Source organism: Grammomys surdaster, unplaced genomic scaffold, assembly GCF_004785775.1.
Source record: "Grammomys surdaster isolate TR1022 unplaced genomic scaffold, NIH_TR_1.0 125946, whole genome shotgun sequence".
NCBI classification, from domain to species: domain Eukaryota; kingdom Metazoa; phylum Chordata; class Mammalia; order Rodentia; family Muridae; genus Grammomys; species Grammomys surdaster.
Window position 1 is genome coordinate 3,515,633 of NW_021620768.1, and position 66,832 is coordinate 3,582,464.

General features: G+C 47.9%; 6 protein-coding genes across 16 annotated transcripts in view; 5 read left to right on the plus strand and 1 right to left on the minus strand.

Annotated features, from left to right (window-relative positions):
- Positions 1–730: 730 nt before the first annotated feature.
- Positions 731–4,313, plus strand: Jtb (jumping translocation breakpoint). The gene is made up of 6 exons (XM_028753235.1): positions 731–889; positions 982–1,184; positions 1,340–1,377; positions 1,572–1,654; positions 2,382–2,461; positions 3,874–4,313. Exons 2-6 carry the CDS (start codon positions 1,102–1,104, stop codon positions 4,028–4,030), a joined length of 441 nt encoding a protein of 146 aa, XP_028609068.1. The 5' UTR covers positions 731–889; positions 982–1,101; the 3' UTR covers positions 4,031–4,313.
- Positions 4,314–5,951: 1,638 nt separating this feature from the next.
- On the minus strand, positions 5,952–11,742 carry Creb3l4 (cAMP responsive element binding protein 3 like 4). Of its 2 annotated transcripts, none has more exons than XM_028753206.1 (10): positions 11,594–11,742; positions 11,024–11,123; positions 10,510–10,741; positions 10,226–10,347; positions 7,385–7,477; positions 7,147–7,253; positions 6,988–7,056; positions 6,821–6,905; positions 6,545–6,641; positions 5,952–6,415 (listed from the first exon to the last, which is right to left on the minus strand). In XM_028753206.1, the coding sequence occupies exons 2-10, from the start codon at positions 11,117–11,119 to the stop codon at positions 6,225–6,227; spliced, it is 1,092 nt and encodes a 363-aa protein (XP_028609039.1). In that variant the 5' UTR covers positions 11,120–11,123; positions 11,594–11,742; the 3' UTR covers positions 5,952–6,224. The 2 variants fall into 2 exon arrangements, with proteins under 2 accessions (XP_028609039.1, XP_028609038.1); XM_028753205.1 differs by lacking the exon at positions 11,594–11,742 and adding an exon at positions 11,305–11,407.
- Positions 11,743–17,381: 5,639 nt separating this feature from the next.
- Positions 17,382–22,104, plus strand: Slc39a1 (solute carrier family 39 member 1). 2 transcript variants are annotated; one of them, XM_028753183.1, is made up of 4 exons: positions 17,382–17,445; positions 17,869–18,352; positions 18,493–18,623; positions 20,482–22,104. In XM_028753183.1, the coding sequence occupies exons 2-4, from the start codon at positions 18,166–18,168 to the stop codon at positions 21,136–21,138; spliced, it is 975 nt and encodes a 324-aa protein (XP_028609016.1). In that variant the 5' UTR covers positions 17,382–17,445; positions 17,869–18,165; the 3' UTR covers positions 21,139–22,104. The 2 variants fall into 2 exon arrangements, with proteins under 2 accessions (XP_028609016.1, XP_028609017.1); XM_028753184.1 differs by having other exon boundaries at positions 17,395–17,445; positions 18,135–18,352.
- A 1,198-nt stretch (positions 22,105–23,302) lies between these two features.
- Positions 23,303–33,288, plus strand: Crtc2 (CREB regulated transcription coactivator 2). Of its 3 annotated transcripts, XM_028753189.1 has the most exons (14): positions 23,303–23,572; positions 26,105–26,206; positions 26,283–26,399; positions 27,427–27,488; positions 28,123–28,191; positions 28,355–28,458; positions 28,549–28,578; positions 28,736–28,800; positions 28,923–28,972; positions 29,097–29,341; positions 29,687–30,093; positions 31,629–31,892; positions 32,342–32,528; positions 32,640–33,288. In XM_028753189.1, exons 1-14 carry the CDS (start codon positions 23,420–23,422, stop codon positions 32,858–32,860), a joined length of 2,076 nt encoding a protein of 691 aa, XP_028609022.1. In that variant the 5' UTR covers positions 23,303–23,419; the 3' UTR covers positions 32,861–33,288. The 3 variants fall into 3 exon arrangements, with proteins under 3 accessions (XP_028609022.1, XP_028609024.1, XP_028609023.1); XM_028753191.1 differs by lacking the exon at positions 28,123–28,191 and having other exon boundaries at positions 23,394–23,572; XM_028753190.1 differs by lacking the exon at positions 28,549–28,578 and having other exon boundaries at positions 23,395–23,572.
- Positions 33,289–34,075: 787 nt separating this feature from the next.
- Dennd4b (DENN domain containing 4B) lies at positions 34,076–55,523 on the plus strand. 6 transcript variants are annotated; one of them, XM_028753197.1, is made up of 29 exons: positions 34,390–34,711; positions 36,530–36,869; positions 37,366–37,618; positions 37,854–37,923; positions 38,120–38,289; positions 38,361–38,605; positions 39,522–39,588; positions 39,680–39,738; positions 39,911–40,055; positions 40,302–40,477; positions 40,783–40,883; positions 41,232–41,447; positions 41,929–42,074; positions 42,391–42,530; positions 42,615–42,741; positions 43,608–43,814; positions 44,109–44,237; positions 45,089–45,290; positions 45,682–45,849; positions 46,362–46,750; positions 46,899–47,021; positions 47,213–47,382; positions 47,464–47,605; positions 47,785–48,021; positions 48,638–48,764; positions 48,852–49,017; positions 49,097–49,161; positions 49,254–49,437; positions 50,921–52,875. In XM_028753197.1, exons 2-28 carry the CDS (start codon positions 36,553–36,555, stop codon positions 49,397–49,399), a joined length of 4,503 nt encoding a protein of 1,500 aa, XP_028609030.1. In that variant the 5' UTR covers positions 34,390–34,711; positions 36,530–36,552; the 3' UTR covers positions 49,400–49,437; positions 50,921–52,875. The 6 variants fall into 6 exon arrangements, with proteins under 6 accessions (XP_028609027.1, XP_028609028.1, XP_028609030.1 ...); XM_028753196.1 differs by lacking the exon at positions 34,390–34,711 and adding an exon at positions 35,120–35,791; XM_028753194.1 differs by lacking the exon at positions 34,390–34,711 and adding an exon at positions 34,076–34,193 and having other exon boundaries at positions 48,638–49,017.
- A 7,711-nt stretch (positions 55,524–63,234) lies between these two features.
- Positions 63,235–66,832, plus strand: part of Gatad2b (GATA zinc finger domain containing 2B) — a 74,443-nt gene continuing 70,845 nt past the window's right edge. For both annotated transcript variants that reach the window (XM_028753334.1, XM_028753335.1), the window contains exon 1: positions 63,235–63,340. The gene's annotated coding sequence lies outside the window, so the exon portion shown is untranslated. The remainder of the gene's footprint in view (positions 63,341–66,832) is intronic.

Here is a 66,832-nt window from a genome sequence, read left to right on the forward strand (position 1 = left end):
TAATACTTTCAATCTAAAATCTCTACGCTCTAGTCAGGCAAAGTGGTGACATGCTTTTAATCCCAGCTCTTGGGTGGCAGAGGCAGGCAGATTTCTAAGTTAGAGGCCAGCCTGCCCTACAAAGCAAGTTCCAGAGCAGACTGAACTACACAGAAAAACTCTGCCTCAAAATAATAACAATAACAATATAAAATGAATAAAGAAATATCAACCAACCAAGTAAATATTAAAAATCTCCGTGCTCTTGGCCTTGAGATCATTTCCTTATTTGTAGGAGCAAGGGAGAGATGAGAACATCTGAGGTTTTTCAAAGGAATAGCTCTGTGAAGCAGTTTCATACTAACATAGGGGAAACAGACACCGTTCATTTGCGTAGAGTCCGGTGGGAGTACAGGGACAAGAGCAAGTTTCAAATTCGATGCAGTTCCTCCTCCCATCTGCAGATTTTCAGGACCCAACGTGTCAAGGCCGGGCCGGTGTTAAGCCTGAAATGGGGAGGGTGTCAAGAGCCTAATGGTGAGTCCAAAGTTTTGATGAAGGCCCCAGTTCAGACAGAGCGGTTTCTTCCCTCTTTTTATCCCTCCCCGCTTTCCTGGTTTTAAATAGACAAGTAGATGATATTAGGGAGAAGCGAACCCAGAACAAACCGCCGGTCCTGCCGACTCTGCAAACACTACAAGGACCACACTGCCGCGCGGCGGCCAGCTGAAGAGTCACGTGATCCTGCGCAAACGCAGTGAGATCCAGTTGCCACCGAGTCCGGAACGACTTCAGCAGGAGACAGACAAGCGCAACCGGGAAAGAGTCATCGTCGCTAGTGCTGGGACCAGGAGCCTCCGCGAGCAAGATGGCCGCTCCCGAGACCGAGGCCGAGGGACACGGGCACTAGGTCCGGACCCGCATGCCCTTTTCTCCGCCGCCTGCGCCCTCACAAAGACCTCGCGCTTCTAGCCAAGACACTCACATGGATTATTCTCGCAGTGGTCACGAGGCCGTTCCAATAGAGCTCTAGTTGGCCCAGATTGAGAACTCTGGCACTTGGCTGCTCTGAGCTGGAACCTCAGGGAGGTCTGCTGCAACAGGTGCGACCCTGACCGCTCCATGCGCGTGGGCGCGGGGAGGCGTGGCCTCCCCCGGGGCGGCCACCTCTGTTGGTTGCTGTGCGCTTTCACCTTAAAGCTCTGGTAAGTGGGGACTGGGGAGGGAAAAGGGGATCGCAGACGAACCCGATAGTCTACGCCCTCAGGAACCAGGACACTTCGTCCACTGACATCCAAAGTGGGTATGCCCTGTTTTGTGCGAGCTCACCGTTGTTCTTACCCTTTTTCCCTACCTGCAGCGAAGCAGAGGCTCCGGTGCGCGAGGAGAAGCTATCAGGTGGGTTATTGCCCGAGAACCCTGTACCTCTAATTTTTTTTTTTTTTTTAGCATACCCAGAACACAGATAGAAAAAGGAGGTGCCATATGGAATGAGGGCAAGCGCTGTGTTGGGAAGCTAGATGGGCAGAGCCTTTGAGAGAAATGTTTTTTGAATGGTCTTCGGCTGGCCGTTTTTCTCTCTCTCCTTTTAGTGAGCACCTCAGCTTCGCCATGTTGGTTGGTAGAAGAGTTTGTGGTGACCGAAGAGTGTACTCCATGTTCTAACTTCCAGATTGTAAGTATTGTTTTTGTTTGTTTCTTTGTTTGTTGGTTTGGCTTTTAAGCATGCCATTACTGTGTCTTCCTTCTTTATTCTCAGGCTGTTAGGTTATGTTCAAATCGTATTTATTTTTTGTTTGTTTCATTTTTTTATATATGTATAGGTGTTTTGCCTGTGTGTATATGTATGTATTCAGGGTGTGTGTGTGTGTGTTGCCCTAAAAATCCAGAAGAGATCATCAGATCTCCTGGAATCAGAGTTAGAAAAGATGATGTGCCCTGATGTGGGTGCTGGGAATGGAACCCTGTCCTCTCCAAGAGCAACCTCTTACCTACTGAGCCATATCTCCAGCCCTCTTTTTTTGTGTGTGTGAGTTATGTGCCACAGAAGGCAGAGGATAACTTGAGGTAGTTGTTTCTCCCTTCCCAACACATAGATGCAATCTGTTAATCTTGGCTACAAATGTCTTTACCCACAGAGGCATCTCAGCAGCCCTCAAACTTGAACTTAATTTCCCTCTGAAAATAAGCCTTTCCACACTGATGGCACTGTCTTGCCCTGTTCATATTTTTTAATACAGAAGATTCTGGAATTTCTCCTTACCTCCTAATTGTTCCTCCACCAATTACCTCCACCATCCACATCAGAGCTTTTCATTAGCTCTGTGCTGTCCGCTAGCTCTGGCTCTTTCTGAACAGCGGGTCTCTCTTCCTAATGTGCTTTTGGATATTTCTTTTGGTAGAAAACAACACCTGAGTGTGGTTCTACAGGGTATGTGGAGAAAATCACATGTAGCTCATCTAAAAGGAATGAATTTAAAAGGTAAGGGCTGTTTCTCTATTCTGTGGTAACCTTCTCTGATGCTGTTAGGTTAGATAGCTATCTCCCAGTCTTGGTGTAGTATAGCATACTGGAAAAAGGAGAAGATGTGAGCCAAATAACCCCTAAGTCCTAACCCCGGTCTCCAGCACTATGTTATTGGTTATGCTCTCTGATCAAAGAGTTTGGTCAGGGTGTGGGGAATGTAACCCATTAGTAAAGTCCTGGGGTGGTGGGGTTGGTTATACCTTGAATCCTAGGTCTCAGGATGCAGAAGCAGGCTGAGATCAACACCAGCCTGGTCTGTGTAGGGGAGGAGTTTAGTTGGCCAAGGCTATATCCTAAGACCCTATCTCAAGTAAGTAAGCAGTTAAGCCAGGTGTACTAACACACATCTTTGATCTCAGCAGTCTCAGAAGGCAGAGGCAGACGTATCTCTAAGAGAGCCTGATTAGATGGTTCAGTGATTAAAGGCACTCACCACTATTGTAGAGAACCCTGGCTCAGTTCTCAGCACCTACAAAGTTGGTCTGACTCAAGTTCCCAGGTATCCAGCACCCTCTTCTGGCCTCCTTAGGCATTAGTCACACACATGGTGCATATACATACATGCATGAATCTTTAAAAAATATATATATAGTCGGGCAGTGGTGGCGCATGCCTTTAATCCCAGCACGTGGGAGGCAGAGGCAGGCGGATTTCTGAGTTCGAGGCCAGCCTGGTCTACAGAGTGAGTTCCAGGACAGCTAGGACTACACAGAGAAACCCTGTCTCAAAAAAACAAAAAACAAACAAAACAAAACAAAAAAAACAGCAACATAGTTTGAGCCTCAGAACTCAAATGGTAGAAGTATAGGACTCATTCCAGCAAGTTAGTCTTCTGACTGGTGTGTGTGTGTGTGTTCCTTGGCTTGAGTGTGTACACGCACACAACATAACAAAAAAATGTAACTTTTTTTTTTAAAGGAAGAAGAGTTAGGCATGATAGTACATGTTTGTAATCCTAGCACTTAGGATATAGAGGCAGAGGAATCGGGAGTTCAAGGCCAGCTTGAACTACTTGAGACTTTTTGTTTGTTTTGTTTTTGAGACAGGGTTTCTTTGTATGGCTCTGGAGGTCCTAGAACTTGATATGTAGTCCAAGCTGGCTTTGAACTCACAGAAATCTCTACCTTTGCCTCCCCTGTGCTGGGATTAAAGGCATGCACCACCACCGCCCAGTGAGACTTTATCAAAAAAGAAAAAGAAGCAATCAAATTGGTTAATGCGGCTCTGCTTATCTCTTCAGAGACTCTAGACCAGACTAAGTTCGGTTTCTCTCATTTTTGGATAGTGTTTTGGGTAGGCTGAAGTGGAGAACAGAAATAAAGAGAAACTGACTTTCCCTGGGAATGACTGTCCTTTTCTGCCCTCAGCTGCCGCTCGGCTCTGCTGGAACAACACTTATTCTGGAAGTTTGAAGGCATCGTGGTGGGTGTAGCTTTAGTCTTCGCTTGCCTCGTCATCATTCGTCAGCGACAACTGGACAGAAAGGCTCTTGAAAAAGTCCGGAAGCAAATTGAGTCCATATAGCTGAATTCTACTGTATTATGGTGGGTCTTACGGACTGTATCTCAGATGGAAAAAGTTCGTTGGGCTAATTTGCACTCATAAGCCTTGTGGTAGTAGCATTTTTACTGACTTCCTCTTCCAGACCACTAATGAGCACAATAAAAAGTAAAATAGAGCTGGACATGACACAGACTTGTAATTCCAGCACTTGAAAGAATGAGGCAGGAGAATCTTTGGTAAATTTGTAGGCCGGCTAGGCTGAACTACATAGTAAGACTGTCTTTAAAAAAAAAAAAAAAAAAAAGAATAAAGGAGTAAAACAATTTCCTTCTGTATAATGATTTGGCTTGGGGAGGACTGGGTGTGGTAGGGCATGCAGAGAGAGGCAGATCTCTGTGAGTTCAAGGCCAGCTTAGACTACATATGGAGCTCCAGGCCAGCAAGGAATACTTACTAAGACCCTGCCTCAAATAATTAATTAAATTTGAAAGAGTTGCTGAGTTGGCTCAGTTCTTAAGAGCACTTGCTGGGAGCTGGAGAGATGGTTCAGTGTTTAAGAACACTGACTGCTATTCTTCCAGAGGTCCTGAGTTCAATTCCCAGCAATCACATGGTGGCTCACAACCATTGGTAATGGGATCCAATGCCTTCTTCTAATGTGTCTGAAGAGAGTGACAGTATATTCACATACATTAAATAAATAAACAAATAAATCTTTGGAAAAATAAAGAAATAAAGAGCACTTGCTGCTCTTACAGGGGATCTGGGTTTGGTTCCCAGCTCCCAAGTCCGGTGGCTCACAGTCACTTGTCTTTCTAGTTTCAGGAACTCTAATACCCTGTGGCCTCTATAGGTGCCTGCAGTAAGTGGCGCACATAAACTCATGCATTAACAGACATATGCACAAAGAAAAATGAGTATTTTCCTTTTTAGATATAGGCTCTCCCCATGTATGTAAGTGATTTGTGCATGTATGTCTGTATGCTATGTGTGTGTCTGGTACACACGGAGGCCGGAAGAGGATACCAGAGCCTGAGCTGCTACATGGTGTAGGGAATTCACTGTGGGTCCTCTGCAAGAGGAAAAAATGCTCTCAATGACTTCTTTGGCCACCAAATGAATAAATCTTTTTAAAAATAATACTTTAATACGGGGAAAGAAGTCATAGGTACAGTGAGAGAACGACAATTGAGCGAGTAACTATTACCTCTCCCTTTTATTGCTTCAAAATTCTTTGAGATTTATTTATCTTTTCTTTTGTGTTGGTGAATGGTTTATCTGCACGCACATGCACCATTTGCATGTCTGGTTGGTGACCTCAGAGGTTAGAGGAGGACGTTGGATCTTTTGGAACTGAAGTTATAGATCAATATGACTTCACTATGAGTCACCAAGAAAGTACTATGAACCAGATCTAGGTCTTCCTTGTAAACAACAAATGTTCTTAGTTACTGAGCCAGTCTGCCATCTTTTTCTCTTATATAGAATTTCAGAGCTGGCAGAGGGGTTCAGGCACTAAGGTGCTTGGTGCAGTGGCTAGAGAGATGGCTCTGCAGTTAAGAGAACTTGCTGCTTTCCCAGAGGACTGTGCTTGGTTCCAGTACCTGCAGCTGGCTCACAGCTGCCAGCTTCAAGGGAATCCATTGACACGTATGTTATGTACTCACATAGAAACACATATACATAAATAAAAATGTTAAAAAATGTTTGCTGCATAGGCTTGATGACCTGACTTTGATTCTTAGAATAGGTGGTGAGAAGAAAGAACCCAAAAGTTGCCCTTTGACCTTTACATGTGTATTATACCACTTGTATACACAATAATACACTTACACACCATACTTAATACACAATAATAAACACAATTTCCAAGCTGGATGTGGTACTATATACTTGTAGGCAAATCAAGAGTTCGAGACCAGCTTAGGCTATATAGAGAAAATTTGTGACAGAATTTGAGCTAGGAAGTTTATTTCCAAGTTAAAACTTGTTTCCTCTTGACTTTATTCATAAGGAAGAAATGAAATCACAGATATATGACAGAACTATCTGAGGTGCCCTGCCATATAAGCAAGCCTGGCTTTAGGGGACAGAAATCTCCGATTGTGTCCTGAGTGAGTCAGCACTCCAGGGGTACGGATTCCTCAGTGGGAACCCCAGATGAAAGATGACAGGGAAGCCTGTGCGGACTCTTGTGTGACTGGAAAGTGTTGGCTTACATCTCGTCTGCATGCACCATTTCCCTGATCTGCCCAGTGGGTCTGGCCTTCACTCGCATCTTCAGATGTGTCTTTGTTGAACCATTTGCAGTTGGGACTTCAGGTAGCTCCTCCCATTTGGACTTTAGCACTGGGCTCTCCAAGCTTTCTGTCATGTCCTCGTGAGTCAAGATATTTCTGGAAATCACTGAGGAGAAAGTGTAATTGTAGATCATTTGTGTGGGTAGGAGACTGGCCCAGAACCCTTCTACTCTTGGACTGTTTTGGAGAATAGTTTCCTGGCTCATCCTTGGGGCTGCTTGCCCTTGCCTCTTACCTCCATGAAGCTGGTAACCCTCAGGCCTAGCTTCTGGTTGACCCTGGAAGGGGCTGAAGCTGGGCAGGATGATGAGAGCCAGCGAAAAAAGAAGAATCTGAAAAGAGCAAGAGGGCATTTGGGCTTTGGGGACAACAGAGGAGGAAGGCATGGGGAATACATGGCCGATGAGGTTATCACAGTTTGGAGAACAGGGCTGGGCAGGGCAGGTATTAGGTGGAAGTGTGAAGGGTGGCAGAGGTGGGAGAGGGGAAGTAAGGAACATCTTGATGGTACCAGAACACAGGTGCTGGTCTGGGCAGCTCTGCTGGAGGTCTGAGCAGTGAGCTTCTGTAACTGGTGGACTTGTGCCACCAAGGAGCTAGGAGAAGAAAAGAGTCAGCCAAGAACAGCTGCCTGTGGCTGGCTCCTGCCCTCTCTTCCTTCCAGACACTACCACTCACATGTTCTGCCTCTCCAGCTCCTGGACCTTTCTCTGTAGTTTCTGATTCTGTTCAGAGCAGGCTGCCACTCTAGGGAGTGTGGAGAAGTAGAGCAGGCTTGGCAGATGGCCCCTAACACGCTTTGCTGAGGAAGGGGCCCCAGACACCACCCAAACATACCTGCTCTCCAGCCCGTCTATGTATTCTTTCTTCCGCCGCCGGCTGTCCTGAGCTGACTGCTTGTTGCGGATTTTCCTTCTGATCTTCTTGAGTATTCTCTCCTCTGCCTGGAGGCTCGGGGTGTTCAGTGCTGGGCCCTGAGCCTCCCACAACTCCCCAACTGTCCCCTGGGATCCAGGCTCTTTAGAGGTTGAGTGGAGCTTCTGTAATGGGGACACCCTTTGGGGACCGTTGTTACCTTGGTGAGGGGCAGGTGAGAGGGCAAAGTAACCCCTTCTTGCCCCAGCAGATGCTTTTCTTCATCTGTCAGGAACAGACGTTGGCAAGACAGCTGGGAGGAATGGAGGAAGAGGAGTGGGAACAAGGTCACCTGCTTCCAAAGCCCAAACTGTCCCATTGCCCCAGCCTGCTTTCTGTCTGCACTGAATGATAAGGTGAGGTCAGGGCAGAAAGGTCACTCAGGCAGGTTCCGTGGGAAGCCAAAGGGCCTTCCTGAAGCTGGGGAGGGAGAGTCCACACAAACCTTGACATTACATTACAACCAAGCTAGAGAGGGCCTGTTCTGCTATCTCAGGACAATCAGAAGAGAGCTTGTTTAAATTTACTATGATGAGCTTTGTTTAATTTCCTTATGTCAGGTAAACTATTTAGCCATTAATTTCCACTTGGTAAAATATTTGGTAGCCCATCACCCACAGGAACATGTAATTCATTATCCCCCAGCTCTAAGCTCCACCTGTTAGGTTAAGCTGTCCACCCTCAGACAAGGAGTTTCCTTTCTTCTTTTTATTTACTTTTATTTTACGTGCATTGGCGTTTTGCCTGCATGTCTGTCTGTGTGATGGTGTCGGATCCCCTGGAACTGGAGTTACAGACAGGCGTGAGCTGCGACGTGGGAGCTGGAAATGGAACCTGGATCCTCACGCTCCTAACCACTGAGCTGCTATCTTTCCAGCCCTGAGAGAAGGAGTCTCTAAGGAGAGCCAGGCTGACTTCTCAAGCACAGTTTGTGGGAGGGGTAGATAGTATGGGTTAAGCTGAATCATCAGCTGAAGATCCTACCTTCTCACTGACAATCCAGTTATTCACTTCATGTGAGTGGCTTTTTGTATATCTTTATGGGCATGTGGACAGATTAAAAGATAACTTTCAGAAATGAGGTTTGTTTGTTTTTTCCTACCATGTTGAGTCTAGGAATCAAAATGAAATTGTAAGGCTTGGCAGCTAGTGCCTTTATCCACCAAGCCATCTTGCTGGTCCTAATATTCCTCTTTGAAAGATTTACAGTGTTTATAATTTTGTTGTTGGTTTGGTTTTTCAAGACAGGGTTTCTCTGTGTAATCTCAGATGTCCTGGAACTCACTCTGTAGACCAGGCTGGCCTCAAACTCAGAAATCTGCCCGTCTCTGCCCCCTGAGTACTAGGATTAAGGGAGTGTACCATCATGCTCAGCCTTATTTTTTTTTTTAATTTTATGTGTATGAGTGTTTATTTGTGTGCCTGATGCCCATGGAGGTAGAAGAGGATATTGGATCCTTCGGAACTGGAGTTACAGATGGTTGTGAACCGGACTTCAACCTGAGTCTCCTGACAAAGCAGCTAGTGCTCTTAACCACTGAGACATCTCTCCAGCCCCTGGATTGGTTGTTTTGAGATAGCCTGTCGCTGTGTAGAGTAGGCTGGCCCTGAATTTGTGGTACTCTTCCAGCCTCTGCCTCCCAAGGGCAGAGGTTTCCAGTGTGTGCCACCACACTGAACTTATGCTTCAGTTTGTAATTTAAGAGTAACTTAGTTTAGAGCTGGCAAGATGGCTCAGCAGATAAAGCACTTGCCACACAAGACTGACAGTCTGAGTTTAATCTCTGGAATCCATTTAAAGGTGGGAGGAGAAGACCAAGTCCAAAGTGGTCCTCTGGCCTCCGCATAAGCTATGGCATGTGTGTGCTGTCCTCCTCCAGATCATAGAATATACAATAATAAATGTGTGTGTGTGTGTTGGGGGTGTATCATGCCACATGTGACCAGAGGCCAAAGAGATCCTACAGATACCCTGCTGTATCAGTCTCCACCCTATTCCTTTGAGACTGAGTTTCTCACTGGCCCTGGAGCTAGCCTGGTGATCAGCAAGCCCCAGTGGTCCTCCTGTTTCGACCCCTCATAGCATGAGGGTTACAGGAATGTATAGCCACTTATGTGGGTACTGGGGATCTGATCTCCCAGTTCAGATCCTTGTGCTTACATGCAAGGGCTCTCTCCTTATAACCCAGCTCGCCATCTCTGACTTTTGCTTTCTGATAGCCTTTAGCTCTTGGCTAACTCATTTCCTTTCTTGATATCTCCTGTTTCTTCCAAGTGTTTTAATAACATGTTTCTTCCAATCTCTCTAACCAAAATCTCTTGAGAATGAAGCACAGAGGGCTTCATCTAGAAATAAAACAAGCACAAACCCTGTGCTGATATACAAAACCCCTAGTGTGGCTTCTGGTCCCAGCTTCAAGCACGGTTTTAGCACTTGGCTAGGACTCTGTTCTGCCTTTGGACACAGGGTGCACAGAGTAGAGAGAGGACTATGGCCTAAGCGTGGCCTCTCTTGGTCTGCTCAGCAGGAGTGTCCAGCCTATCTTAGAAAGGTACATAATACGGCACTCCACACATCACTGTCACAGGGCAGTTGTTCTAGTGCAAACACCTGCTGTTGCTTCACTCTCACCCTGTCCTCATTAGCCAGGTAGATTCCCAGGTGTCCTGTCCCAATTCCCTTTCCTGACCCAAGACTGAGAGAGTAGCTCTGACCAAATGTAAATGCACACTAGGTCTAGAGCTCCGACATCAGGTTCCCTCATCACACCTGCTAAGACTTATATGATTCCTTACCACCCTGATCCCTGATAGCTCTCCAGTCCGGATACTTTCCTGCTCTTAGAATTGCTTGTTTCTCCTTGGCCTTCAAACCCACTGCCACCAAAAGTGGGGCAAACCAGTTCCTCATTAGTTTTTCCTCCCTTTCCCGCTATATCCCCATTCATATAAGGACATGTACACTGGTGGAACACCAGTTCTGGCTGGCATCAAGACTCACCAGGGCTGCAGGAGGTGCTGGGGCTATGGTGCTGACTCTGGGCAGGATATGTCTATGAGGATCAGAGGGCAGTCCACTGACTGTGCTGGCATCAGGTACCATGAATGCAGGGCTCCACTGATCTGAAGAAAGATACAGAGACTGGGGCAAAGGAATCAGAAGGCTGTGGTAACAGTGGGGCGGGAACTGGGCAGTGGCACAGTTTGGGAACCTTCTCCCCTTAACCTCACAGCCAGGACTGGGCCTGAAAGGACCATTGCCCTATTTCCAAAAAGTACACTGACCTATCTGGATGGAGATGAGTCCAAAGGTTGGCCCAGCTTCCCGCTGAGTTCCCTGTAGGGCCCCTGCCTCATAGACAACCTCACAGAGGGCAGGGGAACTGGGTGCCTGGGGGGCAGGGGAGCCAGGATCTTCAGAGACCCCACTGTCACTACCAGATGTTTCTGAACAGTATATCATATTGGGATCGATAAAGAGGTTCAGGAAGTCGTCAGGTTCACTCTTCTGAAGACCCTATAGAAAGAGAAGGCACACATGTTTGCAAAGAACTTTGAAAGTCTTACCTGACAGTAGTCTTAGATCCTAATACTTCGATTTTGGTGCTTTTCCTTCTTGGACATAGAGTTACAATACGTGTCTATTTTGTGGGCTCTATTACCAGAACTCTTTCCTTGGGGCGACTTAAGGCTTCTAGTCAACTAGAAAACTCTAACTCCCACTTCCAGTGAACAGACTGGGCTACAGCCTCATCTCCCAGTTTTGCAGCCCCTGTTCTTGTAGCCTGGTCACTGGAACCTTTGATGGGGGACCGTTGAATCCCAATTCCAGGAAGGATCCTGTCGAGAAGATATCTTCTGGGGGCTCCGACAACTCAGGGGACCCGAGCTCCATACTTCTGTAGGAAGAAGGTGAGAGGGAAAGTTATTTGGGAGGTGGTGGCTGTCCTCTGAAGCTACTGGCTCCTCTGCATTCTCACCATTACTCCTTTCCTCTGCTCACATGAGGCAGCCCCTGGCAGGAGAACACACTTCAGGCCTTATCTTTGGGTTCAGAAAAGTAGCCCCATTGGGTATTACCTTTTTTTCTTCTTTAATTGTTGTTCGGAGAGCTTTGCCCTGCCAAACCAGCCTAGCCCGCTAAAGCCCCAAACACTACACCGTTTCTTTCCACCAGGATCTTGTATCCTGGTCCTGCCCAGTCAAGCCCCGCCCATCTATGCTGTCCATGGAGTTTGGGGTAGGAGGGGTGGGGAAGGGAGAAGGTTGGGTTGCACCTGGCCAGGAACCACTGTCCCGGCCTGCATCTGAGAGTAATATTAAGACGCTGTCCATATGCAAACGGAAATAAAACTATAGGTACTCGTACCCGTTCCGTCAGTCTTCCCAGTGCTAGTAGATCTTGCTGAGGGCATGATGTCTCCGTCTCGTGAGCAAAGAGCTGAGATGGTAGTGACTGGTACATAGGATTCCTAAGTGTCTGTTTCGAAGCCACAATCTTCACAAGTGGGAGACCCATCTCAGGGTAGAGAATGAAGCCAAGATTTGAAGGCGCACCCCCCCCCCATCTCTGATCCAGCCCTCATCTCCACATGGCATTCTTCCACCTGTGAATCCTAAATGGACTTTGAAGACTTAGGGCCGGGCTTCTAGCCAATGGCTGACTATCTCGAGGCTCACGCCCTCGCGATTAGCAACAATAGACCAGCAGAGAAGGGTCCCAGAAGTAATTTGGCAGAGGCTCCAGGTTCCAGCCAGAGGCCCCTGGTTATACTGTAGGAAAGTTCAACTAAAGCTTCCGTGCTGATAGGAACCGCACAGAGTTTGCTTGGATTTGAGTTTGTTTACCTCGTGGTTCTGAGGCCCCAAGTTATTACTTAGGCAGACAGTAAATAACCTGTAGCCTGTGGACTCGGCCTCCACTCCCTGGCAGCCACTTGTGTAATCGGCCTACGTGGATCCAGGAACTGCGCTACACATTGCTGCACTTTGGAGACCCCATTAACCCGTGCAGGGACACACAGGACAGGGAAACTGCCATGCATTAGCCAAACCTTTACTTTTGGTTTGAAATCTTATTGTTTCCATAAACTACTAGTTTTATGTATAGTTTTGTGTTTTGAAACGGGTGAGGAGGTCTCATTTCTCAGGGTGGTCTCCTGAGTAGCTGATACTGTATCGGTGTAGCTTGAAAGCTGTTTCAGAGCCTGGTATGGGAGTGCATACCAGTAATTTCAATGCTCAAGAGGCTTACTCAGAAGTGTCCCTGGCATCAAGGCCAGCCTGGGCTACATAAGATCTTGTCTCAATAGCAAAAATATCTGGGTGTGGGTGACACATGACTTTAATCCCAGCATTCAGGAGGCAGCGGCAGACAGCTCTGGCCTCGAGGTCTACAGAGTGAGTTCCAGGACAGCCAAGGTTACACAGAGAAACCCTGTCTTGAAAAAAACAAAACAAAACAAAACAAGAACAACACACACACACACACACACACACACACACACACACACCCTGAAAGTACCATATATCTATTTAGTGATGTGTCCAACAAGTTCTATTTTTCTTACCTCACACTTACAGTTGACTCCTTGCCATCAGGAACTATCAGATGGTGGAACAATATTAAAGCAGAGTTGGAGGATTTGATGAAGACCGGGCTTTAATTTTAAGCTGTTTGCTTGTTGGTTCACTTTTCTTTTTTTTTTTTTTTTTTAAAGATTTATTTGTTTATTATATATGAGTACACTGTAGCTGTCTTCAGACACACCAGAAGAGGGCATCAGATCTCATTACAGATGGTTGTGAGCCACCATGTGGTTGCTGGGATTTGAACTCAGGACCTCTGGAAGTGCAGTCAGTGCTCTTAACCGCTGAGCCATCTCTCCAGCCCTGGTTTACTTTTCTTTATAGCAGAATCTCATTGTGTATTTCTGGCTTGCTCATTAGTTTAGTTTAGTTTTGTTTTGTTTTGTTAAGGCAAGGTATCAAAATGTGTTCCTTGCTTGCTTGCTTGCTTGCTTGCTTGCTTGCTTGTTGTTGCTTAGTTGGTTGAAGCAGGGTCTCACTGAAGTTGTGGGAAGATGGCTCATATGCCACTGATCATCTGTGGAGGCCAGGGGACAATTTTCAGAAGTCTGTTTTCTCTTTTAATCATGTGGGTACTGGGAATGTGAAGTTATCCTGACATCTATCTTTTTCTATTTGTTTATTTTGTTCTTTTGAGACAAGATTTTACTCTTCATTTTATTTTATTTTATTTTATTTTATTTTATTTTATTTTATTTTTTGTTTTTTGAGACAGGGTTTCTCTGTATAGCCCTGGCTGTCCTGGAACTCACTCTGTAGACCAGGCTGGCCTTGAACTCAGAAATCCACCTGCCTCTTACTCTTCATTTTAGACTGGCTTCATTTTGGAAATTTTCCTGCTTCAGCCTCCCAAGTGCTGGAATATGAGGAGTGAGTTACAACACCTGCTTGAAAAAATTGTTTTCATCAGCATTGTTCTGTCTTGTGATGTACAACAGCTCTAGGGCTCATAGGCAGATAGTATTTTGCCAGTTTTAATGATAAGGAGTCAGATGCTCATGACAAAAAAACAGTAATTCCAAAGTTCAGGGTTTGTTTTGCCTTGAGCTAGTGTCTGATGAGTTACGCACTTCAAGAAAAACAATGAAAATGCCTTAGCTTGAGTATGAGTCCCAGTGTACCTTCCTTCTAGTGCAGAAATATGTGTCAGGTGCATCCAGAATTCAAACGTGCGCTAGTCTTCCTTATGAACATTTGACTAAGCCACTGATACAAACTGGAAGGGAGCTAGCATGTGTTGACAGCTGAGCAACTATATATATAAAAGCATTTTCACTTTCTTATATTGGTCTCATAGCAATCCAGATAGGACAAGTTAGCTTTTTGTTTGTTTGTTTGTTTTTTGTTTTTTATTTTCAAGACAGAGAGAGTTCCAGGACAGCCAGGAGTATGCAGATAAACCCTGTTTGGTGGGGAGGGGGCAGGCAGAAAAAAAAATAAAGAAAAGAAAGTAAGAAAGAAAAAAAAAGAAAGGTGGTTAAATGTACTTCAAGAGGCCTCCCGACAGGATGATTCAGTGGGAAATAGAATCGAGCATCTGTTCCTGCTAGGACTGGAAGGCCTTCATCTCACTCAACACCCCTCTTTTTTTTTGGGAGACAGGGTTTCTCTGTGTAGTTCTGGCTCTCCTGGAACTTACTCTGTAGACCAGGCTGGCCTTGAACTCAGAAATCCACCTGCCTCTGCCTCCCAAGTGCTGGGATTAAAGGCGTGTACCACCACTGCCTGGCACAACCCTCTTTTCCCTGAAGGATCAAGTTTTGCAGACGAATAAATAACTTCCTTAGTCTCAGGTCAGATAAAGGTCAAATTCAACAGATCTGTTGTTTAACATGGAGTCTAGAATCAATAGTGATGGTTGTAGTTGACAGTTCAAAATCACTGAGAGGATATTCTTCTGTTGGAGAACCTCCTACTATCAAGAATTCTGCCCAACTTTCTTTTTTTGTTTGTTTTTTTTTTTGTTTGTTTTGGTTTTTCGAGACAGGGTTTCTCTGTGTAGCCCTGGCTGTCCTGGAACTCACTCTGTAGACCAGGCTGGCCTTGAACTCAGAGATCCGCCTCCCTCTGCCTCCCAAGTGCTGGGATTAAAGGCGTGTGCCACCACCGCCCGGCCACAAATACAATTTTTATTTAACTTTTAAAATACAATTTGGAGCTGGAGCGATGGCTCAGTGGTTAAAGAGAACTGGTTGCTCTTCCAGAGAACCCTGGTTCAATTTCCAGCACTCCAATGGCAGCTCACAACTGTCTATAAATCTAGTTTTAGGGTGTCTGATGATTTCTTCTACACTGTGTAGGCATTGCATGCATATGCTGCAGAGACATGTATGGAGGCAAACTATCCATATACATAAAATTAATTAAATGATTTTTAGTGTTTAGCTGTTTATGTCTGTGTGTGAGTGTAGGTGCCTGCAGAGGCCATATGTGTTGAATCCCCTGAAGCAGTAGTTACAGACTGATTTGATTACTGAAAATCAAACTTGTGTTCTCTGGAAGAGCAAATGCTCTTAATCATTCAGCTGGTCTCTCTCAAGTCCCCTATTCAACTTTTAAAAGATTTATTTTATTTTAAATTGTGTGTATTTTTATGTGTGGGTATGTACAGAGGCAGGAGGAAGCCAGATTTATTTGGTCCCCATGGAACTAAAGTTATAAGTAATTATGAGTTGCCTGACATGTGTGTTGGTCCTGGGCAAAGTGCTGCAAAGTGCACAGTTTGCTCCTAATTGTTGAGCCAAAGCTGGCCTTGAACTCAAAAAGATCCTTGAACTCAGCAAATGTTAATGTTTTTAAAAGAATTATTTATTTTATTTATATGAGTACACTATTGTTGTCTTCAAACACACCAGAAGAAGAAATCAGATGGCATTACAGATGGTTGTGAGCCACCATGTGGTTGCTGGGAATTGAACTCAGGACCTCTGGAAGAGCAATCAGTGCTTCTAACTACTGAGCCGTCTCTCCAGCCCAGCAAATGTTAATATATTTTATTTTATGTGTGTGTTTGGTGCTGCTGGACACATATTTGGAAGCCAGAGGATAACCGTGGGAGTTGGATCTCTCTACCTTATGGATTGGGGGTGCGGAACATCCAATTCAATTTAAAAGCTTAATGGCAAGCATCTTTAACATCTGAACCATCTCTTCTCTTCACTGGCCCAGTAGGGGATTCTTAGAATAGTGGGTTATGAGATCAAGAGATTCCAGGCTGAGCAAGCAGTGAAGGTCTAAAGAGAAAACTACATTGGTGAACCGGCATGGGGACACACAGGCCACTAATCTCAGCACTTGGGAGGCTATAGCAGGATTGCCCTGAGTCCAGGACAGTTTGGCTACACAGTGATCACAGGCCACTGTGAACTTTTAAGTATGAGATCTAAGACAAAAAGAAATAAATAGGCAGTCACCTGGCTACAATTGCTGCTGAATGCCAGATCTGCCAACAGCAGAGACCAACACTGAGCCCCAGATATGGCACCATTCCTTGAAGTGACTAGCCAGCAACCCGGTGGCAGGTTGACTATATTACACATTTCCTCCATGGAAAGGACAACGTTTTGTTCTTACTGGAGTAGATACTGGATTTGCCTTTCTTGATTCTGCCAAAACCAACATCCATGGCTCAGGGCAACCCTACCTCAGTGCTGATATTACTCACTCAGGTTTAGAAATCAAATGAGCCACTAGAGTCTAGGAAAAATCGTTTTATTTAATTATAAATTTTTAGAAAGGATCGCTTTTGCCGGGCAGTGGTGGCGCACGCCTTTAATCCCAGCACTTGGGGGGCAGAGGCAGGAGGATTTCTGAGTTCGAGGCCAGCCTGATCTACAGTGAGTTCCAGGACAGCCAAGACTACACAGAGAAACCCTGTCTCGAAGAAAAGAAAAAAAGAAAAAAAAGGATCGCTTTTATGTCATACATTCATTTTTTCCTAATCCTGCTTTTTCCTCTTCTTCTTTTTTTCTGAGACAGGATTTCTCTGTGTAGCTTTGGCTGTCCTCGAACTCTGTAGACTAGGCTGGCCTTGAGATTCACCTGCAGAGTGCTGGGAGTAAAGGTGTGGGCCACTACAGCCCGTCTTATCTTCTTTTTTGTGGAGGCTGGATAGGCAAGCCCCGCAAGGAAATTTGTCCCAAAAAGGGAATGATTACCCTTTGGCCCAGTTAGGCACTAAATGAGCCTGGGCTGTAAGTGTCTGGGGCCAAGGCCAGACAGATATCCTGAGAGACGTAGGAAAAAATACTTGGAGTAAGGATAGGGAACCGGCCTTGCTCGCAGAGTTCCTGGCTCTCACTTCTATCAAAGTCTTTCTGACTGTCAGGCCCCAGCGGCCAGCTTGTCCATGGCAGCGCGGGGGCCCCCACCACCCTCAGGTCTTCCCGCAAGTCCCCTCCCGGTTCTGGCTTCGTCTCAGCTCGGCGCCAGCCCAACCTTCTCCTGTTTTCAGATTCTAATTGCTCGTAACGCACGTCACTCAGGCTAGTCTCCTCCCACTGAGCGCAGTCATTGGCAGCCGCGTGCGGGTACGCGGAGGCGGCGGGGGAGGGGAGAGGGGTGGGGAGGGGGTGGGAATTCCCGACGCGAGGCCGGAACCGAGCGACAGCAATGGAGTGAGACCCTCGGGAGGTGAGTGAGGCCTCGCTGGGCGCAGGGTCAAAGGCAGCTTCTGAGGCCTCCCAGGCTAGGAACTGGGGTCGCTGTTTTAACATTCCTCTGCTTCCTGCGACGCTGGCGGCCTCCGACCTGGTCTCCGAGACTTTCAGACGCCGCCCTCAGTGCGGTCCTATTAGCTCGTCCCAAGCCCCTCTTTGGCTGTTTGCCGAGACTACCTGTTATTTCCGGGAAATGGCCCTGGGGAGTGGGTAGTTAAGAGAGTCATCCAGCCCCGAAGTTCGCCCCGTTTCAGATCATCGGTAAAGCCATCCCGGACTTCTCTTCAGCTCCAAGCTCCCTTTGCTACATGCACTTAGAGTGGTCTGCCTTCCTTAGGGAACCCCCAGCTCCAGCTCCAGGTCCTATCTGGAGTCTGTCCCTAATTTTCTGCTCCAGGTGCTCCAGGTGAAGGAGTAATGTGATATCTATATTGGCCTTCTCGTGCCTCAGTTTCCTCTTTAATGGCTCGCTGAACTTGGGGAGAGAGAAATTCGAAGGAGGAAATACAATCCTGGTGTTGGAGTAGATGAGTCACTTCAGCTGGGAAAGGCCAGAAAGTGGCTGGGCTGAGGGAAGTACATTCTGCTGACCAGCCTTCCCTTTTCCTTGACCCCTTCTTTCCTATGTGACCATTCCCACCCATGCTAGTCTTCTCTGTATAGGTCGAAGAGTCACCGAGTTATCACAACCACCATGGGGCCCTGGGGGGAGCCAGAGCTCCTGGTGTGGCGCCCAGAAGCAATCTCATCGGAGCCCTCAGTGCCAGTGGGGCTGGAGGTGAAGCTGGGGGCCTTGGTGCTACTGCTGCTGCTGACACTCATCTGCAGCCTGGTACCTGTCTGTGTGCTTCGAAGGTCAGGTGCTAACCGTGAAGCTTCAGGTGCGTCTCTTCTGCTCTGGAGGCTGGGCGAGGTGACTAAGGAGTAGGGAAGGCAGGAGTGGCTGCAGCTTCTGTTGGAGTAGAGGGACTTTGAAGGGTTTCATTGGTTATAACCCTCTTTGTACTTCCCTCTTGTTTAGCCTCAGGCCAGAAAGCCCTAAGTCTAGTAAGCTGCTTCGCAGGAGGAGTCTTTTTGGCTACCTGTCTTCTGGACCTGTTGCCTGACTACCTGGCTGCCATAGATGAGGCCTTGGAGGCCCTGCATGTGACGGTAAGCACTGACCTCAACATGTGACCAAGAGTAGATTGTGGAATAGCTAATAGAAAACACAGCTATAACCTGGGTGGTGGTGGCACACCACCTGTGAGTTGGAAGCCAGCAAGTTCTAGGACAGCCAGGGCTACACAGAGAAACCCTGTCTGGAAAAACCAAAAAGAAAAACATGGTTCTACTGCTCTCTTCAGGGGTCACCTCATGGCTGTGGAAGGCCTTAGTGTGTGAGCCTGTGAGTTATGGATTTCAGTAACAGGATACTCTTTCTGTGCGTTCATTCCCTGACACTGGATGCTGCTTGACCTCTCTGTACTCCTTGAGATAGTGTAAGGAGCCTTATCAGGTGTGTGAACTACTCTGAATTGCAGTTCCCAGGAAGTTAACAGTGTTCCAAGAATCACATTTCATACATGTATCCGTTTGTCCCTCCTTCCTTCTCTCTCTCCTTCTCTTTTTCTCCTTTTCTTTTTTGAGACAGGTTCTCACCATGTAGGCCCGGCACTTGTTTTGTAGACCTGCCTCAAATTTGCAGTGATCTTCTTGCCTCTGCCTCCCAGATGCTGAATCACAGGTCTGTGCTACCTCACCCACCATCCCCTTTCTTTCTGTATTTTTTTATTTGTACATCTTATACATAGTAATAGGCTTTATTATTACATTTTCATACACATATAAAGTATCTTAACTATATTCACTCCTATTATGACTTCTTGTTCCTCCCTCTGATTATCCTCTTCTGAACTCTCTTTTGAATGTGTTTATGTGTGTGTGTGTGTGTGTGTGAAAGTGCTTGACTCCATCAGTTTAATTAGGGTAACTTAAATGAACACGAGTGAGGGCCCTCTTTCCCAGTAGTTTCTCACTATGTAATGTAGACTGCTCTAAAGCTCTTGGTTCTCCCTCTACAATTTCATGGGTTGCAGGTGTTCACCAGCGTGCTGGAGACAGATCGCTGCAGATCTTGGAGGGGAGGAAGCAATTCCCAGGGGCCAGATGTTCTCAAGAAAGTGGGCTATGGGGTCCAAGGCAAGGAACTCTGTCATAACACAAGTAGTGCGGTCCCAGGACCTGCAAGGCTGAGGCAGGATGATCATGAGGAGTTCGAGCCCGGATTAGAGTATGTAGTATTTTTCTTGGCAAGTCTAGGCTTCACAGTAAGGACTGTCTCAACCCCCTGCCTGCCTCCTAAACAGAAACATTCCAAAAAACTCAGTATAGGAAAACCTGAGACAGTTGTTCAGCAAAGTCATCTGTTTTCCACTGGGACTGAGGAAATAGTAATGGGTACTGACCTACCTCTGTGTAACTGTGACTGAGCGACCTATGTCTCCATATGACTGTGAATGTCCCTGTGACATGTAGCTTTGTATGTGAACATTTGGGAAGGCAGGCCCAGATGCAATCCTTTGTATGCTTACATGTAACACTGTGCCATGACTTAGCCCAGGGAAGTTTTGACCCTTAGGAAGCACTGACTGGGTAATATGTGGAGACATTCTTGGGGGTTGGGGGGGGGTCACAGCTTAGTGTTGGTAGTGGTGATATTGTGTTTGCCACTGACATCTGATGGGTAGAAGCCAGAAACACTGCTTACTTACAGTATGTATGACAGCAGTCACAGAGATGTTTATCCCAAAATGTTATTAGTCCCAAAGTTGGTCTGCATGTAACACTTTGTGATATCATACTGTTCCATTAAGTGTTGTTCTGTGGTTGTGCCACCAAGGACTTCATCATTGTGTGACTGCAGGGAGCCTGTCTGTGTGGGACTTCAAATGTGTATAACATGGCCTCTACCAGGCTTTTCTTCCCCTTGTCTTGTTTCCTGAACTCTTGTTGCCACCTCTGTTCACAGCTTCAGTTCCCCTTGCAAGAGTTCATCCTGGCCATGGGTTTCTTCCTGGTCTTGGTGATGGAGCAGATCACACTGGCTTACAAGGAGCAGTCCAGTCCACCACATCCGGAAGAGACACGGGCTCTACTGGGCACAGTGAATGGTGGGCCTCAACACTGGCATGATGGACCAGGGATCCCCCAGGCCAGCGGAATTCCAGCAGCTCCCTCAGCCCTGCGTGCCTGTGTACTGGTCTTCTCCTTAGCCTTGCACTCAGTATTTGAGGGCCTGGCAGTAGGGTTGCAGCGAGACAGGGCTCGGGCAATGGAGCTATGCCTAGCTTTGCTGCTCCACAAGGGTATCCTGGCAGTCAGCCTGTCCCTGCGGCTGCTACAGAGCCACCTACGAGTGCAGGTGGTAGCTGGCTGTGGGATCCTCTTCTCATGTATGACACCTCTGGGCATCGGGCTGGGTGCAGCTCTGGCAGAGTCAGCTGGGCCTCTGCACCAGCTGGCCCAATCTGTTCTGGAGGGCATGGCAGCTGGCACCTTCCTCTATATCACCTTCCTGGAAATCCTACCCCAGGAGCTGGCCACTTCTGAGCAGAGGATCCTCAAGGTCATTCTGCTCCTAGCAGGCTTTGCCCTGCTCACCGGCCTGCTCTTCGTCCAAATCTAAGGTGCTTCAAGAGGAAAGGCAGGGGAAGTTGACTATCAGATGCCCCTGTCCTCCCTGCCCTTCTCAATTTGTGGGAAATAGAAAGGAATGGAAAAAGGAAGTAATGAGGACCAAAGAGTTCTCTGAGAGAGAGGGATGGGACATTTGGACTATGAGTAATGAGATGGAAGTGAGCAGAGGAGAGGCTAGCCCCAGACCCAAAGACTAGGAGATAGCCAAGTTACTACAGACACGGTCAGGGGCATTAGGAGGAAGCAGACTGCTACAATCAGAGGTTAGGCACTACATCTAAGAGACAAGCTGACAGAAGAACAGAGTTAGGCATCCAGCTGCTTTGGGACAAAGATACAGAGGCGTTAAGTCAAAGCCAGTAACCTGTTGGTTCTAGTCCATTTCACCACTCTGCTGACTGAAGTGGTTCCTCCTACTGTCTTGCCTCCTATTCTTATATTTCTCTCTTGTCTTCCACCAAGGGACTAGTGCCAAATGGCCTCTTTCCAGTTTTCCTAATTTATCTGGCCTCTCCTGTCCTCACATTTTTGGATTTCTCTGTATCCTTGGCTGTCCTGGAACTCACTCTGGAGACTAGGCTGGGCTTGAGTTTACAGAAATCCACCTGCCTCTGCTTCCCTAATGCTGGGATTAAAGGGGGTGCTGCGCCACCACTGCGTAGCTCACTGGTCTTTTTTTTTTTTGGTTTTCCAGACAGAGTTTCTCTGTGTAGTCCTGGCTGTCCTAGAACTCACTCTGTAGACTAGGCTGGCCTCGAACTCAGAAATTCACCTGCCTCTGCCTCCCAAGTGCTGGAATTAAAGGCGTGCGCCACCACCAACCAGCTTCACTAGTCTATTTTGAAAGTGCCAAATACCCACCCACCCATTCACCCTTTAGGTTATTTTTTTCTTTCTTTTTCTTTTTCCCCCTTTAGGTTTTATTCTCTGCTCTTTTTTTGTTGTTGTTTTGTTTTGTTTTCCAGACAGGGTTTCTCTGTGTAGCCCTGGCTGTCCTGGAACTCACTCTGTAGACCAGGCTGGCCCCGAACTCAGAAATCCGCCTGCCTCTGCCTCCCAAGTGCTGGGATTAAAGGCATGCGCCACCACCGCCCGACTTTTTTTTTTTTTTTTTTTTGGACAGGGTTTCTCTGTATAGCCCTGGTTGTCCTGGCCTCAAACTCGAAGCTCTGCCTGCCTCTCTGCCTCCTGAGCTGGGATTAAAGGTGTGCAGCACCATGCATTGCTCACCTACCCCTTTTCTGAAAGCACAGAGATGAGGTGCTGGGTACTGCCAGCACCTCAGTAGATGAGACCTATTTGCTTTTTTTTTTTTTTAGGCCCCACAATTTGGTGTGGGGCAGAAATGTTGCTGAACTGGTCTGAAGTGAGAGAACAGTAGGTACTGACACCAGCCACTACAGAAAGTGGACATGGTGGTCCATACCTAGATAATAACAATAACCTGCCAAAACTTTGTATTTGAGGAGTCCGGGGTTGGGGGGGAGACAGACTTCCCCCCCACCCCAAGATTATTTTTGGGGAGGGAGGTTTGTGTATAGGGCTGTACTCTGTTGAATCTATTTTACTAACTGACCTGTTTTGGGACATGTTACCCAAATAAAAGATGTTTCTATACACCTCTTTGCTATCTGATTCCGTGTGCGTGTGTGTGCGTGTGTGTGCGTGTGTGTGTGTGTGTGTGTGTGTGTGTGTGTGTGTGCGCGCTGCGCGTACGCGCGTCTCTGTGTTTGTTGTGGTCAGTCGGAGAGGATATGCATCTCAGATGCGTACAGTTGATTTAAGTCCTCGGTTTCACTCGCCCCACTTCTCACCTTTCCTCAGGATAACCAAATTTCTCTTTTGTCTCTTCCTTCTTCCCTTTCTGTCTCCACCCCTTCCCTTCCTCGTCTTCGTCTTCCTTGGCGAATCCCTCTCCCCTTCCCGTTCGTAGGCTCGCGACTGTTTGTAAAACTATCTTTCCCGGTTTCCTGTGCGCGAGGAGTAGGTGAGGGGTGTTGTGCGTGCCGGTCTCCCAGGGTCACGCGACTTCTGGGAAGTGGAGTCCACTTCCTGCCCTCGCTGCGTAGCTGAGGGCGTAGAGGAAGCCCGTAAACAAACTACATGTCCCAGTAGGCGGTGCGTCTCGAGTCAGGACTAGGCTGGGGACGAGCCGCCGGGCTCGCGGAGGCGGCGGCGGCGGCTGCTAAGGCTGAAGGAGCCGGGCCGGGCCCGCGGCGGGGGGCCGTGGCTGGACCTGGGAAGGTGGCGGGGAGGCACGCAGGGCTAAGATGGCGACGTCAGGGGCGAACGGGCCAGGTTCCGCCACAGCCTCAGCGTCCAATCCACGCAAGTTTAGTGAGAAGATCGCGCTGCAGAAGCAGCGTCAGGCCGAGGAGACGGCGGCCTTCGAGGAGGTGATGATGGACATCGGCTCCACACGGGTAAGGGGTCATGCCTGGGAGCCGGATCACTGAGGAGCGGTCGCAGAACGGAGAGGCGGGGCGGGGGCGGGAGCTGCAGGGCGGGAGGCGGAACACTGCTGGGACAGCGGGCGCCGCCGTCTGGGTGGCATGGGGTGAGGGCTCAGAGTCAGTTAGACGAATTTTGCGGGGAAGAGGTGAACACACTGGAGGGTTGGGGGAGTAGTAAAGACTGGGTTGGAGTCATTTACGTATGAAGCAGGGATTGCAGGAGGAGATGGGCCACCGAAGTCCATCTCCTGGGGAATGGCCCTTGTCTATCCCTGGCCGAGTCCTTTCAGGTACTCCACTGAAGCATCCTCAATCTTGGATTATGTATTGGGAGCATAGTTTGCTTGTCCCTAATCTGACCCTTTCTGAGTTTGTGATCAACAAACTAGTGCCTGTGCTCTTATGGGACACCAGGTTCCAAGGGGAGAGGGCCCCTCGAGTGGTTTGATCGGGCTGTGCTGGGTATATTGGGACAGGAAGTCCCCTCCTGTGTCCCGTCCCTTTGCTTCCTTTTTCAAATATTTCGTGTGGTTTCCTGACTTGAGTCAAGGTGAAGACCATTGCTTACAGTATGGGTCTTGGTGTCTGGCTCTGGGAGCCTGGGAGGAAAGGTAGAGCTTTGAATCACCAAATTGGGTTAAAGGATCACCTATCCTTTGACTGAGGATGTGCTGAACTTTCTATAGGGAGGTGGTGCTACTTGTGGGTCAATATCTGGAATGCTTTCTAGAGTCCTCTATGTGTGGGAAATATTCATTCCTAGGAAGCTCCACAAAGAATTTTCAGGCCTCTGATGTTTTTTGAAAGCAACCCCCAACCCCTGCCTTGGTCTGTTGCTTCCCAGGGCAGGTTGTGAGGGAATTGGGGTGAACACTCAAGAGTTTGCAGGTAAGCAGCCCCAATTTAGGAACAAAATTATTTTTAAAACACCAGGTGAGGGATATTGCAGTATCTTTCATGATAAAGAGCTAGAAGGAATCTAAGGGGAGATAATGGAGCATAAATACCGTATTTCAAAGCTCTTTAGTTCTATATATGACTGACTGACTGTATTTATGTGTATATCTTCCTCTAGTCTTTGAGTCCTGTGTGTGTTTCCCCTTTGATTTTCTAGAGACCACATGCTCTAGTTTGTAAGAGTTCAAGATAGATAAACAGAGACACAAATCTTGGGTGTTTTGTGTGTGTGTGTGTGTGTGTGTGTTTGTATAACCTACTCTTAACCACTATGAGGATTATGAACTGTTGACTGCTCCCATTAAGAGCTTTTGATTATGGTAGGGGTAGAGTCAAGAAGATGGGAGAGAGGTTTATTTCCAGTGGAATCCTTGAGGCTCTGTACTCTGGACCAGAGTTATTGTATGCAAGCCGGGGCTTCTCTCTTTGTGGTGCTTTGGTAGCACTTTTCTCCCTACTTTTCTTTTGCTGATTAACTTCTCTGCTGCATGGCAAAATAATAGTGAACATACATGGCCAGAGACTACAAATACAAGAAACTTGAGTTTGGACTGAAAGGCTTACTTTGTTACCTGGCTAACTGGAAGGGTGTGCCAGAGGCAGAGACAGTCGTGGTGGCATATACCACTGAGAACTTGGAGGGTCTATTCATTTAGCCCAGAGATCAGCATCACCCACTGGCATCACTGAGCTGATCTGGAATAGAAGACACGTTCTGATCAGGTCTGAGCTTTCAGAATCTACTCTTCCTTGATTACTCTCCTCCTTTCCATGCCCTTATCCCAGCTCTATTTATTTGGCTGCAGGCAGTCTGAGCCTTGGAAGTAGCTACTTATTTCTCATACAGAGGTACATGTGATACATAGAGAGACTAAAACTATGGCCAACTGAGGGTTATTTTGTCTCACTTCCTTAGCAGACATCTCTATGAACTGGCAGGAGATGCCCTTGCCCAAGTTGTAATAGGTTACTGTGCCCTCTCCCTCCTCTACTAATTCAGCTATCGTAGCATCCAGTAGAATAGTACTTGGGTTGGTTACTTCTCTTTTAGCAGAACCATCATCATCACTTTTTGGGTTAAGTTTGGGATGTGCAGACTCTGTAAGCAGCCTTGTTCTAAAGCTGGAAATGAAGCAGATCCCAGAAACTTAAGGTCTTAAGAGTGTGAAGGAAAGAAACTGTCAGTAATGAATCTTTGTCATCAACTCCTGTCTTCTTCTCATCGTCTAATCAGTTTTGGACATATCTGGAAATGAAGGCAGAAGGTGCCTAATAGGCCACCATCTATGACTTGCCTCAGTGGGGATACCAAGAGACAGAGACAGGCCTTGCCCAGCGGGGTTTTCAGGCAGTAGGAGCTCATTGCTTAGGAAGCTGCAGAAAGACTGGGGTGGGTTGTTTGTACCAGGTCTTGCTTTTCCACATCACTGCCTTTTTACTGGCAGATATCTTAGAAAGCAGTAGTGTATTCTGGTGGCAGAGATGGCCAAAGGGAACAGTACTTACAACCTTCCTTGACATGCCCATTTGTCTCTTTTATCTCAGTTACAGGCCCAAAAACTGCGACTGGCTTATACAAGGAGCTCCCATTATGGTGGTTCTCTGCCCAATGTTAACCAGATTGGCTGTGGCCTGGCTGAGTTCCAGGTGAGTGGACACCAGCCAAGGAGGAGTATAGGCTCTCAGGCTCCTTCCCTTGCTGAGTCACCTGTCCTTTTGGCAGAGCCCCCTTCATTCACCTTTGGATTCATCTCGGAGCACTCGGCACCATGGGTTGGTGGAACGGGTACAACGAGATCCCCGCAGAATGGTGTCCCCACTCCGCAGATACACCCGCCACATATCCTTCAAGAGTGACTGAAGGGCAAAGGAATGATAGGAAGGGGCTCTTTAGAGACTCACGGAGGGAAGGAGCTTTCTCATTTATATGCTCAGGTCCTTCTTTCTCCAGTTCTTTTACCCAATCTTGAAAAGTGACCACAACCTGTGTGTCAGCACAGACTCTTGTGATGGACAGCTGGTGTTTCTGTAGCTGTGCCCTCCTCAGTGCTGGTCCTGGCTGGCCTTACTTCCACTCACTTGATTGTAAAGCAGGGCTCCCTGTTACCTGTGAAGAAGATTCAGTCCCTCTCTCATTCTGTTGTGAACTTTCATTCCTAGAGACTCTACCATATTTGTTTCCATAACCCAACTCAGGCATTTGCTTAGATTATTCCGGCTCTACTAAGCTTGGCCTGAGTTTTTTTTTCCTGATTTGTTTGTTTGTTTATTTGACTTTCTGAGCATCTCTCTGTGTAGTCCTGGTTATACTGGAGCTTGGACTAGGCTGGCCTATGTAGACCAGGTAGATATCCACCTGCCTCTGCTTCCTGAGTGCTAAGATTAAAGGAGTGTACCAGACCTGGTTTTCTTTTTTGTTTGTTTTTTTGGTTTTGGTTTGAAATGGTTTCATTCTGCAGTCTGGGATTTTCTGAAACTTGACAGATAAATCAGGTAGGGTTCAAACTTTTGGTGATCTCCTTGGCTCAGCCTCGTAAGTACTGGGATTACAAGTGTGGACCACCATGCCTATTTTTATTCCATTTTGTTGTTTGCTAATTTTTGTGGTCCAGGGCCTAAGAAATTAAGTGGCCTTCATTGAGATATAACCCTGGTTTCTCTTCTCCTTTTCTTTTGTTCTTGTGCTTGTATGGTGTGTGTGTGTGTGTGTGTGTGTGTGTGTGTGTGTGTGTGTGTGTCAGTGACATAGCACCTCACTTTGTTGGGATTACAGCAATGAGCCACTATATATGACTTGTATTACTATACATTGTCTCTCTTATTCTCTCATCTGTTCTCTACTTTTTTCCTTAACTACAGCTATTTACATTGACAGTTCTCCCTATAGCCCTGCCTACTTATCTCCTCCCCCAGAGTCTGGCTGGCGAAGGTGAGTCCATAGCAGGTAGAATTTCTCACCCATTCAGTCTCTGACATGTTCTTGAGCGGCTGAGGTGGGCTAGGTACTAGGCTAAGGTATCAAAAGTACCTCCTCTTATAAGGGCCAAGCTGGGAGGGTGGGGCAGCTGGGTAGGTGGTCAGAGTCCAGTCTTGGCCATGTTGACACGAGTGGCCAAGCCTCCTAATCCACCTAGCAGAACCAATGGAATTGTAGCCAAGCTGGGGTGTGTGTAAGTGGGGGGGTGGGGGAGGGAAGAGTGGCAGGGTGGCAGGTGAAAATGGCTCCTTTTTCATAGTAGTGAATGCCAGGTGTAATGCTGTCAGGTCTTAGAGCCCCTCCTTTCTCCATCTCAGCTCCAATATTTGTGTCCAGAAAACTTGGTAGGCTTCAGCACTTCCACTCAGCTTGTGTTGGCAGAGAGGAGTTTCTGTATCCAGATCTCTTAGATTGAACAGGGATGGGGGGGCTCATGGATCAAGGGCATCAGAAGACCAGAAATGAGGCATGATACTAGGTACCAAGGCCTTTTTGTATCCACCTGACTGCCGTACATTTTCCCACCCCCATGCCTTTCTCATCCATTGCCAGCACCTTCTTCCTCCTCATAACTTTTCTGTCCTAGGATGATGCCCTGGGGCAACCTCCCAGCTGAGAAGGGGCAGTTGTTTAGACTGCCATCTGCACTTAACAGGTGATGGTCCTTGCCTTCTTTAGTCTACATCTCTTTCCTGTACTTTCTGGGGGCCCTACTCTACTTCATCCCCCTTTCTAGACCAGTTTGAATATCCCACTGCTGGGCAGTGTTTTGGTACCTGGAAGACTACTACTGCTACTTACTTCTGTTTCTCCAACAGGACAAGCTCTGACTCTGCTCTTCACACAAGTGTGATGAACCCTAACCCCCAAGACACTTATCCAGGCCCCACACCTCCCAGTGTCCTGCCCAGCCGCCGAGGAGGTAGGTGGTCCTAGGGAGTAACTGTGCAGGTTTTTACTGAAGCAGACAAATAAGTGGGCAGTGCAGCCGCCACTGTTGCATTCCATGCAGGTTTCCTGGATGGTGAGATGGACACTAAAGGTGTGTGTTCTTTACCAGCTGGGGGTAAATGAATGCCAAATGGCTGGGACTTTGTATGGGGTCAGGGAACCATCTTCCCTCTTGGCTGCCTTTGCTTCTTGTCCTGCCTTCTTGGATCTTTCTCCAGCTTTCCCCTCACCAGTCTTTCTCTTTTAAGTCCCTGCTATTGAGGAGAACTTGGTAGATGACAAGCATTTGCTGAAACCTTGGGATGCTAAGAAGGTAGGTGAGGGCCACCGGGTATCTTCCACTATCCCTCTGCTCTACTCTTTCCCTGGGACAGCCCTTCCAGGGTTCCCACTGAGATCTGTCCTCATCTCTAATCCTCTTCCTTCTCTTCTCAGCTGTCCTCATCTTCCTCTCGACCTCGATCCTGTGAAGTCCCTGGAATCAAGTAAGGAGCCCTGTAAAGCTGGGGTGAGATGGAGGGAAGGCGGGAAAGAGATATGAAAGACTGATTTCTGCTCTTCTCTGACCGCTTTCTCTTTACCTATCTTTCCTTCTTCTGTCCTCCCTAGCATCTTTCCATCTCCTGACCAGCCTGCTAATGTGCCTGTCCTCCCACCTGCCATGAACACAGGGGGCTCCCTACCTGACCTCACCAACCTACACTTCCCCCCTCCACTGCCCACGCCCCTGGACCCTGAAGAGACAGTCTATCCCAGCCTGAGTGGGGGCAACAGTACCACCAATTTGACCCACACTATGACCCATTTAGGCATCAGTGGAGGTCTGGGCTTGGGCCCCAGCTATGATGTATCAGGTGAGTGGCTACCTTGTTCTGGTCATGTGACCACAAAGTATCACATGGCTAGAAGGGTGAAGGGGACAGATGCTTGATCTGGGAGCCTGTGATGGCCTACCAACTTGTACCTCATATCTCTTCATTGTAATTCTCACCAAGCAATAATGGGTAGGTGTGGCTTTTCCTAGAAAAAAAAAAGATGGACAATAACCCCCAAATGGGTAGTGCTGATCTCATGGTTAGGGACAGAGTAGGAAGGACCTTGTGTTGCCATGGTCTCGTCACTGCTACCCATTCTGGTCGGAAAGGGCTGAGTTCCCATCAGTAATGTTGGCATCTCTGGTTTTTTGTCTGTGTCTGCAGGACTTCACTCACCTCTTAGCCACCCATCCCTGCAGTCCTCCCTAAGCAATCCCAATCTCCAGGCTTCCCTAAGCAGTCCTCAACCCCAGCTCCAGGGCTCCCATAGTCACCCATCACTGCCTGCCTCCTCCTTGGCCCACCATGCACTGCCCACCACCTCCCTGGGCCACCCGTCACTTAGTGCCCCAGCCCTTTCCTCCTCCTCTTCCTCTTCATCCACTTCATCTCCTGTCCTAAGCGCCCCCCCGTACCCAGCTTCCACTCCTGGGGCCTCTCCCCGCCACCGTCGTGTGCCCCTCAGCCCCCTGAGCTTGCCCGCGGGCCCAGCCGACGCCAGAAGGTCCCAACAGCAGCTGCCCAAACAGTTTTCGCCAACAATGTCACCCACCTTGTCTTCCATCACTCAGGTATGCGTGGCTACCTTCCCTACATGTCTCCCTTCTTCTCCTTCCTGTGCCTGCCCCTGTCTCATCCATCCCCTTCCATTCCTCTGTCCTGTCACAACCCATCTTGAATCTATCTATCTTTCCCCTCTTGGCTTAAAAGTACAAGCTCTGCCGTTAAACCTTTTGGTTTCACATCATAGTTCTGCCTCTTGATACTTGGCTTCGTTCACAAGTTACTGAACTTCTCTGAGCCTCGGCAGTCTCTCATAGAAAACAAGGATGGTTTTGTGAGCATCGGATACAGTAACATACACTAAGTATTTAGCATCGTGCCTAGCACAAGCACCGGTGTAGCTTATCCGTTGGCCTTTCTTATACTTCCTTTGCCAGTTCACCTCATCCCCCATCACTTCTGTTCTGTCTCATCCCTCTCCTATTTCCCCTTCTTTACTAGAACTCGTAGAGCCCGAGAGTCTCAGACCACAGAGCCCAGTCCTTTCACACTGTATAAATGAAAAACCTGGTGCCTGAACTGAAAGTAATTTCCCATCATTTACGCACATGGTGGAGATGGTGTCTCATGGAGTTCATCTGTCCTTGAAGTCAGTATATAGTTGAGGCTGACCTGGAACATCTGATCCTTGCTGCTTCTGCCTCCTAAGAGCTTAGATTACAGGCATGAGCTACCATGCCCAGCTTTCTTTTCTTTTTTCAGAGTTGCCTCCATGCTAAAGTTTTCAAATCTTTCCCTGTTTTTTCTTCATCCTAATCCTTTCCTCCTCTCCGACGTCCTCTGCCCTACTTCATTGCTGTTTCCTGGATGTATGTTCTGTGTTCCATCTGTACCCTCTCCTGTAGGGAAGACATGCCAGTGAGGGCAGTTCGCCCTCCGAATCTCTACTTCTTCCTCTCCTTCCCTCTGGCCTGTGAAGCCCCTTCAGGGCTTCAGAATAGCAATGATCATCCACACTGAGGCATTAACTGTCAGTCTCTTGTGAGCTGTCACAAGTAGCCAGTTACTGCTAGCCAGGCACTGGGGTTTAGGAACAGTCACTTATGGAATGAATTTAAGAGTTAGCCTTGTGGCCGGGCGGTGGTGGCGCACGCCTTTAATCCCAGCACTTGGGAGGCAGAGGCAGGTGGATTTCTGAGTTCGAGGCCAGCCTGGTCTACAGAGTGAGTTCCAGGATAGCCAGGGCTATACAGGGAAACCCTGTCTCGAAAAACCAAAAAAAAAAAAAAAGGAGTTAGCCTTGTGCTAGCCTCAGTGAGCGCTTACAGTTAGGCATTTTGTATAATTTCCAACAACCCCAGAGGCGTGCGTGGAGGCATAGGGTATTGTTGGTTTTGGGGGAGAGTGGGAAGCCAGCTCCCACTCTGAGCCAAGCGGAGGCAGTGTCCTTGCGTCCTGAGTGCTGAGGTTACAGGTTGCACCAGTGCCTCTGGCTTGGAGCATTGTCATGCTCGTATTGAGGACACGTGCAGCTTATACGGTGGGGAACTCTAAGAGTTCTTTTAGGGGATCACACTAAAGAATAAATTTTCTCCCTTTACAGGGCGTCCCCTTGGATACCAGTAAACTGCCTACTGACCAGCGATTGCCTCCATACCCATATAGCCCCCCAAGTCTAGTTATACCCACCCATCCACCTACCCCAAAGTCTCTACAGCAGTTGCCCTCTCAGGCCTGCTTAGTGCAGCCCTCAGGTGGACAGCCTCCAGGCAGGCAGCCACATTATGGGGCACTGTACCCACCTGGGTCTAGTGGACATGGGCAACAGCCTTACCACCGCCCAATAAATGACTTCAGCTTGGGGAATGTGAGTATGCAAACTCATAGCTCTGAAATGGGAGGGGCTGAGCGTGGGTCAGGTACCTGAGTGGTCACTGGTACACTGACTTGGGAGATATGGGTGGGACCTCTTTTTCCCCCAGGTAACATAGCACTGCCAGCTTGGGGCTCCTGTCTTCCTGTGTTTGACCCCTACTCCTGCCCCTCTGTTTCTGCTCAGCTTGCTCTCTGATGACTCCTGCCTTGACCCGTTCTCTTCCTGGCATGCACATGCTCTGGCCCAGCAGGTACGGTGCCCACACTTACTTCGGGCCCCGTGCTCGCTTCTGTTGCTCTGCTTGCTATCACCTCCCTTTGTCTTTGCCTCTCTTCCTAGGGTGGACGGGGCTTGCTAGGCAAAGGGGACAGATCAGCAGAGCTAGGCAGGGTACCCTGTTCTGAAGCCCACTTCCTTAAGGTCTGTCTATATGTCCCTAGCTGGAGCAATTCAACATGGAGAACCCATCAACCAGCCTGGTGCTGGATCCCCCTGCCTTTTCTGAAGGTCCTGGATTTTTAGGGAGTGAGGGATCAATGAGTGGCCCCCAGGACCCTCATGTCCTCAACCACCAAAACTTGACCCACTGTTCCCGCCATGGCTCAGGACCTAATATCATACTCACAGGTAAGGGAATGTGGGTGCTGGTGGAGATTGACAGCTTCACTGATGGAACAGGAGACTGAGGAGTTTGAAGGTGTGTGGCCTGGGATCTTTACCCACCTCTTCTGCACACAGGAGACTCTTCCCCAGGTTTCTCTAAGGAGATTGCAGCAGCCCTGGCTGGAGTACCTGGCTTTGAGGTGTCAGCATCTGGGTTGGAGCTGGGACTGGGGCTGGAAGATGATTTGCGCATGGAGCCACTGGGCCTGGAAGGACTAACCATGCTGAGTGACCCCTGTGCCCTGCTGCCTGACCCTGCTGTGGAGGACTCATTCCGTAGTGATCGGCTACAGTGAGGGGACCTTACTGCCATCCTTCTTCATGGCCCTGTCCCATCACTGTCTTTTCATCCCTTCCCCCTGGCCAGTAGAGAGTACTCTCTGCCCCTAGGTCCTTTTCTAACATAAATGAAGGATCCTAAAATGAGGAAAGGGAAGGGGCTGGGCCAGGTGACCCCTGGATGTTGTACATCTGGTGGGCTTGGGGAGTTCAAGGGAGGGTCTAAAAGCACTTGTAACTTTGAAAATCGTCTGTCTGGAGGTCAGAGCCTGTTGGAAAGCAAGGTGTAGAGGGGAATCTTGGAGAGAGGGCTTGTCCAGAAAAAGGGTGGGCATTACCAGCCCCTCCCTAGTTCTCTTCCCCTTGCAATGGAAGAGAGAGCCAGAGTGGATATTATTTTTTATTAAATATATTATATGTTAATAAAAAATCCTATTAAACCTTTTGTGTGCTTGACTGTTTGGTACATGGCTGGGGACCTAAGGAGGTTTGATGCCATAGGTTCTTTTGTGTTGCATGTTTTTTTAAGGCGAGATTTCTCTTACATAGTCCAGGCTACCTAGAAGTCATAGATGACTTCTAGCACCTCGGTTTCCTTAGTGCTATGACTATAGTTGTGTGTTCATCCTTTCAGGACTTTTGTGCTTGTGCAGGAGCTCAGTCCTCAAATTTAGGCCCCAAACTGGACCTATCCTAGAGCCAATATAGACTTCACTGAGGGCAGCAGGAAGTCACCTTATGTGCCTTCGTGTTTGTCTAAGGCTCTGCTGCAGCATCAGGGGATGGGGCACCCTGACTGGCCAGACAAGTTACTGTTCTGAGGCCTGGGGTAAGGAGATGGTTGTTGTCCCAGGTCAGTTGTTTCTGTTAGAGAAACCTCACCTCTTCTGGAGGTAGCTATTCCCAGTGTTGGTGCTTCTGAAGAGAAGTAAGCAGCTCTAGCTGGCTTACTTGGTCATTTATGTTTGGAATGTTTATGCAATTTCATCGTCCGAGGATTGTATGTCGATTTACCCATTTCACTGCTCCATTTGGGTTTAACTTCAATAGCTCCTTAGGAGACAACCACGTTCCACGAAGGTTTGTTAGACTTCACCCAGTATGGTCAAAGGAGTGCTGCTGCTCCACTCTTCGGCTTCATGCCTTTCTTCCTCTTTTTCAATGTTCTTGTCATTTCTCGAAAGAAGAACTGAGAATTTCTGGCTCTGGCCAGTGGGTTCTAAACGTGGAAGTGGGGAGTCACCTGGGTTTCCCAGGTCTAGATCTTCAGGGCCTTCGCCTTGGCACAGTGGCCACATCTGACGGTAGGGCAGGACAGAAGCACCGGCTCTGACTTCGGGGCCATCTGGGGTCAGTGTCTTGCTTTTTCCGCCGGGAGGTGGGAATCCGCTCGGTTGCAGGGGGCCCTCCCAGCCACCAGGGGTCGCGCTGCAGGCGGCAGGGTGTTGGGCCGGCGCTAGCCAGGGTCACGGCCGCAGGCCCGGGTGTGTGTGTGGGGGGGCGGAATAGCGGAGGCGCCCGCGGCTCCTGGGTGTGTGGGGGGGGTATGAGTAGAGAAAGCAGGGCGCGCTGAAGAGCTTGGGGTCCCCAGCACCGCAGGAGCCGGGAGGACCGCGCGGCTGGAACTAGCGGTGTGGTAGCAGTCCCCGCGTGGCGCAGCGCGCGGGGACGCTGGGACCGCCCAGATCTTCTTCCACTGTGCCCGGCGCCCTCGGCTGCTGCTTCTTCCTTCAGCCCGGGCGCGAGCGGCTCCTAAGTCGAGTGCGCCATGTCCGGGGCTGGATAGCAGCCCGGCCGCCCGCCGGCCCGCCAGCCCGCCCTCAGAGCCACCCGCCAGCGGGCCGGCTGGGGAGTCCCAGGGCAGGCAGGTAGGGGCCGGACCGGGCGGGGCGGCGGGCGGGTTAGGGCGGACGGAGGGCGGACGGCTCCAGGGACTGTCCCCAGCTGTTCTGCGCTGCGCATCTGGTTCCGCTTCCTCCCTCCCAGGGAAGTGAAAGTGGAGGGGAGGGCGCAACCCGGCGCTAGCTAGCTATGCTCGACATCCTACAACCTGGAGCTCCCGCGGGCGCTCAAGCCAGAGCTCCCCTCCTCGCTAGGGTCACGCGGCTGCTGGCGCTGCTGCCGTCACGTCCTCGGCAGTCCCTGCGCGCGCTTCTCTCGGCCCTCCGGCCTCTTGCTCAGTCACCTCCCCCGCGGCGCGCCCTCTGCCCTAGCCCCGACTTCCCGTCATTCGGCATGTGGGCGTTGGGACCCAAAGTGGCTCCAGTGCCACCCCAAGGGAGAAGGGGCTGCATTCTATAGGACTCTTCCCTGGTTGGATAAGGGAAGGCCTGGATACACAAGTCCTGTTGATCCGGGCCCACCCACTTGCCTATAGAGGGTCTCATCTAACGGCTTTTGCCTACTGTCTTGGAGCACAGAACTACTATTGGCCTGCAGTGGACGAAAGAGTGAGCTGTGTCCTGGAGTTAAATCAGGAGGCTGACGCTGACTCCTGGCTTCACCTCTCAGATGTGAAGAAGCTCAAGCTAAATTTAGCTTGAGTTGGGGCATGTGTGTCCAGAGGCCAGGTTAAGAAGACAGCCGGCTTGGCTCTAGTTCTCTGAGGAAGAGTAGGAGGTTAAATAGATTGTGCATCCTGGAGACATTGGAAGCTTCTCTGCCTTGCGCAGGAAAGGCAGGATCCTTAGTGCTGGCACCTTCAACAGTAGTATCCCCCCAACCCCCAAAACGATACCACACACCCATAGGCCAACTTATGCTGAGCTAGCTACAGCTTCCCCTTCGCAGCAGCCGTTTCAGGAAGTAACCTCCCTTCCCCTCTGAAGCACTCTATCAGCCTCTAGCCCCTTGCAAGCCACCGGCCAGGCTTCTTCCCACCTTCAACACCCTGGGGCACCTCAGGACTCTTGGGGCTTCCACTCCCCAGGGTCAGGCCATGGAGGCAGGTGAGATAAGTTACCAACAGACTGTTGTGACCCCGATTCTGTCTGGGGCTGGGTGGCACGGGCATGGCATGGCTGAAGCTATCTCCTACAGTCCCTTTGTGCCTAAATACAGATACCTAAGGGTCCTAGAGATGGGAAAGCCCCGGTTACTTGGCCAATTTAGTAAAGTTAAGCTAGAAAAAAAGGATATTTGAAGTCTGATGAGCAGAACCTAACTCTTGGGTTTTTCAAGCCTTCCCAGAAATCTGTGGAGTCTTCTAAAAATAAAAGGATGGGTGCTTTAAGAGCACTAGCTGCATCAGAAGGTTCTTGTGGTGTTGCTACCAGAGCAAGAAGAAGCAAAAGTTGGTGTGATGTAGCCAGAGTGAATAATGTCATTGCAGGCCATTACAGAAAATACTGTGTTCTCTGAGATGTAATTGTAGTGGGGCAAAGAGGGGCAGGCTTTTAAAGGAATAGGTGACCAATATGTCAGATGTGTGTTGTAGAGCAGAGTTTGGGTTCTTTGGGGGAAAAGGGCTGATGTCGCTAAGAAGGAAGGACCTAGTGGTCTCTAAGGAGCTGTGGTGGGATATGAGAGTCTGGTGATGTCACAGGTGGAAGAGTTCAGGATTGGCTGATTATTTATCCTTTCCTTAGAAGAACTAGGAAGAGGAAAGAAGGTGGGGGGGTCCACTATGGTTGCCATGGGAACATTAGCCTCTCTTGCTCCATCTCTTCCTCGATTGACCATTCCAGATGCAGTGAGTGAAGGGGGGGCCATGGCGGAGGAGCGGCCTCCCCGGTTGGTGGATTACTTCGTGGTGGCTGGGCTTGCAGGAAATGGAGCACCTATACCTGAGGAGACATGGGTTCCCGAACCTACTGGGCCCCTGCGCCCTCCCCGGCCAGCTGAACCTATTACAGATGTGGCAGTCATCGCTAGGGCACTGGGAGAGGAGGTGCCCCAGGGCTATACATGCATTCAGACTTCTGCTGGTGGCCACCCCTTGGAGCTCAGTGCTGGGCTCCTGGGTGGAACTCAACCAGTCATCTGCTACCGCAGGGGGCGTGACAAGCCCCCCCTCGTTGAGCTGGGGTATGTACCCCTATCCATGCTGCCACTAGAGGAAGCTGGGAGGGATCTTTGAATGAACTAAGAAGAGGTAGGGATATGGGTCAAGAGGAAGAGTATGGGAACAGCAGCAGCATGGGGTAGAGGTCAAGAGGAAGGGCTCCCTGCCTTTGCTGCTGCTTGCTAGCCAGCAAACGTTTCTTCATCTGCAAATTGAGGATAGTGACTCCTCTCTGGCTAGTTCAGAATATTAAATGAAACAACCCATGTAAGGAATTTAGCAGAGTTGGTAGTTCTTAGTGCTTATTCTTGAGAGCTATGGAAGGCATGGGTTAAAGGGACGGTTACTGACTGAAAGGATCCTAAAGGATAGACCTAAGCAGGGAGTGGTGGGCTATACTGCCAGGGTATGACAAGGCTAAGAGAGCATGGCAGATTTAGGAGATCCAGGTAGGCAGATCTGGCAGGATCCAGGTCTTTTTCTATCCTGACCTCTTGTTGTCTCTACCCTCTGTGCCAGGGTGTTATATGAAGGGAAGGAACGACCCAAGCCTGGGTTCCAAGTGCTTGACACGACACCATATAGCCACTCAGCTAACCTTGCCCCTCCAGGCCCTGGGCACCCCCGAACCTACCTCATGTACCGGCGGGCAGCAGAAGGGGCAGGGCTGCATGCCCTGGGCATCACTGACCTCTGCCTGGTTCTGCCCAGCAAGGGTGAGGGCACTCCTCATACTTACTGCCGGTTATCCCGCAATCTCAACCCTGGCATGGTGAGTGGTACTGAGGTATTGAGAGCTGAAACCCAAACCACTAGTGTAAGGGTATGGACATATTTGGGGGTCGAGGCCATTGACACCAGGCCAGATCAGAAGTAGCTTGGCTGGGAAGACTGGAATTAGGAGCATCTCTGAAGACAAAAAATAACCGAAGGGTGGTAGAGAGAAGATGAATCCAGAAGCCATTGTTGGTGATGTGTCTGCTTGTCTCTTGTCATTTCTGGGACAGTGGGGCCCAGCAGTGTACCTGTGCTACAAGGTGGGCCTGGCCAAGGCCAACACACTGGTGTATGAGGCAGGTGAGTGGCTTGTTTTTCCTTCCTACCCTTTGATCCTCCATTCTTCTGCTTGGTGCCCCTTGACTGGTAACTTCAGTGACCCCAGAATTTACTTCTCTTTGCCACTTAGCCCTTCTTTGGGATACTCTAGTTTCTTTATCTGGAATCAAATAAACCTTTCACTCTAATATGTACTCTTAATTCTGCTGGGGTATAGAGCTGCTGGGCCGCTACCCAGAGGAAGACAATGAGGCATTTCCACTGCCTGAGTCAGTACCAGTCTTCTGCCTGCCCATGGGGGCCACTATCGAGTGCTGGCCTGCCCAGACCAAGTACCCAGTACCTGTCTTCTCCACCTTTGTGCTCACGGGTGCTGCTGGTGATAAGGTGGGTTTGCAGGGTGTGGTTAGGATTCACATAATGTAGAACCCATCTGATTATCCCTATACCCCTGCCAGGTGTATGGTGCCGCTTTGCAGTTCTATGAAGCATTCCCCAGGGCCAGGCTGTCAGAGAGGCAGGCACGGGCACTGGGCCTGCTGAGTGCTGTGGAACGGGGCCGGGCACTGGGAGGCCGAGCAGTGCGGAGCCGGCGTGCCATTGCTGTGCTGTCCCGCTGGCCTGCCTTCCCAGCCTTCCGAGCCTTCCTCACCTTCCTTTACCGCTACTCTGTCTCAGGCCCCCATCGTCTGCCCTTGGAAGCGTGAGTACAGCTCTCCCAACTCTGGGGAGTTATGAGGCATTGGAGAGGATAAATGGGAGACATTAGAATGGAATTGGGGGAGGCACACTGAGTACCTAGGGGACAGGGATGCAGTACGTGGTTATATAGTTTGTAAATTTAAACTTCTGGCTAAAGGTAAGTAGAGCCTGGAATCTAGCCTGCATTTGTTAGTTGGGTCTTGGCTAGGCCTATGTATGCCCAACAGATATATATTTCATTTACATTTATTTATTTATTTACTTACGTTTGAGGGAGAGCTCACTATCTAGCCCTAGCTGGCTTGGAATTCACTGTGTTGTGGATATGTGCCTCCTTTCAGGCAAAGGGATCTCTTTTCTTTTTTTTTTTTTCTTTTTTTTTTTGTTTTTTGTTTTTTTTTTGGTTTTTTTCGAGACAGGGTTTCTCTGTATGTAGCCCTGGCTGTCCTGAAACTCACTCTGTAGACCAGGCTAGCCTCGAACTCTCAAACTCAGAGATCCTCCTGCCTCTGCCTCCCAAGTGCTGGGATTAAAGGCGTGCACCACCACCGCCCGGCCAGGGATCTCTTTTCTTTTTTTTTTTTTTTTTGGTTTGGTTTTTCGAGACAGGGTTTCTCTGTGTAGCCCTGGCTGTCCTGGAACTCACTCCGTAGACCAGGCTAGCCTCGAACTCTCGAACTCAGAAATCCGCCTGCCTCTGCCTCCCAAGTGCTGGGATTAAAGGCGTGCGCCACCACCGCCCGGCCCAGGGATCTCTTTTCTAATGCACATAATACCTATGTGTAAAGCTGAGCCAGTCAAGAGGGGGGCTTCAGGGAGGAGTGAGGCTCTTGAGGCTAGAAGAGATGAGGCTATGTGGAGTGATGAGACAGGGGACAGATTGGAGAGTCGGCCTCACCCTTCTCCTCTCTCCCTAGGCACATCTCCCACTTCATTCACAACGTCCCGTTCCCTTCCCCACAGAGACCACGCATCCTAGTGCAGGTGAGAGGTGAGCCTAGGGCTGGGCTGGCTGAAAGGAGAGGAGTTGGCAGGGACTAGCTATGAACATCCTGACCTGTGGCACCTCTTTCAGATGTCTCCCTATGACAACCTGCTCCTCTGTCAACCTGTCTCCTCACCCCTGCCCCTCAGGTATGTGCCTAAATGGCAGGGTGTTGGGGAGGCTTTGATAACATGGGGGATAAAAGGAGGTATGGCTCAGATGAATCTAGCTGTCAAGATCTTTGCAGACTAGCCCTGGTGATCTGTGTCTAGTGTCTTGGAAAGAGTCTCTTGTGACCCTTTATCCTTCTACTTCCTGCAGTGGTGCTAGCTTTTTGCAGCTGCTGCAGAACCTGGGCCCAGAACTGGCTATTACATTGCTGCTGGCTGTGCTCACGGAGCACAAACTACTGGTCCATTCTCTGCGGCCAGATCTGCTCACCAGCGTTTGCGAGGCCCTTGTTTCAGTGAGTGCCATGTTATCTAGTCTGCTTCTCCAGAACTGCTGTCTTTTCTGGTACCCTTCACCCAGATCTGGACTCTCCTTCTTTTCTTTCCATAGGGAAAGGGTCTTCAGTCTTTCCACCTGGGTACAGTTGTCAGACATACAGGGTCTTTCTTCAAGATTAACTCAAAGGCTTCTTTCAGTAGGTTCTCCCCTCCCCTAAGGCTAGTGTCCTGTGCTCACTGGTTCTCACTCCTTTATGTTTCAGATGATTTTTCCTCTGCACTGGCAGTGCCCCTACATTCCGCTGTGCCCGCTAGTGCTGGCGGATGTGCTGAGTGCCCCTGTGCCCTTCATTGTGGGTATCCACTCCAGCTATTTCGATCTGCATGACCCGCCTGCTGACGTCATCTGTGTTGATCTTGATACCAACACGCTCTTCCAGTAAGAGGCTAAGAACCATCTGAGGGCTAGAGGGGAATGGACATCTAAGGGCTGATGTGTGGGGTGTGGGGTTTTATTGGTTCTAAGAGGATTAGGTTTTTTTTGGTTTTTTGAGGCAGGGTTTCTCTGTGTAGTCCTGGCTGTCCTGGAACTCACTCTGTAGACTAGGCTGGCCTCGAACTCAGAAATCTGCCTGCCTCTGCCTCCCAAGTGCTGGGATTAAAGGCGTGCACCACCACCGCCCGGTGAGGATTAGTTTTTTTGGTAGAAGCCCCAACATCCTTTCTCTTTATGCTATCTCTCAGAACAGAGGAAAAGAAGCCCCTTTCTGCTAGGACCCTGCCCCGAAGACCATACAAGCTTTTGCTGGCCACACTGACAAATCTGTACCAGCAGCTGGACCAGAGTGAGAAGCTGGTGGGCTTGGGAGGCTAGAAGCTGTTGTTGGCCTTAAATCTCCAGTTTGAGGGGAGGGTCGAGGGGGGTCAATAGACCTTCTCTGAAGTGAGTTTGGATTTGGTGGGAATAAAATGAAGCTAGGGGCAGGAGTGGGGGAGCAGCATTTCTAAGCTTATCAAAGAGGTTGAGCATATCACTGGAGAGCCTTGAAACTGGTACCCAAAGGTAAATTTTTGCCCACTCCTGGTGCAAGATCTGTCAGAAGCTGGTGGGGAAGATGAGTCATTTATGTGAAAAACAGGATGAGACAAGCCCAAAGGTGCCAATCTTGACTCTCAGACATATTGTTTCCCAGCTTACACTGGACCAGAGGAAGAGGCCTCCCTGGAATTCCTGCTGACAGACTATGAGGCAGTGTGCGGCCGCAGGACTCGCCTGGAACGGGAAGTCCAGGGAGCCTTTCTGCGCTTCATGGCATGTCTGCTCAAAGGCTACCGGAACTTCCTTCGCCCTCTCACCCAGGCCCCCTCTGAGGGATCTCGAGATGTTGACAACCTTTTCTACCTTCAGGGTAAATAAAGAGAGTCTGTTTTGGTTTGCAAAAGGAGGGCGGGCATGGTTGGGGGCAGGGCTCCATGGGGAAAGTGAAGGGGGCCACCGACTGGGAGGAGTAGATTGCTTGTTCCTCCTCCACAGTTCTGGTTTTGGAGGAAATAAAGGTATGTGGGTGAATATGTCCTACTGTCTGGGATCCCTTAGCATAATATGAACATAGTCATCCTGGTGGTGAGCAGCAACTGTTAAGTATAGCTCTGATGAGAGACGTGCCCCTTGGACAATTCCCAGTCTGCAGCAGTAGATATAAACAGACACGTGCAAGAGACTCCACAGAGCTGTGGTGTTGGAAAGCTGAATTGCTCTCCAGGAGCTCTGTGAGAGCCATTGATCCTGAATGGCAAGAGCTAAGAGCAGGGTGCAGGAAGGAGGTGGCTGTGATCAGAGAGCTGCAATAACCATGGTAACCCCGTCCCTGGCCCATCCTTACCCCTCAGGTTTCCTCAAGTCCCGGGAACGCTCAAGCCACAAGCTGTACTCTCAGCTGCTGCACACACAGATGTTCTCCCAGTTCATTGAGGAGTGCTCTTTTGGCTCTGCCCGGCATGCAGCCCTGGAGTTCTTTGACTCTTGTGTTGATAAGGTATTGGGCATTGTCCCCTTTTCGTGTACCAACTGATTACTGAGTTCCTCCTGCTTGTCTCTGTCACCCTCAGGCCACTATTAACTGTGTATGTGAGCGGTGACAGTGTTGGCTGGAATCAGACAGAGGACAGCCTGTGCAGCCATCCATGGCTGGCTTACTTCGCTTACTTTCATTTCTGACTCTGCTCCTCCAGATGGATCTCTAGGGTTCCCTCCCTATGACTGTGTGTTTCGGGAAGAGGCCATCTTCTGGGCACCCTGGGTCTGTTCCTTGCTTCTTGTCTTAACTCTTAATTCTTACTGTCCTGGTCCAGGTCCACCCAGAGCAGGAGAAGCCTGAGCCAACACCCTTAGTGGAGCTGGAGGAACTATCAGGAAGTGAGCTCACTGTCTTTATCACACCCCCAGAGGAACCACCAGTACTGGAAGGCAGTGAATCTACTCCTCAGTACTGGTAAGAGGGTCTTCTCCTGTCACCTTGCCCCATGGCCCATGCTCAGCCCTATGCTAACTACCCTCATGGTCTCTGTCCCTTCAGCTATGATGGGTTTCCGGAACTAAAGGCTGAGCTATTTGAGTCTCCTCAGGAAGAACAGGGGGCCCTCCCTGTGCCAGGCCCATCCCGTAGTGCCCCCAGCAGTCCTGCACCTCGCCGTACCAAACAGGTAACCAGCAGTGGGCCTTGTATAGGAACCTGGAACAAGGTCTATTGCTTCATGGTTAAACGAGTATATTCATGGTGCTTATCCCATAAAGCTGCTGAGAGCTTGGTACATTAAAAAAAAAAAAAAAAAAAAAGTAAAATACTGAATAGCCAGGTGTTGGCACACGCCTTTAATCCCAGCACTCAGGAGGCAGAGGCATGAGGATCTCTGTGAAGCCAGCCTGATCTACAAGTGAGTTCCAAGACTGTCAAAGCTATACAGTGGGATCCTGTCTCAAAACAAACAAACAAACAAACAACAACAAAATGCTGTACAAACATTAGCCTCTGTTACTACCGTCATTTGCCATCCTTCTCCTCATCTTCATCCCTGAGCATTTTGGGAACATATAAGCTGGCTACATCTTGCAAGGTGTTCACACATGCTCCAAGGCCAGGCTACTTGCCTTACTGACGTTCCGGGGAGGTTTGTAGCTTAGGCAGTGCCTCGGTCCTCTTGCCTCCTGAGACCACAGACCCTATCTCAGAAAAAGTGTTGCTTCGCTGGGCAGTGGTGGCATACGCCTTTAATCCCAGCACTTGGGAGGCAGAGGCAGGCAGATTTCTGAGTTCGAGGCCAGCCTGGACTACAGAGTGAGTTCCAGGACAGCCAGGGCTACACAGAGAAACCTTGTCTTGAAAAACCAAACAACAACAACAACAACAAAAGTGTTGCTTCTCACACTGACCTGTAATCAGGAGGCTGAGGCAAGATCTAGTGTTTGAGTTCAGGCTATATGACAAGACTGTATCTCAGAAAAATATCAAAATAAGAAAAGACCTGCTGTGGCATTATATTTATCTTGGTGTGTTTCTTATCCCACCTAGGAGATGAAGGTTGCACAGCGAATGGCACAGAAGTCAGCCACTGTGCCTGAGCTGTGGGCCCGGTGCCTACTAGGTCACTGCTATGGACTGTGGTTCTTATGCCTGCCTGCCTATGTGCGTTCCAAACCCTCCCGGGTGCGAGCGTTACATACAGCCTACCATGTGTTACGTGAAATGGAAAGCCGCAAGGTGGTGCTCCCTGATGAGGTAGACACCTGCATGTTCATACCTATCTATCTCTAATCCCAGCGAGGATGTGCAACTATGGGGACTGTGAGAAGGGACAGGTGAAGACTAGGTGAAGTAGGTGGACAGCCCAGAGTTGAGTAGCTTCTCCATCAACAATCGCTAAGTACATGAGCGTGTGTAGGAGAGAACAGTGGAGACTGTCAGGAGCCAGTGAGTCCTGTGATAATTGGAAGGCTGGAAGAGGATGCTTGCTGAGACTTGGGAATCCGTGTTGGAGTACGTCTCCTACATCCCACGCCTCTCTTGGCCTAGGTATGTTACCGGGTACTGCTGCAGCTCTGCTCACACTATGGGCAGCCCGTGCTGTCTGTACGAGTCATGCTAGAGATGCGACGGGCAGGCATTGTGCCCAACACCATCACCTACGGTTACTACAACAAGGTACTTAATTAGGGGCAAGAGGTGGGATGGCAGTGTGTGCTCGGGCCTGTGTGCAGAGGGTACTCTGACAGCTGCTATTGTCCCCATCCCTTGGAGATTAGGCTTGCAATTCTACCTGGTCCTGTAGCTGTTGTCATCCTTGGTGCTACTTTGTTGCCTTTACACGGACAGAGGGTTTTTGTTTGTTTGTTTTGGTTTTTTCAGACTTAGCTACTTTGATTCTTATTTACAACAGCCTTAACTCCATGCCAGACTGTTCCAGATTCATTACATATGCTCCAGGGCATAGAATGGCCATTTCCTGTATTATAGGAATTGAGGTTGTAGAGAATTCATAACTTTCCCCAGGTCCCACAGTAAGAATGTTAGGGAGTGGAAATAAAAGAAAAATTTCATCCAGAATTCAGCCTCTCAACCATGGCGCTAAACTGTCTCCTGTTTTTCAGATAAGAAAACTAAATAGTCAGTTAGTTGAGATAATTTCTTCAAAGCTATTCAGTTTATAAATAGAGTCTAACTAGGCATGATGATGCACAATTTTAATCCCAGCACTCAGGAGGCAGAAGCAGGAGGCTATCTTGGGTTCAAGTCCAGCCTGATCTACATAGTGAGTTCCAGGCCAGCCAGGGCTACTTAGTGATACCCTGCCTAAATAAGTACATAAATACTTAAACAAACAAATAGAATAGTCTAGAGATACTTTTCTCCATTACTACTGATGATGTCTCTTAAGGGCTTTTGTTTCTGGGTGAGCCATTGGTTAGACAGTCCTAGACAGCAAGTCTGGAGAAAAAAGTGGTCAGGCAATAAAGGCATCACTAGGCCATCCTGGCCGACACTGTGATTGGCAGGCTGTGCTGGAAAGCAAATGGCCATCTGGTACTCCGGGTGGACGCCTACGCTGGGCCAAGCTCCGGAATGTTGTCTTGGGGGCTGCTCAGTTCCGCCAGCCCTTAAAGGACCGAAGGCAGCAACAGCAACAACAGCAGCAACAGCAGCAGCAGCAGCAGCGACAGGTGGCCGAGCAGCAAATGTCTGGCAGCTCTCAGACAGGTGGGTAGGGACTGGCAAGGTAGCCTTGGTTCCAGACATGATGGTTCACACCTGCATTCCTAGCACTTGGGGAGTTAAGACAGGAGGATTGATTGTTGCATGCCTTGTACTACATAGTGTACTACAGGCCAGATTGGAATACCTTGTGAGTCTTTGTATCAAAAAAAAAGAAAAGAAAAGAAAAAAGACTGAGCTAGATGAGGTAGTTAGATTCCAATAGGAAGAGACCAGGAAAACTGTAATTGTCCACACACAGGGCCTTTCTGTGTGTGGATAAACCACATGTATTTAGTAGCAGAGATGTAGAGTTGTACTTGGGAGAAACCTTCCAAAACCCAGTCCACCCAAGGGACTGTTTCAGCCTAGGGCTAAATTCCTCTGCTTTCTACAGAGCCCTATCTGGATCGTCCCTCCCCTCCCCGTCCTCTTCAGCGCCAGACTACTTGGGCTGGGCAAAGTCTACGGGGATCATCTTCACCCACAGGGCGCCTGGTCAAGAGCGGCAGCCTAGGCAGTGCCCGCGGGGCACAGCCCACTGTGGAGGCTGGTGTGGCTCACAGTGAGTACCCTTCTCTGACCTCCCTCTTCTTCTCATTGAGCTTTCCTAACAGCTTTTCAGTGAGAGAGGGGAGGACTAGAGCCATGGTTAGGGCAGCACCATGTCAGTGGTCCTGTAGGCTCCGAGGCAAACTTGCCCAAATGCCATGGTGAGTTGTGATTCTAAAGTTTGTGTCTTTATATAGTTTGCATTTTGAATCTTTTTACTAATTTTTAATGCATATGGCTGTTTTGCCTGCATGTATGTCTGTGCACCATTTGTATACCCGGTGTCCATGGAAACCAGAAGGGAGCATCAGATCCCTTCAAAACTGGAGTTACAGTTGGTTTGTGAGTTGCCATGTGGGGGCTGGGAGTTAAATGCAGGTCTTCAGAAAGACAGTGCTCTTAACTGCTGAGCCATCTTTCCAGTCACCGATGCTAGAATTTTTGCTGCAAGAATTGTGTTTACTCAGGAATGGAGCAGCTGGAAGAGTGCCAGGCTCCATCTTTCAAATCTCTTTTGATCTACAGTGATAGAGGCCTTGGGGGTCCTCGAACCCCGCGGATCACCTGTGCCTTGGCAGGATGGAAGTCTCTCAGACCTAAGTCTGACAGGCGAAGAACTGGCACCTGGAGGCAGCCCGGGGGGCTCAGGCTCAGCCCTGAGTGCCCAGTCCACTGAGACCCTAGAAGGGATAAGTGGGCGGGGTTCCAAAACTAGTGGATGTCAGGAGGAGGTGGGCACCCCCCGAAAAGGGCTGGGTGCCCGCCTCCAACAACTGCTCACCCCTTCCCGCCGCTCCTCTGCTTCCCGCATCCCCCCACCTGAGTTGCCCCCTGACCTGCCTCCTGCAGCCCGCAGAAGTCCCATGGATAGTCTTCTGTGGCCCCGAGAACGCCCTGGATCCACTGCTTCTGAGGTAGCCAGTGAGAGAGGACATACCTTACTATCAGGAGGGGGTGGGGCTGCTGACTGGGAGAATGCCCCACAGGTGACTCTGAGAGTGACTGAAACCAGCGTTTATATTGAGAGGAACTAGCTGACTGTGGTTTCTTTTATAATGACAGAGTTCTGCTTCTCTGGGCAGTGAGTGGGATGTCTCAGAGTCTTCTCTCAGCAGCCTGAGTCTTCGCCGTTCCTCAGAGCGTCTTAGTGACACCCCTGGAGCTTTCCAACCACCCTCCCTGGAAGTGAGCATACCCCTGTCTACACAATTGTGCTGGAACACACACACTTCCTATCTTCCTGGAAAAGCAGGAGAAATGGGGGAGGTGGGAGGAGGCCTGGCTGGAGTTTTGAAATGGAAGAGGTAGGGAAGGGCATGGGCTTTGGGGCATTGGAACCAAATGAGGCTCATCTCCTGGGGTCTCCGTGCCTACAGATTCTGATGTCTAGCTGTTCCTTGTGCCATGCCTGTGATTCCCTGGTGTACGATGAGGAAATCATGGCTGGCTGGGCACCTGATGACTCTAACCTCAATACAACTTGTCCGTTCTGCGCCTGTCCCTTTGTGCCCCTGCTCAGTGTCCAGACTCTTGATTCTCGACCCAGGTGCCTGAAGCAGGGCAAGTGATGTGGGAGGGATAGGCAGATGGCACTCCAGGAGCTGACACTCCCTGCTGTTTCCTGCAGTGCGCCTAGTCCAAAGTCTGCCCTTGCTGGTGCCAGTGGCTGCAAAGATGCTCCTGTCCCTGGGGGTCCTGGCCCTGTGCTCAGTGACCGGAGGCTGTGCCTTGCCCTGGATGAACCCCAGCTCTGCAATGGGCATATGGGGGTAAGACTGGGCAAGAGAAACATGATGAAGTGGGGAGTGTGTTATCTGTTGAAGGGAGATGAAGGGCTGCCAGGTGGATGGGCATGGAGGACAAGGGGCATCACTGATGTGTTGAGAGGCAAGCTCCTAGTTGTGGGCCTTTAGTATGTATTCTGTCTGCTCTCCTACTGTGTCTGCAGAGTGCTTCCCGGCGAGTTGAGAATGGGGCATGGGCATACCTGAGCCCTCTGGTGCTGCGTAAGGAACTAGAATCCCTGGTAGAGAATGAGGGTAGTGAGGTGTTGGCATTGCCTGAACTGCCTGCTGCCCACCCTATCATCTTCTGGAACCTCCTGTGGTATTTCCAACGGCTACGCCTGCCTAGTATTCTACCAGGCCTGGTGTTGGCCTCCTGTAATGGGCCTCCACCCAGCCAGGTCAGTACCCTCATGTAGTCCTTGCCTCCCGACCACTTCTCTCCTCACCTCTCAGCCGTTTGTCTCCTAGTCCTCTCTGTCCTTGCAGTGTAGAAAAGCACAAGCTGTGGTGTCCCTTGTGCCTAGCCATTTTGTCAGCACACTTACAACTCTGACCCTCTCTTTCATCATCTGTCAAATGGCACAAGCAGTGACCTAACAGGACAGGCACTTGATGTAGTGACTAGTACCTAAGAAATGGTTAATGTTTTTCTGTTTATTTCACCAATATCTATTTCATACATATTAGGTGTCAGGTGCTAGGTATGTAACAAGTGAAACAAAGTCCTGATTCATAAGACCTGGGAGATGAGAATTTCTTCTCTTTGGGGCATGGCAGCTCCAGTCTTTAATCCCAGCACTCAAGAGGAGACATGCAGGTAGATCTCTATGAGTTCAAGGCCTGCCTAGTCTATATAGTGAGTTCCAAGCCTGTCAAAGCTACATAGTGAGACCCTGTCTCAAAGAACAGTAATGACAAAAGTAAGTTCTTTCCTTTTTCTCCTTTATTATCTCCAGTAATGTCTGTCTGTTTCTTGTTCTCTGCCTCTCATCCTGAACTTGCTTCCTATCTCAGCTCTCCCAGGGACCATCTCCATGGCTAACTCCTGACCCAGCCTCTGTGCATGTGCGTCTGCTGTGGGATGTCCTGACCCCTGATCCCAACAGCTGCCCACCTCTCTACGTGCTCTGGAGGGTCCACAGTGAGTTGGTACTTGATGTAGGAGCTAAAGGGATGGGCTCCTCTCCTGGTTTGGTGATCCTGGCGACCCTTCTTTCCTTCCATCCAGGCCAGATCCCACAGCGGGTGGTGTGGCCAGGCCCAGTACCCTCATGTCTTAGCTTGGCACTACTGGAGTCAGTGCTGCGCCATGTTGGACTCAATGAGGTTCATAAAGCTGTTGGGCTTCTGCTGGAGACTCTAGGGCCCCCTCCCACTGGCCTGCACCTGCAGAGGTATGATGCTGTCCTCTAAGTGGCCCTTGACATATCCTTTGCACCTCTTTTCTTTGACACCTTTCTATGTCTATCACAGGGGAATCTACCGTGAGATCCTATTTCTGACCATGGCTGCTCTGGGCAAGGACCACGTAGATATAGGTAAGGGTACAGTCAGGTACTGAGGAGATAAGGAATTTGGGACCAGGTATGAAAGGAGGTCTGAATGCATCAGTTTCCATCTTCTATCCTAGTGGCCTTCGACAAGAAGTACAAGTCTGCCTTTAACAAGCTGGCTGGCAGCATCGGCAAGGAGGAGCTGAGGCAGCGGCGGGCACAGATGCCTACTCCCAAGGCCATCGACTGCCGAAAGTGTTTTGGAGCACCTCTGGAATGTTAGGGACACCTAAGCTCCCCTCTCCAGCCTTGGGTGGAGAGGTGAGGAAAAGTGGAGTCTAGACATAGCTTGACTCCCTGTTCCCTTCAAAAAGGAATCGAGAACAGGATGTTCAGCCATAGGTTCCAAGTGGGAAGAGCAGAAAGAGGGACTCACTGTTACCCAAAGTCACAATTCCCCTATCTCCAACCTGCCCTGTCTGTCCATGCTGATGTGGGGGAGAGCTAGGGAAGTTGGCACAACTCTTTCTCCATCCCATTCCAGGGGCTCCTTTCCAGGGTATCCTCAGATCTGCAGTGCCCTGGTAGACTTAGAAGTTTTTGTTTTAAAAAACAACTGGAAAGATTCAGAGCTCCTGAGCCTTTGCCCTGAATGGAAGGGAGGAATTTCATTCCCTGCATCTCTTCCCTGACATTGCTAAAGGAGCCCGAGGCAATCTTATTGTTGTATTCTATTTAGTTATTTATTCTGAGGCCACAGCTCCTATACTTATGAGAGTCTCAAGGAGCATGAGAAAGAAGGGAATTAGATTTGTAGCACCTTGAGAGCCGTGCACTGGGACCCAGAGGAGTTCCAGGCTTCCCTTAGGAAGAACTGGTGCCTCTTCTAGTCCGGATCCTTCTTGTCCACTCCACCTTGGGGAATGCCTCTCCCGCCCATGGCCTTGACCTGTGCAATAAGGGTTGTTCTCTGCAAAGTTTTGTTGGATGTAAATATAGTAAAAGCTGCTTCTGTCTTTTTTTCCTTCTGCCTCCTGTCCTCTGGATTTGGGGTGATATCTTACTTTTCCTGGCTGTACATTCTCTCTTCTGCCTTTCCATGTTTTGTAACTATCAGGTACACCCTACTTTTCCTGGCCACTTGATATATAGGGAGTTCTCTGAGCAGAAGGGTGAATCCAGTGCTGGCTATGGCAGTGCCAGTCTGCATGGCACTTCCGGCCCTCCCACACAATCACCCCCTTGTCCCTCATCTGTACCCCACACAAAGGCTTCATTCTCTGGGGGCCCTGAGCTCATCTTTGCCTTATTTCCTTGCCTCCTGTCCCCTCCCTGACCCCAGCTTCTTCAGTACCTTCACAAAGATGATAGCTCTCCTCACTGGTTGCTATTCACAGCCCTTCTGTATATCAGAAGTGTGACAATCATCCCAGCTCTCCTTAGTCAGTCTAGCTCCAGACAGTGTTCCTCACCGTGGTTTAAACTTGCTACGCGTGAATGCCAGGAAGACGGGCATCATTTTTTTCTTTATTTTATTTTTTTAGACTATTTTATGTGTATATATGTGTGTGTGTGTGTGTTAGAGTATATATATATATATGCACTACATGCATGTAGTACCCAAAGAGGCCAGAAGAGGGTATTAGATATTTTGGCTCTAGAGTCTCCATGTAGATGCTATGAACAGCACCCAGGTCCTCTGCAAGAGGACCAAGTGCTTTTAACTCCTGAGCTAGATCTCTCCAGCCTTCCAATCCTTAACAAACCAACAAACAGTGTACATGTGTGTGCCACATATGTGCAGGTACCACAGTGGTCAGACAGGATGTTGGATCCCTTGGAGATGGAGTTACAGGCAGGAAGTTGTGAACTGCCCGATGTGGACGCTGAGAACTAAACCTGAGTCAAGAAAGAACAGTAAGCACTTTTAACTGCTGAGCAGTCAATCCAGCCCCCTAGCCATTATTTTTCTACTCTCAGACCCATTTGGAATTTTCTCTTTTTCCTGTATAATGAAATAAACACAGGAAACAACTCCTAGCAGAACCACAAAACCAATTACCACAGGGAATTAGCTAACAAAACAAATGCCTTGGGGAAAAGGGCAGGGGTATTAATGAAGGACATGATTTACATAAAATTTTAAAGCAAATTTCCAGGAGGTAATGATCAGTGGATGAAAATAATTCTGGCTAGGGGTGGTGGCACACACCCCTTTAGTCCCAGTTAGAGGCAAGTGATCTGTGAGTTTTGGTCCAGCTTGGTCTATATAGGGAATTCAGGCTAGCCAGGGCTTCAGTGAGACCCTGAGGACCTTGAAGCCAAAGAATCTTTACTGTCTTGTTCTGAGGATGCTTTCCAGTATCCCAAAGGAGTAACGAAGGGAATCAAAGGATTTCAGAAATTCTTTTTTGCCAGGAGGCAGTGTACACACCTTTAATTCTGGTTCTCAAGAGTCTGAAGCAGGGAAAATCTCTGTGAGTTTGAGACCAGTCTAGTCTATAAACTGAGTTCCTGGACATCCAGAGCTACACCAAGAAATCCTGTGTGGGGGGTATGGGTATGGGTATGGGGGTTCTGTCTTATTCTTCATTGCATCTAGTTTCTGATCAGATCACATTGTGTGTGTGTGTGTGTGTATATGTGTGTGTGTGTGTGTGTGTGTGGCTGGTGTTCAACTCTAGGATCTTATACATACTAGACAGACATTTTCATCCTATTCTAAACCTTAGCTACACTCCAGCTGTTCACCTACTTTTTCCCCCATAGTAGAGTTCAAAGCCCAGAGGCCTCCTGAACTCTATGCAAATACTCTACCACTGAACTATATCTCCAGTTTTCATGTGTCCTCTTAAAATAAGTTTCTGTTTATAGTATTTTTAACTCTGCATTGGACTATAGTAAGACAGTTTTAGATATCAGCCTCTACCCTAGAGGAGTAAGTCTTACTGGTCTAGAGTACTCTTTCCTGAACCTAGGCTGGCCTGGAACTTGCAACATAGTCAAAATGACCTTTAATTTTTGATGATAATGCTTTTACCACCAAGTATCGGAGTTACAAGTACTCCAAAGAAAACCACAAAATTCCTTAGCTGCCAGGAAAACCAAGGCCTAGAGAGCTGTATTGAAGGCTAAGATATGCCCAAGTTAAAGAAAAAAAAAAAAGATATGCCCAAATTACCTGACTCGACTTCTCTTCCCAGATTTTGGAGTATATAGGCTGAAGGGTAAAAGATTTGAAGTGAATCTCTGTCTATTGTGAGTCAGACAAGTTCTAGTGTGTCTCAGTTTATGCTCGTGTACAAATAATGGGGGTGAGGATAGTTCATCTTTCTTGTTTCTTTGCTTTTTAAGATAAGGTTTCTCTGTGTAACAGCCCTGGCGGTCAATTTATAGACCAGGCTGGCCTCGAACTCACAGAGATCTGCTTGGTTCTGTCTCCTGAGTGTTAGGATTAAAGTCCTGGGTCACCACACCCTGTGATGTTTGTCATTTAAAGAACAATTCTATAATTTTTGTGAAAGCTGGACCCAGTTGTACAGATCTGTAGCTATTCCAGAGGCTGGGTAGGAAGAGTACAAGTTTTTAGGGGCATCAGGCTAGTCTGGGTATCTTAGTACAACTCTTGTTTCAAATAAAATAAAACCACAAAACAACTTTAAAGAGAGCTATGGTATAGCTTAGTAGTTTACTTTCCTATAACAGATAGTCTATAGGAAATGCTAAGTGTAATAAAATACATTGGTTTCTTGGGCTGGAGAGATGGCTCAGTGATTTAGAACACTTTCTGCTTTTACAGAAGACCCAGGTTTGGCTCTCAGCACCCATGTAGTAGCTCACAACCATGATCCAGGGGCTCTAGTTCCAGAAGAACTGACCCTCTCTTCTGACTTTCTTGGGCATCAGATATAATGCAAATACAAACATGCAGACAAAACATACACATAAACTTTTAAAAACATATATAAATTAATTGCAATTTTTTTTTTTTTTTTTTTTTTAGATAAAAAACGTTGGTTTCAGGGCCTTAGAGATAGCTCAGTAGTTAAGAACATTCCTTGGTCTTTTAGAGGATGTGAGTCCAGTTTCTAGCATCCAGATCAGGTAATTCACAACTTCCTCTAACTCCAGCTTTAGAGGATCCAATAACCCATTTCGGGACTCTGAGAGGACCTGGTACTCATATGTGAACATAGGCACATACAGGCACATGTAGTACTATATTTTTTAAAATTTATTTTATGTATGAGTGCTCTATCTGCATGTACACCTGGCATGCCAGAAGAGGGCATCAGATCCTATTATAGATGGCCATGAGTCACCATGTGATTACTGGGACCTGAACTCAGAACCTCAGGAAGAGCAGCCAGTGTGCCCTTAACCATTGAGCCATCTCTCCAGCCCCATACATCTATACAGATAAATTAAAAACAAATTTTTTTTTAAAAAACTTGGTGTGCCAGCTGAGGATCCCTGTGGATTTGAGGCCAGTCTAGTCTACATACTGAGTTCCAGGCTAGCTACACATTCATAGTAAGACACTGTTTTAATTTTTTTTCCGAGACAGGGTTTCTCTGTGTAGCCTTGGCTGTCCTGGAATTTACTCTGTAGACCAGGCTCGCCTTGAACTCAGAAATCCGCCTGCCTCTGCCTCCCAAGTGCTGGGATTAAAGGCGTGCGCCACCACTGCCTGGCCAAGACACTGTTTTAAAACAACAAAAATAAACAAGTTAGTCTACAGCAAAGTTTCTCTGGGTCTACAATCCACACTTAAAGGCAGGCCCCATGCCAAACCAATACAAAATGAATTCAATTATATTTTTAAACAGTTTTTCAAAAAAAATTATTATTTTATTTATATGAGTACACTGTAGCTGTCTTCAGACACACCAGAAGAGGGCATCAGATCCCATTACAGATGGTGTGAGCCACCATGTGGTTGCTGGGAATTGAACTCAGGACCTCTGGAAGAGCAGTCAGTGCTCAACCACTGAACTACCTCTCCAGCCCTCAATTATAGTTTTGAAGTTTTGTTGTTTTTTTCCTTCTTGTAATGCTTTGTCTGTTTTTGTTGTTGTTGTTGTTTTGGTTTTGTTTCTTTGGGTTTTTTTGGTGGTTTCTTTGGTTTTCCAAGACAGGGTTTCTGTAGCCCTGGCTGTCCTGGAGCTCCCTATGTAGACCAGGCTGGCCTTGAACAGAAAGATCCACCTGCCTGTGCTTCTCGAGTGCTGGGATTTTAGAAGTGAGCCGCTAGGCCTGGCTGGTCATCTTTTTTCAACCTTATAGTAACCTTATGTCTTTTGTTTATGTGTTCTGGTTTCCAATTTTATTTTTGTGTTTTTCTGGGATTTCTGTGTGTGGTAGGGTAGTATGTGCGTTTCCGTGTCTGTGTTTCCTGTGCTTTTCCTTTGGCTCTTTTCTTTTTGGGTTTTGTCCAGTTCTAGTTGTTTTTATTTATTTTTAGATGCCTGTTTTCTAATAAGAGATGAAAACAAAGAGTGTGGATTTGGGTGGGTAGGATAGATCTTGGAGGAGTTTGGGGAGGGAAAAATCACTAGAATACATTGTATGAAAAAATTCAATTAACAAAAAAAAGGTGGGGGGCTGGAGAGATGGCTCAGCGGTTAAGAGCACTGAGTGCTCTTCCAGAGGTCCTGAGTTCAATTCCCAGCTACCACATGTGGCTCACAACCATGTGTAAGGGAACCTGATGCTCTCTTCTGGTGTCTCTGAAGATAGTGGCAATGTATTCATATAAATATAATAAATAAGTAAACAAGCCGGGCGGTGGTGGCGCACGCCTTTAATCCCAGCACTTGGGAGGCAGAGGCAGGCGGATTTCTGAGTTCGAGAGTTCGAGGCTAGCCTGGTCTACAGCGTGAGTTCCAGGACAGCCAGGGCTACACAGAGAAACCCTGTCTCGAAAAACCAAAATAAATAAATAAATAAATAAATAAATAAGTAAACAAATATTTTAAAACAAAACAAAAAAAAACAAAAAAAAAAGGTGGAGGGTAGAGTGGGAGGGGAATAAAGTCTGGAATGTAAAAAAAAAAAAAAATGTTGGTTTCACAGAGAAAACAGCTGGGTACTGGGGAAGCCGAGGCCGGAGGTGACGAGTTCAAAGCCAACCAGGGATGTATACAATTAGAAACAAAACTGTCTGCTTCTAATAGAAGGTCCGTGGCCTGGTTTTATTTTGTTGGGAGGCATTGGCTTAATGCTTGTTAGCATTGTCTTCTACCATGCTTTGTCGGGAAAATTTAAAAAGGCCACCACAGCGGCGCGCAAGCCCGCCGTGGCAGATCCCACATTAGGGAGGAGGATTCTTATGGTTCCAGCGGCCTGAGGGCCTTGGCGGCGGCAGGCCCCAGCAACACGAGGAAGTCCTTGGTTCCAAAAGGATTTATTGTCATGACGGATAATAGATGGATCTAGGCGTACCCCCCCCCAAAACTCAGGGCAGTCCCGAGTTATATAGGGAGGGAGAAAGGGGGAGGATTGGGGGAGGATCTGGGGGAGGAATGTTTAATTTGCTCTGCCCTCTGGCCTTCATTAGTATGCAAATCTCTAGGGCCTGAGGCCTATAGCCTGGCCTGTGTGACTCTATGGAAATGTGACTGTTTTCAGGATCCTAGATGATGGGAGAGACCGAACTCCTGCCGGTTCTCACGCAGAATTCCACGGAGAACCTCGGGGTTCTAAGTACCTGCTCAACCATGACCCAGGATACCATTATGCAGTCTCTCACAATGCTTCACATTTTTAGTTTTCTTTTTTGTTTCTCAAGACAGGGTTTCTCTGTGTAGCCATAGCTGTTCTGGAACTCACTCTGGTTGGCCTTGAACTCACAGAGATCTTCCTGCCTCTGCCTCTTGAGTGCAAGGAGTAAAAAGTAAAAAGTCAAGCACCACCACTGCCCAGCCACAAGCTTCTCAGAGTCTTATAAGAGTGGCTATAGCAAGCTGGGTGTTGGTGGCGCACACCTTTAATCCCAGGATTTGGGAGGCAGAGGCAGGCGGATTTCTGAGTTTGAGGCCAGCCTGGTCTACAGAGTGAGTTCCAGGACAGCCTGGGCTATAAAGAGAAACCTTGTCTCAAAAAACAAAAACAAAACAAAATAAAATAAAAGAATGGCTATAGCTGGTCTTTGCTACTTCTTCCTCCCCACCCCCCCCCCCTTTTACTCTTTCCTGTTTCATCCCCTATCACTAGGTAGGAAAGAAGGATGTAGGGGAGAGAGACATAGAAACCCTTGAATCTAATTTATTTTTGTTTCTTCTTTGAGCATGACTACTAATAGACAGCAACCTCCCTTCCCTCAGATGACCAATAACTACCAACCTCACCTCTTAGGGCCCTAGATACCCTCTGAAAAGTTCCTGGAATTCCAAATGTCACACAATTGTAGAAACTATCTGCAGCTCGTAAAACCACGCCTCTGCTGGAGCTTGAGGCAAATCATAGTCAGCTGCTGTGGACAGTCTGAAGCAGCCCCACATCCCGCACCTGGGACTAAAATCAAAGTCCATTCTTACATTTCTGTGTTGTTGTTTTTTTTTTTAAAGATTTATTTATTTATTATATATGAATACACTGTAGCTGTCTTCAGACACACCAGAAGAGGGCATCAGATCTCATTACAGATGGTTGTGAGCCACCATGTGGTTGCTGGGATTTGAACTCAGGACCTCTGGAAGTGCAGTCAGTGCTCTTAACCACTGAGCCATCTCTCCAGCCCCTATTTTTTTTTTAAAGAAACCAAAATTTCAGAATTCTCACTACATTTCCCACTTCCTTTTTAGGCCATTAATTGTGCTGTGAATAGTGAGAAATTATAAAGAGGCATTTTCAACAAAATAAGAGCTTTTTGGGTCAATGGCCACAGTTTTCAGGAGATCTCTCCTGCTGTCTACTGGAGCAATTTTACCTATCACCTGTGTGATATCCTCTCTCTCTCACTCTCGATCTCGTTCTCGCTCTCTTTTTTTTTTTTTTTACATAGGCCATCATTTTAACTTCTCCTTTGAAATCTTCATCTATAATTCTTAGATGCACAATGAGTCCTTGGAAAGTGAATCCACTCCTTCCCAAGATCATCCCTACTGTCCCTGAGGGCAAAGGACCATAAACTCCAGTAGTTATAACACTGAATTAAGAGGGGTAAAGATGTTTACTTGTGTCCACGTCTCAAGTCATGCTGACTATATATAGTAGCATGCATTAAATCTCCAATGCCTAGAGAAGGTTTTTGGTCTGTAGGTCACTCCTTGGCTGAAAGGACTTGTACTTTTTGTTGTAGAGGCCATAAGCTAGGCCCCCAAGGCCATTTCATGTGCCAAGGTCTTTATCAACACCTCTCTTTTGTCAGAGTCTTATACAACTTTGTTCACAGCTGAGACTAATCTTTGTAAAAAATCAGTGAAAATTTCTCCAGAGCCTTATATAATCTTATATAAGCAAGGTGGCTTAGTTCCCCCAGACTCAACTTTGTCCCAAGCTCTTAAAGCCACTAAATATTGTTCTACAGTAAACCTACAATTGTACAGCATACACTTGCTAATGGTTGAAACAAGATTATGACGAAGAATGGTGTCCTATAGAAATGATTGATCTAAGGAATTTTTAAAAAGTCATGGTTTCATATAGAATGCACTCGCTTTATATGACAAATTCTAAATAACTGGGCTACTCAACATAGAGTTACTCCACAAGGCTGGAAGGGATCGGTGACAGCTGTAGTAGAGGCCGGTCCGTAGTCGCAGTGGTTAACATGGTGGAGGGAAGAAGCTGTGAATGCTAAGCAGTAAGATAGAGAGAGGAGAATGAATAGTCAAGGACCAGTTGCTGGGTGAAAGGTGGTGCATCCATACACAAGAACAGATGCAATTTTCTGTTGAGTTCAAACCTTTCTCTTGAAATGGGCTTTCATCAGCTTGTCCTCCCACTTTCTCAGCTTTTCTCTGACCCTCCATGAAGTTTCTTTCCCTTTCTTCCTGCAGGGAACAAAAGGATCTAGCCTTTTGGTTTTGTTGGGTGCCTCTTGCTTCTCAAGTGCTTCCACCTCCACTGCAGCCTTACGGAGTTGCACCTCCGTCTGACTCTGCAACCCTTTAGAAAAGTTTCAGCAGTCTTCCCAGTTTGGCCTTTTGTTTGTTTGTTTCTCAGGCCCCTCCATTTCCACTTGCACTTTTTTGAACTGCTCAAAAAGCAGAAGATTCCATCTGGGAGCAAACAGGGAATATCCCAGTGGCAGCAGCTGCAATAAATTTCTTGCTCACCTCTTGAAAGAAAGAAATCTATTCCTTTGTCCTTTGCTGCAGTTTCCTCTACTGCATTTGAAATCAAATTTCCCATTTTGAGCTTAACTTTGAGCCCTATCTTGAGGCACCACTTGTAGCTGATCTTTGCTACTTTGTGGTTTCTTCTTTTTCCCACCCTTTAGTGCCAACCCCCACCCCCTTACCTCCTATCACTAGATAGAAGCAAAAAAAGAACAGAGAGAACGAGAGAGTTCTTGAATCTAATTTTTCTTTGCTTCATCTTTAGCATTACTACTAACAAATAGCAACTAAACCCTCCCCCCAGGCTCCGAATCACCAATAACCACCAGCTTTCCCTCGCAGGGCTCTTGAATTTATAGACCCTTTGAAAAGTTCCCAGAATTCCAAATATCACACAGTCACAGGAATTATCTGCAGCTGGCAGAACCACAACTCTGCTAGAGCAGGAGGCAAATCATAGTCAGCTGCTGTGGACAGTCTGAAGCAGCCCCACATCCCTACACCTGGGATTTAAAACGAAAGCACATTCCTATAATATTTCTCTCTGTGTGTGTGTGTGTGTGTATGTGTGTGTGTGTGTGTTTTTCCCCAAAGAAACCCAAATTCCAGAATTCTTACTACAGATGGCCCTTTAGACAACAGAGAAACTTTGCTTTAACTTTTAAACTTTTTAAAATTTTTTTTTGGTGGACAAAGCTTTAGTCAAGAAGAATTTCTGTGTAAGAGCAATCAATGGCTTTGTCTAATTCACTGCCATATCCCCACCATATGCCTGGTTGAGTGTTTTGTAGGACTTCTTTAACAGCAAAACACAAGATCTATACTAGGTGCTTTATCACGTGTTCAGTGACTCAAGTGAGTCAGCAAAAGCTGAAGACAAAGGAGTTAAAATATAAACAAGCTCACCTGGCGGTGGTGGCGCATGCCTTTAATCCTTGGAAGGCAGAGGCAGGCAGATTTCTGAGTTCGAGAGTTTGAGGCTAGCCTGGTCTACAGAGTGAGTTCCAGGACAGCCAGGGCTACACAGAGAAACCCTGTCTCGAAAAAAACAAAAACAAAAATTATATATATATATGCTGAATTTGAAGCTAAAATTGTGGAATCATTGGAACATTAGGAAACTTCTTATATTTAGTATAAATATTAAATACTATATTTTTATAAAAGTCTGCTTTATGTGTGTGTGTGTTTTGCCTGCATGTGTGTCTGTGTACCACTTGTGTGCCTAGTGCCTGAGGAGGAGGCCAGAAGAGGGCATCAAATCCCTGGATTACAAATCATGAGCCACCGTGTGGGTGCTAGGAAGTTGGTCTTCTAGAAGGACAACCAATGTTTTTTTAACTGCTGAGCCTTTATTTCTCCAACCCCAAACACTACATTCTTGTTCTTGGCATAGCCCAAAAAATTAAAGAAATGTTATTTTATAATCCCAACAATAAGCCTATGAGTTATATTCAGTACTCTCCTTGTACAGTTGGGTGAACAAGGGAATAGATTAAAAAAAAAAGTAATCTGCACACACATAACAATCATAAAACTGGTTAGGTTCAGAGCCAACATCTAAACCTAAGTACTTTAACTCAAGGTCATATTATTTATCTGGACACAATACTAGGATGCAAACCGGGTTTTTATTGGTTTAACCTTATAATACAAATTAAATATATGGTTGTTATGGTTTGTATATGCTTGGCTCAGGGAGTGGCACTATTAGACCGTGTGGTCCTGTTGGAGTAGATGTGGCCTTGTTGGAGTAGGTGTGTCACTGTTGGTGTGGGCTTTAAGATCATCACCCTAGCTGCCTGGAAGCCAGTATTCTGCTAGCAGCCTTCAGATGAAGATGTAGAACTCTCAGCTCTGCCTGCACCATGCCTGCCTGGATGCTGATGGATAGATGGATGTTGGTTCCTGCCTTGATGAAAATGGACTGAACCTCTGAACCTGTAAGCCAGCCCCAATTAAATGTTGTTCTTATAAGAGGTACTTTGGTCATGGTGTCTATTCACAGCAGTAAAACACTAAGACAACGGTCCAGGTGTGGTGACTTAGTATTGTAATCTCAACACTTGTGAGGCTGAGGCAGGAGGATTGCCACAAGTTCAAGGCCAGGTTAGACCACAGAGTGAAACCTGGTTTACAGAAAGATGGCTCAGAAGATCAAGGCACTTGGTCATGAAGCCTGGCAACCTGAGATCCATTCCTGGGAACCATATAGTGGGAAGAGAGAACTGACTCTTGTAAGTTGTTCCTTTTCCTCTATACATGGGACACAGCACATGGACCCATATGCATACACACATATATAAGAAACAAATAGGTAAGTAAATGGAGGACTGTGGAGATGGCTCAATTGGTATTTGCTGTGTCAAGTATGAGTACCTAAATTCTGGTTCCCAGCATGCACCTAAAACCTTCGGCACTATGCATCTGTAATCCTAGAGCTGGGGAGAAGGAGACAGGAGGATCCCTAGCGCTTGCTACTGTCAGTCTCATTCTTCAAACTCTGGGTTCATTGATGGACTCTTTAAAATAAGGTGGAGAACAACTTTGGAAGGTACTGATGACCTCTGATCCCTGTAGATGCATAGGTGGACACACACACAAATTTGTACTTGTGTATCTGTTGGGCTCTAGGTGAGTTTCTGATCTGTCCTTTTTATCTTCTTCCTATATTATCTTCATGTGGTTATGTTCATCATAATTCTTTGTTGTTTTCAAGACAGTGTTTCTGTGTAGCCGTGGCTGTCTTGGAATTCACTCTGTAAATCAGGCTGGCCTTGAACTCAGAGATTCACCTTCCTCTGCCCCCCAAGTGTTTGGATTAAAGGTGTGCACTGCCATGCCTGGCTCTCCATCATAATTAACTATATATATATATTTTGCAGTATTGGGTTTTGTTCGTGCTAACTAGTATTCTATCACTTAGCTATATTCTCTTTTTTTTTTTTTAAAGATTTATTTATTTTATGTATATGAGTACACTGTAGATAGCTGTCTTCAGACATACCAGAAGAGGGCATTAGATCCCATTACAGATGGTTGTGAGCCACCATGTGGTTGCTGGGAATTGAACTCAAGACCTCTGGAAGAGCAGTCAGTGCTCTTAACCGCTGAGCCATCTCACCAGCCCTTAGCTATATTCTCTAGTTCAACTTTTAAAAATCAATTTTTAGGTATTTAAAAAATGTGTTTTTCTTGCATGAATGTGTATGTACTATATGAGTGGCTGGTGCTCAGGGAAGTCAGAGGAGGGCTATGGATCCCTTGAATGGAATTACAAATAGTTGTGAACCACCACATGGGTGCTGGGAATAGAACCTGGGTCCTCTGAGGAGCAACAAGTGCTTAACTATTGAGCAGTCTCTTCAGCTCCTGTTTAAAGAAATCTGAAACATCTTCATAGCTAGCCTAGGCTAACCTGGAACCTCAGCATCCCAGTGGTGGATTTACATTTGTGTACCATGTCAGGCTTACAATTTTATTTCCATAGTGATTTGAAGAACGTCTTCTCTACTGTCTCTAGCACTAGTAATTTCTAACTTTTAACCATTGCTTGGTTGCTAGCTGTCTACCTGAGGCAAGTTGCTTAATCTCTCTGACCCTGTTCCTTAATAGATATGGGTTTAAATTTCAAGTCTGTCACATGTGTAACTTTGTCTTTTAATCTATACCTTACTTTTTTCATCTCTTCGATACGATGACCAGTACCTACCTCATAGAGAATAAGAATTCATCTAAAGCTCTCAACACAGTGCCCTGCACAGTTCTTGTTGCCCCAAAAGTTATTATTCTTTCAATGTGTTTATTTGTGTGATAATTAGTTCTCATCTCCAGGGAGCTCAGAAAGAATATTCATGGTGTTCTAGAAACGTTGAATGTAGGCGGGCCTAACCGCTTCGAGGAAGTAGGAGGTAGCCAGGCTAGCAAAAGAAGCTGGGCCTTGACTTGGCTAGTGCAATAGGGTGGGGTGGGAAGCTGTTTCCTCATTGAAAAGAAAAAGACCAAATCCCAGAGAATACACTATGAACACCATAAATTCGGTAAATTTAGTTACATTTTTTTCTTTCTGCTGTTATGCTACAGTCAGGAGAGGACCGATCAGAAGAAAATTAACACAGGAGTCCCAAGGTCTTGGGCACAACGGGGCAGGCCACACCCCAGAGAGACAAGGCCCGAGCCCCTAAAGCTAGTTCTGTCCTTAAATTCATGGATTCTGTCGCGATGAAACACCACCCACCCAAACACAAGAGCCCAGCGCCGTCCCCAGTCTCCATCTTTAGACGTGAAAAGAATGAGAGCCTGCCAAAGGAGAATCCCGGTTTTGAGAGACTAGGTGGTACGGCGGCTGCCAGGGGACCAAAACGTCTATAAGGTAAAGCTGCAGCCCGAAGCGATTTTTTGACCCCCGACACTAAATGGGCTGTCGAAGACCCGGATGTGTCTGGGACTGGCCGAGGTACCCATTAACGCGCCCCCGCTAGACCATCCCCCTTCTCCATTTAGGATTGGATTTTCTTGACGCCAATCACTACTTCTCCAGCCACCCACTCTTCAAGGGTGGGGTGAAGTCTCGGTATCCCTCTTTCTATTGGTAGGAGCAAGAAGAGGAGGGCGGGTAGCCGGCTAAGTTCCTCCAATGGCCGTCGTGGCGTGTGGTTAAGGCGGAGTCAAGGCGCTTGGCAGCTGCCCAATCAGCGTCCTTGTTTGTGTGGTGCCGCCGCCGCCGGTGCAGCCGCCGCCGCCGCTGCTGCCCCTGTCTGTACCGCAGTGTCTGCTCCGCCCGCCCGCCCTCCCCGACCCGGCCCGCCCCCTCCCCCACCCCCGCTCCTGGACCCGCCAGTGGGGTCTCGATCCCACTGTGCCGTCGCCGCCTCCTTTTTCGACGCCTTCACGGCCGCCTGAGGAGGCGACCTGGTCGGGAGTTCTGCCGCCGCTGCCAGGTGAGGAGCTCAGGCCTAGGCCAGCCTGGACGCCAGGCCGCCCGGGGGCGGCGAGGAGCGACGGAGGGAGCGAGGCTGCGAGAAGGCAGCGGTGGGGGAGGGGAAAGGTGGAGGGCGGGGGGAGGGGAAGCGCCCGCGAGCCGACGCCCGCCCGCGCGCCCCCGCCTGGCGTCCCCTCCCCCAGCCCGGCCCGCGCGCCCCCGCCTCGCGCTCCCCTTCACCTCTTCCCCTCCCCCCCGCGCGCGCGCCCTGGTCTTTCACTTAGGCCTCGCGCGACCCGGCTGGTGTCCCTTCGTGTCTTCTCTTTTTACTCTTTCTCCCCTCCCTCGCTCCCCGTTTCCCTCGCCATCCCCCTTTTCACTCAGTACCTCATGCCCGCCATGCTCCGCTCTTCTCCGGAGCGTCCTCTCTGTGTTTTTAACTCTCCGCCCCCAGTAGTGCCCTCGGGGTGCGGGGGCCGCTCCCTGCACTGAGTCCTGTGTTCGATGGCGGGTAGAACGAAAAGGGGATCCTTAAGGGCGGAGGAAGCACTGGATAATTATCTTTATCTGGGGGGACAGGATCAGGAGTGCAGAACCTTACCCCTTTATTTCGTCGTCCACCGTTCCCTTGCCCTCCGGAGGAAAAGGGAATAGTCTTGACTTGCGTGGGTTACTTACCTTGTATAGCAACTAAACCACCCATTTTCTCAGTTGGGCTTCTGGGACACACTGGATCTGTTTCCTAATTCACTTCTTGAGAGTTGATGGAACTAGAACTTACCCTTCCCGACCAAGTCAGGACTTAGAGTACTTTTTGCCTCCTTGGGCACAGTTACCTGAAGGAGCTAGTTACTCCAGTGAATGAAGAGATTTAGGTGTTAATCGCTGTCCCGGGCAGCTTCCCGGGTCTGTAAAGGTATGGTGCCTTCTTTGAGTTCATCCCCAGCACTCAATTCCCTCCAAACATAAGATGTTCCTTCATAAGGACTGGCTCTGAGGTGGAGGTGGAGGTGGAGGCATTACTGGTGGGTAGGTAGCATGTGGATGCTGAAGTTAGCAGTGTTTCCCTGTCCTCTTCTGGAGAGTAAGGTAGCTTTCTGAGAACCAGTGTTCTCATTTGGTAAATGATTACTTGAAGGGCTTTTGTGTGTATGCTTCAGAGGTGGGAATAATGTAAATTAAATAGTCTTTTAGCAGAGAGAGGCAGTGTTTTTATTCCTACCCAGCAAGATTTGAGATAGTGCTTGAAATTGGAGTAAAAGTAGGTCTGATCTATGAGGATTGGAGAAGAGCTGATACTTTTGTAGTTTATTGGAGCCGTTCCTTTTCCAGAAATTTATAATTTAAATAGACAACAGATGAATGTGGCACAAAGATTGAAGAAATCTTCCCTTCCCACCTCTTGTCTTCCAACCATCTATCTTATCCTTCCTATAGCCATGACTGAAGGTTTTTTGGCCTCTGTATAGTGTCTTTAAGTTGTTGGGGATTATCCTGTTTGAGAGTTGAGTGATTTCTTTATTGCTTTTTCTTTGATACATGGACTTAAATTCTTTCTTGAAGTCTGAGGACCACTCTGATTTATATTTTTGGTGTAGGAGAAGTCTTGATAAGAATTGTCCTAGAAGGAGCCTGGAGAGATGGCTCAGATTAAAAGTACTGACTACTCTTCGAATTCCCAGCACTCACAAGGCTGTCTGAAACTGTCTATAATTCTAGTTCCAGGTGATCTGACACCCTCGGGGTGGGAGAAGAGAGAGAGAATATTGTTTTAGACTAGGAACAGTTTATGTGCTTGATTGGTAAGGAGGCGACTTCTGGTGATATTAAAGATAGTTGTGTGGAGGGATTAAACTCATTTTGAGGGAAGGAAGATATATTTGTTGGAAATAAAACACCACAGATGCTGGGCTGGGTCAGGCATAGACTTCCCTTGTTTTTTTTAAGAAGATAGGTTTATAAATAGTCCATGGTGAGTATTGGTCTGATATAATGACGATAGACTTTTAAGTCTGGGGGCAGTGAAAGTTATGGAAGAGGTAGGTATTATTAACAGGAGTCAAAAGGCTGGACCTCTAGGTTGAATGGCATAGTTTGAGAAGAGATGAGGTTTGTGTAGATATTTATGCTACCTATTCTTGTTTTTGTTTTGTTTGGTTTTTTTTGGTTGGTTTTTGTTTTGTTTGGTTTTTCGAGACAGGGTTTCTCTTATAACCCGGGCTGTCCTGGAACTCACTCTGTAGACCAGGCTAGCCTCGAACTCAGAAATCCACCTGCCTCTGCCTCCCAAGTGCTGGGATTAAAGGCGTGCTTCACCACTGCCCGGCTGCTACCTATTCTTTAGTTGAGGACATTTTTAATGAGGTGAGAGTGATTTGTGCTTGACATCAGTATCCATCTTTATGGCGCTGACTATGACTTCCCCTGACTATGTCATGTCTGTTAACTTCCTGTTTAGAAACAGTCTCAACAGGGTTTGAATAGAAGCTTCGTTAAATACTTGTCTAGAAAAAAAGTTATTCTGGTTCCCTGGTCAGCCCTTCAAATATAAGTCCTGGCAGTAACTTAAACTGTGTTTAGCATAGGGGCACAGGGAGAGAGATGTGAGGAATTTTTTTTCTAACCCTCACAGCTCTACAGTACTTTCTAAAGGCTGTGTTCTCTAGGATCATGAATGTAATCGCAACACTTGGGAAATTGAAGGAGGACTCTTTGAATTTGAGGCAGCATAGACTACATAGTGAGTTCAAGATAGTTAAAGCTACTGAATTAAATTAACACATTCTCAAGACAACAACCAAACCGCAAACAAAAGAGCTGGTACAGGTCTTTCATCCTGAGCTGGGGATTAGTTCTTCTCCTGACCAAGGTCATCTTGTGTTTTATATCACCTTTGAGCTCTTCTACATCACCCCCCTTAAAAAAAAAAAAGAAGGCCTGTGTGTTTTCCTCTTTGTTGTGGGTGGTGGAGTATCTCTGTCACTCTCTTGGTTCCACTAGGCCTACTGGACACTCTAGATTGGGCCCTGGTTAAGAGTACAGTTGAACACCTTTTTTATCCCAGCACTCAGGAGGTAGAGAGGATCTCTGTGAGTTTGAGGCCAGTGTGGTCTACAGAGTGAGTTCCAGAACAATTATGGCTATAACAGAGAAACTGTTTTGAAATAAAGGGGATAAAGAAAAGTTTGAAGATTGAAGAGGTCTCATTGTGCTCAGAAAGGCTAAATCGCAGGATTCCTTGTCTTTTTTTCTTTGAGACAAGAGTTTCTCTACACAGCTTTGACTGTCATTGAATTGGTGCTATAGGTCAGGCTGTCCTAGAACTCACATCCATCTGCCTCTGCCTCCTGAGTGCTGGGGTTAAAGGTGTGTTCAATCACTCCTGGCCTCCTTGTTTTAAGCGGTAAGCTATGTTGTTTGCCAAGCAGACCTCTCTCTCACCTCCATTTAACTGATTTTTGTTTCTACCCAAGCTGTGTAGGGAAACAGCAGCTGTGCTGTACTGGTTCTA

What these genes read in the sequence shown, in the direction of transcription:
- Jtb (XM_028753235.1), top strand. Translation starts at nt 1,102, where the DNA reads ATGCGCGTGGGCGCGGGGAGGCGTGGCCTCCCCCGGGGCGGCCACCTC. An exon ending in GCGCGAGGAGAAGCTATCAG is followed by an intron (nt 1,378 to 1,571) that starts GTGGGTTATTGC and finishes CTCTCCTTTTAG; the next exon opens with TGAGCACCTCAGCTTCGCCA. An exon ending in AAAAGGAATGAATTTAAAAG is followed by an intron (nt 2,462 to 3,873) that starts GTAAGGGCTGTT and finishes TTCTGCCCTCAG; the next exon opens with CTGCCGCTCGGCTCTGCTGG.
- Creb3l4 (XM_028753206.1), bottom strand. Translation starts at nt 11,119, where the DNA reads ATGGAGCTCGGGTCCCCTGAGTTGTCGGAGCCCCCAGAAGATATCTTC. An exon ending in CTCACCTGCCCCTCACCAAG is followed by an intron (nt 7,254 to 7,384) that starts GTAACAACGGTC and finishes CCGAGCCTCCAG; the next exon opens with GCAGAGGAGAGAATACTCAA. An exon ending in GGGTTACCAGCTTCATGGAG is followed by an intron (nt 6,416 to 6,544) that starts GTAAGAGGCAAG and finishes CTTTCTCCTCAG; the next exon opens with TGATTTCCAGAAATATCTTG.
- Slc39a1 (XM_028753183.1), top strand. Translation starts at nt 18,166, where the DNA reads ATGGGGCCCTGGGGGGAGCCAGAGCTCCTGGTGTGGCGCCCAGAAGCA. An exon ending in TGCTAACCGTGAAGCTTCAG is followed by an intron (nt 18,353 to 18,492) that starts GTGCGTCTCTTC and finishes CCTCTTGTTTAG; the next exon opens with CCTCAGGCCAGAAAGCCCTA. An exon ending in TGGAGGCCCTGCATGTGACG is followed by an intron (nt 18,624 to 20,481) that starts GTAAGCACTGAC and finishes CTCTGTTCACAG; the next exon opens with CTTCAGTTCCCCTTGCAAGA.
- Crtc2 (XM_028753189.1), top strand. Translation starts at nt 23,420, where the DNA reads ATGGCGACGTCAGGGGCGAACGGGCCAGGTTCCGCCACAGCCTCAGCG. An exon ending in CTGCCATCTGCACTTAACAG is followed by an intron (nt 28,192 to 28,354) that starts GTGATGGTCCTT and finishes TTTCTCCAACAG; the next exon opens with GACAAGCTCTGACTCTGCTC. An exon ending in CCTGCCCAGCCGCCGAGGAG is followed by an intron (nt 28,459 to 28,548) that starts GTAGGTGGTCCT and finishes CATTCCATGCAG; the next exon opens with GTTTCCTGGATGGTGAGATG.
- Dennd4b (XM_028753193.1), top strand. An exon ending in CTGGATCCACTGCTTCTGAG is followed by an intron (nt 46,751 to 46,898) that starts GTAGCCAGTGAG and finishes TTATAATGACAG; the next exon opens with AGTTCTGCTTCTCTGGGCAG. An exon ending in ACTCTTGATTCTCGACCCAG is followed by an intron (nt 47,383 to 47,463) that starts GTGCCTGAAGCA and finishes TGTTTCCTGCAG; the next exon opens with TGCGCCTAGTCCAAAGTCTG.